Raw genomic sequence first — 72,089 nt, 5'->3', positions numbered from 1 at the left:
AAACACTTTTCCGATTGTATGAACGAAATCCCCACAACATAAGAGAAACACTTATACACTTTAATGAACGGTAAAGGGAATACTTTCAATTCGTTTTGAAATTTGTTATTTCATGGTTTATGCTCATCTATACAAAGAATCCTCAATTGTATGCATTACAATTGTATAAGAAATGAAATACGGCAAAAAAAATTGATGTTTTGAAACCCCAAACACTAGTTCCTCGGTATTTCCTCGGAATATTCCGACAGAATTCCGAGGAAGATAAGGGTTTCCTCGGAATTCCCTCGGAATATTCCGAGGAAATTCCGAGGAAATAGGGGTTTTAAACCAAAAACAACGTTTTGCGGTTTGAATAACACTTATATAACCTTTATTAAGTGTCTTAGACTGATTATGAAGTCAACAATTTGTTTCTTACCCTATAATAAACACTTTTCCGATTGTATGAACGAAACCCCCACAACATAAGAGAAACACTTATACACTTTAATGAACGGTAAAGGGAATACTTTCAATTCGTTTTGAAATTTGTTATTTCATGGTTTATGCTCATCTATACAAAGAATCCTCAATGGTATGCATTACAATTGTATAAGAAATGAAATACAGCAAAAAAAAATTGATGTTTTGAAACCCCAAACACTAGTTCCTCGGAATTCACTCGGAATATTCCGAGGAAATAGGGGTTTTAAACCGAAAACAACGTTTTGCGGTTTGAATAACACTTATATAACCCTTATTAAGTGTCTTAGACAGATTATGAAGTCAAAAATTTGTTTCTTACCCTATAATAAACACTTTTCCGATTGTATGAACGAAATCCCCACAACATAAGAGAAACACTTATACACTTTAATGAACGGTAAAGGGAATACTTTCAATTCGTTTTTAAATTTGTTATTTCATGGTTTATGCTCATCTATACAAAGAATCCTCAATGGTATGCATTACAATTGTATAAGAAATGAAATACGACAAAAAAATTGATGTTTTGAAACCCCAAACACTAGTTCCTCGGTATTTCCTCGGAATATTCCGATGGAATTCCGAGGAAGAAAAGGGTTTCCTCGGAATTCCCTCGGAATATTCCGAGGAAATAGGGGTTTTAAACCGAAAACAACGTTTTGCGGTTTGAATAACACTTATATAACCCTTATTAAGTGTCTTAGACTGATTATGAAGTCAAAAATTTGTTTCTTACCCTATAATAAACACTTTTCCGATTGTATGAACGAAATCCCCACAACATAAGAGAACCACTTATACACTTTAATGAACGGTAAAGGGAATACTTTCAATTCGTTTTGAAATTTGTTATTTCATGGTTTATGCTCATCTATACAAAGAATCCTCAATGGTATGCATTACAATTGTATAAGAAATGAAATACGGCAAAAAAATTGATGTTTTGAAACCCCAAACACTAGTTCCTCGGTATTGTCTCGGAATATTCCGACGAAATTCCGAGGAAGATAAGGGTTTCCTCGAAATTCCCTAGGAATATTCCGAGGAAATTCCGAGGAAATAGGGGTTTTAAATCGAAAACAACGTTTTGCGGTTTGAATAACACTTATATAACCCTTATTAAGTGTTTTAGACTGATTATGAAGTCAAAAATTTGTTTCTTACCTTATAATAAACACTTTTCCGATTGTATGAACGAAATCCCCACAACATAAGAGAAACAGTTATACACTTTAATGAACGGTAAAGGGAATACTTTCAATTCATTTTGAAATTTGTTATTTCATGGTTTATGCTCATCTATACAAAGAATCCTCAATGGTATGCATTACAATTGTATAAGAAATGAAATACGGCTAAAAAATTGATGTTTTGAAACCCCAAACACTAGTTCCTCGGTATTTCCTCGAAATATTCCGACGGAATTCCGAGGAAGATAAGGGTTTCCTCGGAATTCCCTCGGATTATTCCGAGGAAATTCCGAGGAAATAGGAGTTTTAAACCGAAAACAACGTTTTGCGGTTTGAATAACACTTATATAACCCTTATTAAGTGTCTTAGACTGATTATGAAGTCAAAAATTTGTTCCTTACCCTATAATACACACTTTTCCGATTGTATGAACGAAATCTCCACAACATAAGAGAAACACTTATACACTTTAATGAACGGTAAAGGGAATACTTTCAATTCGTTTTGAAATTTGTTATTTCATGGTTTATGCTCATCTATACAAAGAATCCTCAATGGTATGCATTACAATTGTATAAGAAATGAAATACGGCAAAAAAAATTGATGTTTTGAAACCCCAAACACTAGTTCCTCGGTATTTTCTCGGAATATTCCGACGGAATTCCGAGGAAGATAAGGGTTTCCTCGGAATTCCCTCGGAATATTCCGAGGAAATAGGGGTTTTAAACCGAAAACAACGTTTTGCGGTTTGAATAACACTTATATAACCCTTATTAAGTGTCTTAGACTGATTATGAAGTCAAAAATTTGTTTCTTACCCTATAATAAACACTTTTCCGATTGTATGAACGAAATCCCCACAACATAAGAGAAACACTTATACACTTTAATGAACGGTAAAGGGAATACTTTCAATTCGTTTTTAAATTTGTTATTTCATGGTTTATGCTCATCTATACAAAGAATCCTCAATGGTATGCGTTACAATTGTATAAGAAATGAAATACGGCAAAAAAATTGATGTTTTGAAACCCCAAGCACTAGTTCCTCGGTATTTCCTCGGAATATTCCGACGGAATTCCGAGGAAGATAAGGGTTTCCTCGGAATTCCCTCGGAATATTCCGAGGAAATAGGGGTTTTAAACCGAAAACAACGTTTTGCGGTTTGAATAACACTTATATAACCCTTATTAAGTGTCTTAGACTGATTATGAAGTCAAAAATTTGTTTCTTACCCTATAATAAACACTTTTCCGATTGTATGAACGAAATCCCCACAACATAAGAGAACCACTTATACACTTTAATGAACGGTAAAGGGAATACTTTCAATTCATTTTGAAATTTGTTATTTCATGGTTTATGCTCATCTATACAAAGAATCCTCAATGGTATGCATTACAATTGTATAAGAAATGAAATACGGCAAAAAAATTGATGTTTTGAAACCCCAAACACTAGTTCCTTGGTATTGTCTCGGAATATTCCGACGGAATTCCGAGGAAGATAAGGGTTTCCTCGAAATTCCCTAGGAATATTCCGAGGAAATTCCGAGGAAATAGGGGTTTTAAATCGAAAACAACGTTTTGCGGTTTGAATAACACTTATATAACCCTTATTAAGTGTTTTAGACTGATTATGAAGTCAAAAATTTGTTTCTTACCCTATAATAAACACTTTTCCGATTGTATGAACGAAATCCCCACAACATAAGAGAAACAGTTATACGCTTTAATGAACGGTAAAGGGAATACTTTCAATTCATTTTGAAATTTGTTATTTCATGGTTTATGCTCATCTATACAAAGAATCCTCAATGGTATGCATTACAATTGTATAAGAAATGAAATACGGCAAAAAAATTGATGTTTTGAAACCCCAAACACTAGTTCCTTGGTATTTCCTCGAAATATTCCGACGGAATTCCGAGGAAGATAAGGGTTTCCTCGGAATTCCCTCGGATTATTCCGAGGAAATTCTGAGGAAATAGGAGTTTTAAACCGAAAACAACGTTTTGCGGTTTGAATAACACTTATATAACCCTTATTAAGTGTCTTAGACTGATTATGAAGTCAAAAAATTTGTTCCTTACCCTATAATACACACTTTTCCGATTGTATGAACGAAATCCCCACAACATAAGAGAAACACTTATACACTTTAATGAACGGTAAAGGGAATACTTTCAATTCGTTTTGAAATTTGTTATTTCATGGTTTATGCTCATATATACAAAGAATCCTCAATGGTATGCATTACAATTGTATAAGAAATGAAATACGACAAAAAAAATTGATGTTTTGAAACCCCAAACACTAGTTCCTCGGTATTTTCTCGGAATATTCCGACGGATATTTTACTATCCGTCGGAATTTCCTCGGAATATTTTCATTTAACCGGGCAAATATTTCGCGAAAATTGAAATTAGAATTCCGACGGACGCTAGGTTTTATAACCACGAGCCGCTTCTTTTTCCCCATTTCTCTCTTCTTCCTCTGCGCGACTCCTCTGGCGATTTCCCACTGAAATCCGGCGATATCTCCGGCGATCTCCCTCTTCTCTTACACAAATCATGTAAGGACCCTATCCCACTCTCTTAGGTTCTATTTGTTAGGTTTTTGTGTAGTTTTGATAGGTTTTTGTTAGAGTGATTGGTTAGGATTGTGATTTGGTTGTATAATAGGTTTAGAATTGTGATTTGGTTGAATAATTTGTTTTGTTGAATTGATTTAGAATTTTTTTATAACTTTTTTATTTTTTTTGTATTTATAAAATCGATTTTTGTATACAAAATCGATTTTTTGTATTTTACAAAACAATTTTTGTATATAAATTCGATTTTTTGGATTTTATAAAATGTTTTTTGTATATAAATTCGATTTTTTGGATTTTACAGAACATTTTTAATATCTACAAAACTTTTTTTGTGATTAAAAACTATTATTTGAGATTTAAAAATATATATATATATTATTAAAACTATTTTTTGTAATTATTAAACTATTTTTTATTTATTAAAACAATTTTTTGTTTTTTAGAACTATTTTTATATATTTATTAAACATTTTAATATCTATAAAACTTTTTTTGTGATTAAAAAGTATTATTTGGGATATATATATATATATATATATATTATTAAAACTATTTTTTGTAATTATTAAACTTTTTTTTATTTATTAAAACTATTTTTTGTTTATTAGAACTATTTTTATATATTTATTAAACATTTTTAATATCTATAAAACTTTTTTGTGATTAAAAACTATTATTTGGGATTTTTTTTTTTTTTAAAAAAAATATATATATATATATTATATAAATTTCTATATTTATTAAACATTTTTATTATTATTAAAACTATTTTTTGTAATTATTAAACTATATTTTATTCATTAAAACTATTTTAATAAACTATTTTTATATATTTATTAAACATTTTTAATATCTATAAATCTTTTTTTGTGATTAAAAACTATTATTTGGGATTTTTTTTTTAAAAAAGTTAATTTATATATTTCTATATTTATTAAATATATTTTTTTAAATTTACAGGTCTCATGATGATCAGACCCGGCCTCGACAGCGTCTTGGTCGTGGTGGTACGGGGAGCCAGTCTCGGGATTCCAACCATTTTCAGGATTCCCCTTCGCCCCATAGCTCCTACCATACATCTCCCTCTGCTGCACCCGCTCCTGCTCCTCTCGCTCCCGCTGCTGCATCCGCTCCTGCTCCTCCGGGAGTGATGAGTGTTGCGGAGTTGGTTCAACAGCCCGGTCGTGACCATCTTCCCTATCTCACTCCGTATCCACATGGACGGGGTCAAACAAGGTAATTAAACATATTTTTTTTTCTTTAAATTTGGATTCATTATTAACCGTTTGTTCTTTTTATTAGGTTCAACCGATCCGGGAACGGGATCAGCGCATGGATCAACCGTATGATGTACTCGGCCCTCGATAGGGGACATCCGACTTTCACTCACTTCCCTACCGATAAGCAGCATCTGTGGTTTCGTCAGTTTGCGGTAAGTATTCTAATTTTTTAATTATATTTTTAATCTTTAATATAAATTTTCTACTAATTGTGTTTTTTTTCCAGCAAGAGTTCAACTGGAATTCCGATGAGACGCTCTTTATTTATCACCACTTTGTCCATAAAGTTATGGACAACTATGGGAAGCAGATCCACGAGTGGAAGAAGAAGTGGGAAATCAATAAGGTTCGATTTAATTTATTAAACAATTTTTTAATTTATTAAACTATTTTTTAATTTATTAAACTATTTTCTTTTTTTTTTATTATTAAAAGGTCCCAAAGTCGATGAACGACGGTCTGGAAGGAGTTGTGTGCGCATTGGGATAAGGAAGAGACGAAAGAAACTTCTTCCACCAACTCCACCAACCGCAGGAGCGACCGTAAAGGGAAGGGCATCTACAAACATAACTTGGGTGCTCAATCTATTGCCACTCTGGGAGATCGCATGGTAAGTTCAACCGCTTTTTCAATAATTATTTGAGTTTCAGAATTTTAATTTATTGTGCATTTCTTCTAATTTCTAATGTTTCTTTAATTTATGTTTTTTTTCAAGGCGGAAGAAAATGATGGCGAGCCGGTTGATGATCTCGCCTTAATGAGGAGGGCGTATACCAACAAGAAGACCGGCCAGATTGATGACGGTCTTGTGAGAGACGTGGTCGACCTGGTCCAAACTCAGGTGGTAGACGAAGTGTCTCAGCTTCAAACCGAGGATGACGCTTCGACGGCTTCGACCAACTTGTCCCGGTTTCGAATCAACAAAATCGTTGAATCGGTAAGTTCTTTTTTTTAAAGTTCAATTTATTTATTTCTTGATTTTTATTTTATCATCAATTTATATTATTTAAATTTGGCTATTTACATTTCAGTCGGTTTCAAAGAAGAAGGGACGTTTGGTCGGTTTGGGTCGTCGCTCCCGGTCGGCTGCTCCTTCTTCTGCACCACCGCCATATGTTGATCCAGAAGTTCTTACGGCTCAGCTGAAGGACAAGGATGATCGGATATCAGCGTTGGAGACCCAGATGGCAGCTCAACATGCGGGCTATGAGACACAGAAGAGGCTGAACGAGCAGATGATGGAGATGATGAAGAGAATGTACCCGAACGAGGTTTTCCCGAACATTCAAGACCCGTATTTTTTTTTTTTTTACCAAAAACTCGGAATGTTTTATTTTTATTTGTAGAACTTTGAATTATCTAATATGTTTTCAGTTTTAATTTTAATTTTATATTTTCGAATTTAAATTTCACAAATTTTAATTTTTTTAAAAAAATTAATTTAAAAAAAAAAAAAAATTTCGAAATTCCGAGGAAAAGCACCCTCGGAAATTTCCGACGACCTTTTCCTCGGAATAAGTCGTCAGAATTTAAAAAAAAATCCGATTGAATGTTCCTCAGAATTTTCCGAGGGACTACGTTCCTCGGAAATTTTCGAGGGCCACGTTCCTCGGAAATTCCCGATGCAAATTCCGAGGAAGATTTCGTCGGAACTTCCGAGGATTGGACCATCGGAAATTTTCTCGGAATATACCGAGGAATTCCTCCCTCGGTATATTCCGAGGAACTTTTCGACAATCTAGTGGTCCTCGGAGTTTCCTCAGAAATTCAGTTCCTCGGAATTCCGTCGGAAATTTCCGAGGGATTTCCGAGGAAAAAATGAATTTCCGAGGAGTTATTTCCGACGACTTTTTTCGTCGGTATGTCGTCGGAATAGCCTTATTCCGACGACATACCGACGATTTTTTCCCTCGGTATACCGCTGTTTTTTTGTAGTGTCATGTTGTTTTTTGAAAAACTTACCATCATGTTGTTATTTAGAAAACAGCTCATAAAGAATAAATAATTGAAATAAATAGTTAATCCCTTGATACCAATCCTTTACATAATAGCTTTTGAATTTGAGAACAAAATAAAAATATGAAAAAGTAGTGTGGGTACTGCTTTTGAGATATGTGGCTTGTTTTACTACAACTCTCCCCTGCATCTTTTGATGAGGCTTTTGCCTCCCCCATGTTAGTTAGTATTGGTACGATTTTTTTAGCTTCGCTTTCTAAGCTAATCTTTTTAAATCTAGCTTCTTTTGGTCTGTTTTCGTGTTTATAAAGTCATGCAAAAAGCAGACTAATACAATAAAATCTACTTTTTTGGGTCCCTTTGTACCATTACACACATGCCATAAATGATACATCTAACTAGAAAACGCTTAAAATCACTGGCGTTGTGAAAGTAACGGAAAGTCTATCTTTATTCATAACATAAAAGTTCCTTATATAGGAGATTACATCGTCATAGATAAATGGAAAGAGTACAAATCTTAATCCAACTAGGAAAAAGGAAAACATAAAGACATAAGGAAAAGGAAAAGTTGACCGACTCTCTCTTTCTTGGGCCGCTGATGGTATAATCTCTTGGTTATGAGCTATCCACAATCTGGTTCATAACACTCCCCCTTGGATGCCATAACCATTTAGAGCTTGTAATGTGCTTTAATGTTGCCTAATTAAAACCTTACCAGGAAAACCCAATTGGGACAAAACTATGGTGAAGAAAAGAGAGTACAACACACATTATTCCCCCTGATTTGGACATTACTGAAGGTCCCTTGGACCTCTCCAATTTTCTGCAATCCGTGGGTGATGAAGATCTTGGGCAGAATATGCTTTGTCCTCGAACATGATAGTTGGTTCTTCTTTACCATCGGCCATGCCACAATCTGATCGAACATATTGAGTCATCGACCTCAAATACACACACGAAATCTTGGATGATGTTGCTGTGATATGCGTGTACCACCATGTGTAAAACATAACCTGTCTGAAAAACAAATCAACAAAACCAAATAACCCCTCTTTGGGCTGGTTAGTATAAAATAAACCAAAATCAAAGGCTTCTTCATCGTCCTTCTTATAGACCAAACAGATCAGTATCTAAAACTAGACTTCTGCATCGTCCATCTCAGGACTAAATGGACTTCTTTTTCGTCCACCTTTGGACTGGATAGACCAGTGTCCAAAAGAAGTGATCTCACGCCCATGTACTAGATAATGGGTGAGACTGGTCCATATTAAATCTCTTGAGTACCCTTTTCTGTATATACTATTTGATGCACAAGGATTTCATTGTTAATGTACTCAAGCTGTAATCCCAAACAAAATTTTATTTTCCAAGATATTTCATCTCAAACTCTTTCTTGAGATATTCAACTGTTTGGGAAATTGTATCCAGAGGTTCCTAGGATATTCAGATCATATACTTTGATGATTATCAATATTGTTCTCGAGAACTTGATGTTCTTTTAGCTCAATACCCTCTAGTACTTTCATTATGCAGTGGACCATATAAATATGCAGTCACTACATCAATTTGCTGCAAGTCTAATTTTCTCTCTTATATAGCCAGACTTATGAGAAATCTAAAAGTAGTTGCATCCACCACATGGGAGTATGTCTCCTCATAATCTATTACTGGTCTTTGTGAGAATCCTTGTGCAACATCAGCTTTATATCTCACAATTTATATTCCTCACAAGACCCATTTATATCCACTAGTTTTAACATCATATGGCGTCTTAATCATATGGCCAAATACGCCTTTATTCTTTAAACTATTTAACCCCACTTTTCCATTCAATCCAATCTGTTCTACGAGTGTGCACTCTTATATTGACGTGGGTTCTTGATCCTCGCTTATATTCATAAATTCAAGTGCTACCTTGTATGCAAATAAATCATCTTATGTCGACATTCCTTATTGGTTCCATTATGTTCCATACATGATATAATCGATTGAGATTCATTATTATCAAGACCTTTAATACTTTGCAGCTTGGCGTCCCAAGCTACATTGTTTCGTACCTGTACCTTAGAGCCGGCCGGCCTTATCTCCATGTCTGGGATGGTTTCCTTAGTAACCTCGGATTTGGATTTTGATTATCATTCTCTGCACCTTTCTTTTGTTTTCGATGATTCTTATCTTTTGGAACCTATTGGTCTACCACGTTTCATACGTTGTCTAGACTCTGTAGCAACTTGACTGTGTCTCTTCTTGGACATCAAATTCGTTGGTGCTTTACAAGCTGGTTTATATATGACTTAGTCATTCTTTTTCGGGTCTGCAAATGTGTCTGGCATTTGATTAGCTAGCTTTGTAAATGTATAATCTTTGGACGTCTATTTCACATTCTTTAGTCCGAGGATCTTGCAAAGACATTGATGGTTGATTCCATTCTATTTCTTTTACCAGCTTTATTATTTTTCTCCTCCTGGTCTTAAAATTATCCGTGTACCTGGCCTCAAATATAATCACCCATATTTGGCTCAAATTACTTTATTATTGTGGGAGAATCATATCCAACATATATCTTCATCCTTCTTTTGAGGTCCCATCTAAGTTCTCTGTGGTGGAGCAATTAGTACATAGACAGCACATCCAAATATCTTATGATGGGGTATGTCTGGCTCTTGACCCGTTAATAATTGTGATAGGGGATATCTATGCTCACTTGTTCTTTACTTGTCCTCAAGTGACTTTGCAAGAACTCATAAGGGAAAGAGGTTTGAAGGTGGGAACTCATAGCCAAAAGTAACACTTCCTAGTACTCAACTTAACATCCTAAGGAAACATAGCAAATAGCATGAGCAACTCCCTTATTATACTCTAGCTTCTCTAAGCCTATCAATACTCCTTATGCCTCTACACAAGTTGAAATACTCATCAACCAACAAGTTCTTTAAACCAGCTCTCACATTGATTCACACACACACACACATGGTGAGTTTTCACAAATGGGCACATGATCTCAATCATTTGGCTAGGTAAGTATGGTCTAGTATGAATAAAGAGAGAAGGGTTCAAATGTCATCATTTCAAGGTGGTTATTACTCAAAAACAAGGATCTTGATCATTATGCAAAATTTATCTAAGATTAGAAGCAACTCATGCATACATAGATTCATTCTCATCATACTACCCCCTTTTGTTGTAAGTAATCTCAAGTTCTACCCCCTTTTTATCATCATCTCAAAATCAAAGTAAACCCCTCACATCACTCACCCAATGAACAACTCTCTTTTTCTTTTGACTCAACTACTAGGGATTTTAATTCACTCTTTACAAACTCTAACTCTTTTCATTCCCTTCCCCAACTTCTCTTTTTTTTTTTTTTATCAGGGGGAAGGTTCTTTGTTGCATAATCAAGAGCTTCATATTTTCTTTTTATCCCTAGAGTTTTCATTTCTATTTATACTCTTTTGCTTATCTCTCTCATCTTTCTCACTCCCCAAAACCCAAGATATCAACATTTAGAACACACAAACCCCTCTCACCATCCCCAAATGCTAGCTCATTTTGCTAGCAAGAGATGAGAACAAATCTATGTCGCCTCCAATACTCTCAAAATTTTGCACATGACAAGCTATCAAAAGAGACCTCACTCATGCAATTAAATGTTTGGTCTCAAAGAATGGCTAGGGTTGTAGGGTATGGAGTGCCATTTGGGTTAACAAAGATTGGTATATAAAGGAATAAGATAACCCAAATGTGTATAAGATCCATGATCAAGTATGCAAATGCCCATATGTAAGAGAGATTAAGTTCATTCAAGCCAAGTTCGGGTTGGAGCTGATCTCAAGAACAATGCCAACATCAAGCAAGCAAACAAGTTTCAAGAAGAGTTTTCAAGGCTCGAAGCGTGCAAGGTTTTCAAGAGATGCTTAAGCTACTTGATATGTTTAACTAGGATGTCATTTTGAGTTCTAGACAAGGGTTCTTTGCAAGGCATTTTAAATCATTATTCCCAATGCAAGTGAATGCAACCTATATGTTCTAGACTCAATCCTAAAAGTGCAAGTGATGCAACTACATGTTTCTTTTTGTGTTTTTTTTTTAATTTTTTTATGCATATATGTATGTACAATGCAATGCATGAGACTCAAATAATCAAAGAAAACGTGATCAATACTTGATACCTCCCCCAAACTTAGTTCACACAGTCTCTGTGTTAGGAAGTTGAAGGAGATATCGAAAAGAGAGATAAATGCAAAGAAAAACTGGTATATACAATGGGAAGTGGTGGAGTACCTCTATATGAAGCGTGGGAGGAGGCCGATGCCTCATCCTCGGTGTCAGCTTCCTCATCTGTAGAGGCAAGGGAAGGAGATTTGTTTCCTGAATCGGACTGTTGAGCTGGTGGGTTTCTCTTTTGGCGGAGCAGCTCTTTCTCGGTGGCGGGAAGTCTAAGTGCTAAAGGAACAATTGAAGGCTGAGGCTGGGGGGTAAGGAAGTCAAATTCTGATGATGAACATCCCGCTACAGCTCCTCTAGTCAGTATATCAGCTACCTTCTTCATGAACTGAGCTGAAGCTTCTGTTTGCCTCTTCACAGTCTTACTCAACGCCTTACACTTGTCTTTGAGCTTGAAGATTGTTCTGTCCTGAGCCTTGTTACATCGTTGGAGGTTGCTGATATGCTCATGAGCCTGGCGAAGGGGTCCATGGGGAAGAGCTCCCGGATGCTGCTCAAAGTAGTAACGAGGAGGACCATAGAGGAGCTCGGAGTTTAGACCGGAAGCTTCTTCTTGGAACACACCACATTTATCTGCTGTCTTCTTCCTCTTGGGAGATCGTATGGGGCCTAAAGGACCATGGGGACCAAGGAAGTGCTCACTCCCAATATCAAAGCTAATAGCTCCAGGCCTAGTCAAGCTTGTTAGGGCGGTGTTTGGGAGAAGCACTTCAACCTCTCGTGTAGACTGTATGTAAGAGTAGACGCAAGTTCCATTGAACCTTCCACTGAAGTACTGAGCTTTCTTCAAGTAGCTTCCGTCTAAGAGGGCGAGACCAGTTGGATCATCTTCTAAGGGTATATCCTTGAACCGAAGAAATGGGGTTATCAAATCACCAATGCCAACCTGAGGCTCTGAGTCACTTGTTGTCCAGGCCCATTCCTTGTAGTGGACGAGGCGCTTCACAAAGAATCCCACCATTCCAAAGTTCTTGTAGAAATCAGTATCGATAAAAGGCAACTGAGAAGGATGATCATAATGCTGAACGGTTTGGTGAAGAAGTTGTAGCTCCTCATCATTAACAGTGCTTGGTTCCTTTCTTGGAAAGATGGTGTGGACAATTAACCGGTGGAGGTAGCGCACTAAAGGGTGGCGAATGGAAGCATTCTTGTCACGGCTTGGCTTGCGAGTCTTCCCCGCCAACACCTTCCAAACCATTCTAGCAATGCTCTCCTCTCTAGGGGCATCATATAGATAGGGATGGATGATTCCTCCAAATCTTGAAGACCAAGGGCTTGTCCAATCTCATTGAAGGTCATGTTGTAAACCTTCCCATGGATCTTGAACTTGATCTTTCCCCATACTTGCCTTACATGTTTGGTGGTGTGAAAAGTAGCCACCAATGATGACAAGAACTGACAAGACTCTTCTTCGTAGGTAGGATAGGCCATAGTGAAGAAGCTTTGCATGTTCATGTGCTCCAACATTTGCTCGATGTCGTCACCTATTTCCAACTCTTCCATGATCGTGATATCTGCAAATCGAGTTGGAGGCCACAATACACCATTCTTCAAATGCCCATATAGCTCATCTTCAGTTGGTGTCTTGGTTCTATCCCTCTCAGTGTCGACCTTCTTTCCCTTAGACACTTTGGCTCGCTTGTGCGGGGCTTGGTCTTCTTCAGTGATGTCTTCGTTCTCCTCCTCTTGGGGAAGAGCTACCCCCTTGCCTTTCGGTTCCTTTGACCTTTTGGAATGGGCTGACCTTCTACCACCAGCATCCACACTCTCAGCAGTGGCGACTTTCATGCCTTCTCTCTTCTTTGCTGCCAATACTTGCTGCCTAGAAGTTCCTCCCGGTGTAGATACTGAGGATAGAGACTTCCCATGTCTAGCAGTCTCTTGCCTTGCAAGCTCTTGTTTCTCAGCTTACATCTTATGTTGGTCCTTTCTCCCCATTTGTACCTAAAAATTTCAAACTTTAGAAAAGGATAAGCAAATGGGAGAAGGAAACTTTACAATGCAAATGTGAATTCAATTCATAATGATTCAGTTATAACAAAACTATCACATTGCACACAAAATGTGATCATAAGCAAAGAGTAAGGCTTTTAAGCAAAATTTTAGCATCAAATGAGTTCTTCAATTAGTAAGCTCTCTAATTAAGTTCTCAAACACTCTAACTAACCAAACTAAACCAAAATCATATGGGAATAAAGCAATTTCGAAAAATCTCCAAATCTCATGAACCCTAATTTCTCAAAGTTCAAATTCAACTCAATTTCACCATAGAATCAACAACCCAACATGATATATAAGCTTTCCCTAGTCTATTTCACAAGTATCAAGCAAGAGAATGATCAAATTTCAAGTTCAAATTTCTAAGGTTCATGAGACCTACGAAATTGAACTTTAGGATACAATACTTGTTTTGGATGAAAGGAAATGTAGATGTGAAACAAGAAAACAGAATACAGGGGCGAAAGCTTTGATTTAGGAAGAAGAATGGATTGATTTTGTGAAGAATTGAGTGAGATATGGGTGATTTGGTGAGGGAGGTTTTGATGTTTTGTGAAAGTGAAATGAGGGAAACGGAAGAGAGAGACGCGGGGTAGGGTAATTTTAGGGGTGAAACGGGTCGGGTTTAGGGTTAGAAACCATACCTGAACAGGTTAGACCCGAGTGACGCGGGTAGAAGGAAACACTGGGACCCGCGTTGCACTCCCCGCGTGACAATGTCTTCGATCGTGTTCGTCGTGCGAGCGGGTAGAGCAACCCGCGTCAAGCCATCGACGAAGTGACGCGGGTAAGGCAACCCGTGTGGGCTAACCCACGTCGGAACGTCGTCTCCGATCAAATTCGTACGAGCGGGTGAAGGAACCCGCGCCACCTATCCCACGTTTTTTTTAGTGAAGTATATACAAGGATAGACATGGGACTTCCTCCCAAGTGAGCTTGTTTAAAGTCTCTAGCTTGACTTTGCTTCCCTTTGGCTAGGCAGTGATGAGGTCGGAGAGTGAAACCGAGATTCTTTTCTCCTCCATTGTGGTTCCCATGTAGAGCTTAACTCTTTGTCCATTGACTGTAAAGTCTCCACCATTCTTTTCCCATAACACAATTGCCTCATATGGCCTAACTTCCTTTAAATTGAAAGGACCGGACCATCTTGACTTGAGCTTCCCGGGAAACAACTTCAGTCTTTGTAGAGAAGCACTTGATCTCCAGCACTGAATTCTCTCTTCAAGATCTTCTTGTCATGAAAAGCTTTGGTTTTCTCCTTGTAAATCTTTGAGTTCTCAAAAGCCTCAAGTCTAATCTCATCAAGCTCATTTAGTTGGAGAAGTCTCTTCTCTTTGGCACTCTTGATGTCAAAGTTTAGTAACTTTACAGCCCATAATGCCATGTATTCAAGCTCAACTGGTAGGTGACAAACCTTTCCATACACAAGGTTAAAAGGTGTGGTTCCTAAAGGGGTCTTGATAGACCAGTCTTTCCTTGTAGTCCCCATAGTTTTCTCCAAAATAGACTTGATTTCTCTGTTGGAGATCTCAACTTGACCACTTGTCTGAGGATGATAGGGAGTTGCAACCTTATGCTTCACATCATTCTTCTTGAGAAGACTTTCAAACAGTTTGTTGATGAAGTGGGAGCCTCCATCACTGATGACAATTCTTGGAACTCCAAACCTTGGAAAGATGGTGCTTTTGAACATCTTGATCACCACTCTAGAATCATTGGTGGGACTTGCTACAGCTTCTATCCACTTGGAGACATAGTCAACAGCTACAAGGATGTATTTGTTGCCAAAAGATGATGGGAATGGTCCCATGAAATCAATACCCCACACATCAAACACCTCCACTTCTAGAATTGGGTTTTGAGGCATCTCATTCCTTTTGGTGATGTTCCCTCTTCTTTGGCATGAATCACACCTAGAGACAAAGTCTTGAGTGTCCTTGAACATATGAGGCCACCAAAACCCAGCTTGTAACACCTTTGAGACAGTCTTGAAAGTAGCGAAATGACCTCCATAGGATGATTCATGACAGTGTGTGAGAATCCCTTCGACTTCTTCTTCAGCTACTGCTCTTCTATAGAGTTGATCTCTACAAAGGATGTAGAGGTAAGGCTCATCCCAATAGTATCTCTTCACATCTTTGTAGAACTTCTTCTTGGCATATCCGTCAAGACCCATTGGCTCTCTTCCACAAGTTAAATAGTTCACCAAATCAGCATACCAAGGACCTTTCTCTTCAGTTGCCTTCACCTCTTCAAGCTTCTTTCCAGTTTCACAAACCGCTACCACTGCTCCAATTGCCATGATCTGTTCCTCTGGAAGCCCTTCATCAATAGGGATCCCACTATCAATCTTCAGTCTAGACAAGTGATCAGCTACACCATTCTCGACTCCTGGCTTGTCTCTGATCTCAAGGTCAAACTCTTGTAGCAGCAAGATCCACCTCAACAGTCTTGGCTTAGCATCCTTCTTGGCCATGAGATGTCTCAACGCAGCATGATCAGTGTAGACTATGAATTTTGACCCAACCAAGTAGCTTATGAACTTCTCAAAGGCATAGACAATGGCTAGCAGCTCCTTCTCAGTTGTAGCATACTTCATTTGGGCTTCATCAAGAGTTTTACTCGCATAGTAGATCACATGAGTCCTCTTGTCCTTCTTTTGACCAAGAACAGCTCCCACAGCATAGTCACTAGCATCATACATAATCTCAAAGGGGAGATCCCAATCTGGTGGCTGCACAATGGGGGCACTAACCAGCTTGTCTTTCAACTTCTTGAATGCTTCCAGACATTCCCAATCAAAGTTGAATGCAGCTTCCTTGCATAAAAGCTTAGTCATTGGCCTTGTTATCATTGAGAAGTCTTGGATGAATCTTCTATAGAATCCAACATGACCAAGGAAGCTTATAATGTCTTTAACCGTCTTTGGTGGAGATAATCCAATCATCACTTCGATCTTGGCCTTGTCTACCTCAATCCCCCTTTCTGAAATCTTGTGTCCAAGCACAATCCCTTCCTTAACCATGAAGTGACATTTCTCCCAATTCAGCACAAGGTTTGTCTCTTCACATCTCTTGAGGACCCTGCTAAGATTGGACAAACAAGCAGAAAACAAAGATCCGTAGACAGAGAAGTCATCCATAAATACCTCCACAACATCCTCTATAAGATCAGAGAAAATAGACATCATGCATCTTTGGAAAGTGGCTGGAGCATTACATAGCCCAAATGGCATCCTTCGATAAGCAAAGGTTCCATAAGAGCATGTTAAAGTCGTTTTCTCTTGATCATTTGGATGTATGGGGATTTGGAAGAACCCTGAATATCCATCAAGAAAACAATAATAGCGATGATTTGCAAGTCTCTCTAGCATTTGATCAATGAATGGCAATGGAAAATAATCTTTTCTAGATGCTGAGTTAAGTTTTTGATAATCTATGCACATCCTATGTCCTGTTATTGTTCTTGTTGGTATTAGTTCATCCTTATCATTTTTGACCACAGTAATTCCTCCATTCTTTGGGACAACATGCACAGGAGACACTCATTTGCTATCCGAAATAGGATATATTACTCCTACATCTAAGAGTTTTAGAATCTCTTTCTTAACAACATTTTTCAAGTTGGGATTCAACCTTCTTTGATGTTTTATAGAAGTCATAGATTCATCCTCTATATGTATCCTATGCATGCATAAAGAAAGTGATATCCCTTTAATATCATCTAGTGAGTAGCCTATTGCCTTTCTATACTTTTTAAGTTCATTCAAAAGTTTAGACAATTCATCTTCACTAAGCTCACTACTCACTATGACAGGGTAAGTTTCATTAGGGCCAAGGAAAGCATACCTTACACCATGGGGAAGAGGTTTAAGCGCCACTTTTGGTGCCTTGAGTTCACTCCAATCATCCTCTTGGAGGTTCTCTTGTTGAGTGGCCGAGGAAGCATGGTGAGCCTCATATGTAAGCTCCTCATTCTGACCTTCACCACTAATCCCCTTGTGAGAATCCAGCATCTTCACATAGGAATCACTTTCCTTGTTCTCAATCACTTGAACTTCTCTCTCAATTGTTAAAGCATGTTGTAGAGAGTCTTCAAGTGCCAACTCCTCTAGAAGCTCATCAGCTAGAGCATCCATTTCATCAATGTAGAAAACTTGGTTCTGGATGGTTGGCTTCTTCATCACTTCATTGATGTCAAAGTGGAGAATGTTCCCTTGTCCAAGATGAAGATCAATCTTTTCTTGTCTAACATTCACAATAGCTCCTGCTGTGGCTAAGAATGGTCTTCCAAGGATCAAAGGGTCTTGGGCTTCCTCCCCCATCTCCTACAAAACAAAATCAGTAGGGATCTCAAAGTTACCAACCATCAGGGGAAGGACTTCTAAAATACCAACATGAATCTTCACTGATCTATCAGCCAACACCAATGAGAGTTTACACTTCTTGTATTGAGTAAATCCAAGCTTCTTTGCAATAGACAAAGGCATCAAGCTGACACTAGCCCCAAGATCGCACATACACCGTTCAAATACCATGGGTCCTAGAGCACAAGGTAAGGTGAAACATCCTGGATCCACTAGCTTCCTTGGAACGTCTAACCTCTGGATAATGGCACTGCACTCGTGGGTAAGGATCATCATGCACTCCATCTCTTTCTTCTTTGCAGCTACAACATCTTTCAAGAATTTGCTGTATTGAGGAACCAGCATAAAAGCATCAATGATGGGCATTGTGACCTGAACTTCACTCATTTGTTTCTCAAAGAGTGCCTTGTACTTCTCCAATAGCTGTTTTTTGAATCTCCCAGGGAATGGTAGCTTTGGCTCATAGGGAGGAGGAACAAAAGAGGATTCCTTTGTTGGAGTAGCAGTTTCACCATGTTTCACTGTCCTCTTCTCTTCTCCAACCTTTCCTTTACCTTTAGCTTCAACAATCTTTTCTAAAATTTCTTCATCAACCTTCTCATCTACAATCACCACTTCATCATCAATGTTGATAGCCACCTCCCCACCTTGTTTTTCACCATCCTTGGTGATAATTCTTGGAGATAACTGTTTACCACTCCGTAGGGTGATTGCTTTCATAGTTTTCTTGGGATTTTGCTCTGGCTTTCCAGGTAATGCCCCTTGTTGGCGACTTGGTTGAGAATTCATTGATTGAAGCAAACTGGTTCTCCAAATGTCTGATCTTGTTGTTGAGCTCATTGTAGCTTCCATCAATCTTGGAGTGAATGTTCTTGAACTCATACCCCATTGTCTTCTCATTCTTTGCCCGAAAATCCAAAAGTTTATTGAACATTGCATCCACACTTGTATGTGAAGCTGGAGCTTGGGAAGAACTTCCTTGAGCCTGAGTAGACTGATTGTTGAAACCAGGAGGGGTGTTTTTTCTAGGTTGATAGCTCCCTTGCTGAGTGTTTTGCTTCTGTTGGTATCCTCCTTGCTGGTTGTTAGAGTAAGACCTTTGCTGGTAGTTGTTGTACTGAAAGTTAGGCTCCTTCCTGTACCAAGAACCATTGTTGTTGATGAAGTCCAAACCGTCAACCTCATTGATCTTGGGAGGAACCTCTTGAATAGGACCACCCACAAAGTTCATCTGCTCTTGCTTAGCTTGGTTGGAAAGAAGCAAGTCCATCTTCTCTTGCAGGGACTTGATCTCTTTCTTTGTCTGCTGATCATCACTTCTGTTGACCCTATCATGCTCCTCACTGTAGACTGAGTCACTCTTAGCCATGTTCTCTACCAGTTCTTCTGCCTCTTCCTCGGTTCTCCCCAAGAAGAAACCATTGCTGGCAGTGTCAAGCCTGTTTCTGCACTGTGGTAGAGCTCCTCTGTAGAAGGTGATAAGTAAACTCTCCTTGCTGAAACCATGATGAGGGCATTGAGACCAATAGCCCTTGAACCTCTCCCATGCTTCACTGAAACTCTCTAGACCTTTCTGTTGAAACTTAGAGATTTCGTTCCTGATCTTAGCTGTCCTTGAAGTAGAGAAGAACTTGTCTAGGAAAGCTCTCTTACACTCTTCCCAAGTGGTGACAGTGTCACTTGGAAGAGTCTTCTCCCATTGGTGTGCCTTGTCTCCCAAAGAGAAAGGGAACAACTTCAACTTGAAGGCATCTTCAGAAACACCATTTGTCTTGGACAAGCCACAATACTTATCAAACTTGTACAAGTGATCAAAAGGGTCTTCAGCAGCAAGACCATGATACTTGTTGTTCTCTATGGTGTTGAGCAGCCCTGACTTGATCTCGAAGTTGTTGTTCTCCACTGGTGGTGATCTGATTCCTAACCTATGACCATTAATGTGAGGTTGATCATAGGCTCCAATGGCGCGAACTTGGCGCGGTGGATGTTGTGGCTGGCGCTGTGGTCGAAGGTGATCAGCTTTTGGACCAATGCCTCCTTGGGCATCACCATCTTGAGCCAGATTCTCCATATCAAACCCCAACCTTTGCAAGTGAGCATGTTGCTCTACTTCTCTTCTCTGTCTTGCAATATCCCTCTCAAGTGCTCTAATGTCTTCAACTCTTGGAACTAGGTTTGTTTGACCTCTGCTCCTTGTGTTCATACACCTGAAATGCAAAGGGAGAAAAAAGAAAGAAAAGCAATAACACAATTAAACAAAAATTGATTTAGTCTCAAGCAAATGACTAAATCCCAATGTCACAATCAACTTAGAATTTGGCAACGGTGCCAATTTGATGATAGGAGTTTCAAGGCTCCTAATCAAATGTTGTAGAATAAAGGATGTCAAACCAGTTCTAAGTGATTTTAAAGCAAAGGGAATGCAAGACCATGCTTAATCTAAGTGCTATCAATTGGTGAGATGATTTTTGAACTAGAATGTTACTAAATTGCAATAAAGGACAAAGCTTTCTTTCTTATGAGATAAGAGAACTCATGGGCTAAAAGAATTGACCTTGGGTGATCAAGTTTCAATCTAAAAGTGTTAACTTTCAACCAATCTATCTACATTAAACCTAGACACCATCCTAAACAAACTCTATCTCTAGATGAATGTTCATTTACTAAGATAACTCAAGCATCAAATCTCTTTGGTTGAATGTTATCTAAGTAATCATTAATCTCAAGTCTACTAGCCATCTTAATACCTTTAACAACAAATCTCTTTGGTAAATAATGTTAAAAGCTTAGGAGAGTTGGTTCAGGTATTTCATCAAACACCTTTCAGGCATGAAATGCCTAGAGCTCAACTTTAGAGAGGTCAACTCTAGAGTTACATTAAAAGCACTCTACTAGCAAGGAACAAGATGGATCTATACTAAAACACCTTAGATCTAGCTTAATCACCCTTAGTCTCTCTAACCCATGAATCCAAAGATGACTACTCACTACTCTTCATGATGAGCCCAAGAATCAATGATGATTTGTGATCCCAATAATCAAGCAATCACAAGAGAAAATGATCAAGATAAGATCTTTCACCTAAAAGTTCTTTGTGATTAGATAGAAAACAAGATACCCCTAACTTTAGGATTACAAGAGTATTTATATGTTTTTGGAAAACCTAATGGTTTTCATTAAAAAGTCTTAAAAGCCCTTAAAAACATTAAAATTTTGACTAAGATAACGCGTCGACGCGGGTAGAAATGGACGGGCACAACCCGCATCAGCCAACCTGCGTCGGATCGTCGTCGAGGCTTCTCAGTCATGCGCGCGGGTAGGTGATCCCGCGTGGCTCCGTCCCGCGTGACTCTATCGATTCCTTCTCTTCGTGACGTGGGTTGAGACGATCGACACCAACCCGCGTCATCCTCCCCACGTTGGACCTTCGACGATACTCTTTCTTCGTGCGAGCGGGTGAGTGATCCCGCGCTGCTTCACCCGCGTGACTCCTCGACAAACACTTCGGCAATGCGGGTAGGGGAAGATGGGGATCACCCGCATCGCCTTCCCTGCGTTGGACCTCGATGATTCTTTTAGCCCGTGCGAGCGGGTACTCGACCCCTCGTGATCCTTCCCGCGTGGCTTCTCGAGTTGGTCTTTCGGTGACGCGGGTCAGTGGACTCGGGGTGCTGCTACCCGCGTCGATCGCCTTATGATTGATCAATCTCCATTCTTCATCCCTTTTTTGGATCACAATGCTTCTAAACACCTCTGATTACTCCATAGGATACTCCATTACCTGATTAAGACATATGAAAGCAAAATGGATCCTAAAGATGCTAAACTCCTAATCTATATGATCATTATGTACAAAATGAAAGCTTAAAACAATGCAAATATGCAAGATATCATCACTAAATGGCCTGATGCGTATTAACTTAGGTGCGTGTAAATTTCGTGTGGCCCAAGCTGTGAATGGGAGTTTTGACCTCATAAGTTATGGTCTATCAATCAACTATTTGCATTTTAAAATATTTCGGCCAAGCCGTTCTTGGTATGGACATGTATCACAGAATTGTCCACACTTACCCCCATGGACATACCATAATCATTTAAACGCTTGGGACATGTATTCACCAGTATTATCTAGACATATAGTCTTTATTATGAAAAAGGGGCTCGTAGTCGTTTTACTGGTGATGACCTAATGAGTTTCCCTTTTGTACATGCTACACACGTGAAATTCTTTGGGATAACTCTTCTTATCTTTTAATGTGTGCCTTTTGAATATCAATTTTCGCATTGGACCAGGATGGCCAATCCGGTCGTGCCATAAAGTGTATATATTCGCAGGCTTTTAGCCTCTATCATACTGATCTATGCATAGTCTAGGTCAGTAGAGAATGCATGTATAGTCTTTAGGACTTATTATGGCCTTGGACGATTTTATACATATATCTGAAGGAACTCTTTGTTTCCTTTGCCCATTGTTTCAATATAAGAATGAATGGTTTCCATATTGAACTCTTAGAGCTGGGTGAATATAAGGCATCACTGATTTCTAGATGCATACCCTTAGGCAATAATATATTAGCCTAGCCATAGTCTTCTTTCAGACTGGCGATACCTGCTTTAGTACTTATATTGGTGTTTTTCAGTGTACTCATATAGAAAAATCATTCATTCATTTAATCTAAGCAGACAATGTAATAGAAATAAATTCAAGGAGATAAAAATCAGAGAAAGCATACAAGCAAAGTAATCACACAAGTTTGATTTCGAAATCAGACTTTTAACTTGATTCTTTTAGGCAATAATAAATCTCATATTCCATAAGATCATCCTGATCATGTTCGAAATTATTTTCACCATCTTTATAGACCAAGTGGGTTTCAGGATTTTTCCCTTTCAGACTCTTTTTGGGAGTCCTTCATATCTTAGGCCAATGGTTCCCCATTCCACATCTATGGCACACTGATTTGGTCAAGCTTTGTGGTTTAAAGGATATACCACGGCCACTCCCTTGACCATGGCTCAAATTGGGTTGATACCCACAGCCTCTGCCATAGTGATTCCCACGGCCAAATGTGTTATAGTGGCCATGACCACGTCCTTTCCACCCTCCACGGCCATGGCCGTGTGGTCTATCATTCTGGACGTAGTTACCTTTTTTTTTTCTGCGGCCTTATTGATATCAGGTAATGGGGTTAATCCAGGAGGTCTCAATTCACCGTTTTTCATCAGTAATCCATTATTTTGCCCAGTTAGCAATAGACTCATCCACAGACTTATAGTCCTGGATTCTGGGATTCCTCCAATCAAATAGGGCCTTTGGTAATAACACCGTTCTTTGGTGATCATATCTCGATTTTTTAACTCTGTCCAAAGGTCTAGAGGATTCTCTATAGTCAGATACTGATCTTTGAGACTCTTAATAAGATGATGGCTAATAATTGAAATTGCCATGTATCAATCTTTCTCATTTGGCATTATCGCCTTTTGTGATTCATTCACCAAGTCCTTTGACTTTAGGATAAACTCAGTATCCAGTGCCCATTTCAAATAATTATCTCCTGAGAGATTTAGGGTAGCAAAATCCAAGTTGATTTTCGACATCTCAAATCATATATCAATCAATTTTAGATCTCATAAAATATTTAGCATACGGCCATAAACAATACATGCTATCAAGTCAATACATTTCTAATAAGCAAACAAGCCACATGGCCAAAGGTGATATAATGCAATAAGGCCACACAGCCAAAGTGATATATGATGCATAATAAGTCACACAGATTTATCAAGCAAGGGTATCGACCAAACAAGCAATTTCTATATGTTTTCATGCGGCAATATGATTATAATGCAAACCTAGCATACTGATTCTATATGTACAGGAGTGAAATTATGGAACCTCAATTTAAAACAATCAGATCATACAAAGGTGATAATAATCAGATCATACGTATAACATAAACATGTTGGTCAGGATGATATATGATGCAAACTGGCCACACGGCCAAGTAGATATGACGCACTCATTCTTAGCAATCGGATTCTATATGTGCAAGGGTAATATTAAAACATTCAACCAAGGTTTAGCAATTAATCAATCAGTTTCAGGTATGAGATTTAGCTAGACTAACAATCAGATACAATTAGATTTTATCAAGACTAGCAATTGGATCAATAATAAAAAATAATCAAATGGATTCAAGCATTACACAATTTAGGGTTTCGATCCAAAAATTGGGTTTCAATCATGAAAAAGCAAAACAATCAGTTTCAAGGCTGATTCTATCAATTTTATTAATCAATTTCAAGGCTGATATTTATCAGTTTCAAGGCTGATATTAGCAAGATGGAATCAAACAATCTGATTTTAGGAATACGCAAATTAGGGTTTAGGGTTTCAATTCGAAATTAGGGTTTTATCAATCAATCAGCTTCTAGCAAATAATCTTAAACCTCAGAACAATTGATTATATCATGAAACTATCAACCTAGTATAATATGAAACCTCAAAACATTCAATTCGGATTATGCAATACACGGATTCTATTTTAGGGTTTATCAATTCAAATTAGGGTTTATATTATAACAGATTCTAACATGCAATATTAAATCTCAAATCATTCAATCAGGTTATAAAAACTATCAATCCTAATTCACACGGATTTAAACCTCAAAGAAACATTCAATCAATCAAATAAAACAATCCATGCACACGTAATTTAGGGTTTACAGATTTTAGGGTTTCACTTTGAACATTAGTTCATTAGACTCTGGGTTCTTAGAGTTTAGGTATACCTTAAACCTTTGATGGGTTGAATGGACCACCAAGAGAATGAGCTTACGTGGACTGGTACAACTGGAACCTTACGCGGACTGGTTCAAACTATTTCCTTGCAGTCCGGGAGCTGAGATTGGGTATAAGTTGAGATCGAAAGTGATTAGGGTTTATCGATAGAGAGAGAGAGAGATCGATGGAGATTCAGATAGAGATCGAAAACTTAGCTTAGGTTGAGATGATCGGGATCGTTGGTACGCGAGCTGGTACTTGCAGTCAAAGAACTCGTAGATCTGGAACAGTTTGATCACGGACTGGAACAGGCTAATCGTACAATCTGAAATAGTTGAGGCGTACTGAAACTTGCAGAGATCAGTCCACCGATCGATCTTGTTGAGATCAGTGGTCGAATACAGATCAAGGTCATGATCAAAGAGAGGTGATCGATAGAGATTAAGGTTTTAGCAATGGAGAGTGATTTAGGGTTTATGGTCGATATTTTAGCTTAGGGTTTTAGAGATCAATCGTGCTGATAACGTGTTGTGAAAGTAATGAAAATTCTATCTTTATTCATAACATAGAGGTTCCTTATATAGGAGATTACACCGTCATAGATAAATGGAAAGAGTACAAATCATAATCCAACTAGGAAAAAGGAAAAGATAAAGACATAAGGAAAAGGAAAAGCTGGCCGACTCTCTCTTTCTTGGACCGCTGATGGTATAATCTCTTGGTTATGAGCCATCCACAATCTGGTTCATAACAACTGGGAATATCCCAATTATTAATCCCATGAAGTAAGGTTAATTTTGAAGGTCATTTTAATTTTTTTTTTCTTAATGTATTATATGAGTCACTGATAAATCGAGTCTTGTGAAAAATAGCAATTTAATGTTGTATTTATATATCAAAGGAGAAATGTGTTATCTAATATTAAGAGAAATGAGTTATGATAACTTGATAGAAATAAGTAGCCTCTAAGTTTTAATGTTGAGAAATTGTTAGAAATACTATAAGTTAAGTACTACTTTTTAAAAATACTACCAATAAAAAAAATTATACTAACATTTGAGTTTAGGATTTACTGATTATTGTTTAGGGTTTAGTATTAAAGGTTAGGGTTGGATTTATAAATGTTCTATAAATAGCTTAAAAAATTAGCTTAGTGTTATTTTATCACAAATTTAAGGTATTCGTGAAAATAATCATTTATTAATTGTAAATTTGAAAAGTGATATCAAACTTGTAGTAGAATTGAAATTTCTTCTTCAATGTTTGTGTGACAAAATGGTTTTACTGTCATTTTCAATCGCATGTTAATATTTTGGTGGTTTGATATATACATGATCAATGACTAAATGTTCAATGCAGCATGTTCAAACAACCGTAAGAAAAAAGTATATTACATGCAGTTAAATACATCATCAGCACAGTTTGTAAGTTAAGTTATAATTTTTTTTTTCCTTCGAGTTTTTGTTCATTAAATAGAGAATGGGTCAGCCCAAGATCCTTACAAAAAACGACCCACAGCCCGAATAACTAAACCAACAACAAACTAAAAGATTGGGCTTAAAGCCCAAAAGCCCATCACCGACACTGCCCAGATCCAGAAGCACGTGTCGGCTTATCCTCTTCTTGTCTCATCCCGGTGGTTCCGCCGAACCTTGAACAGTTCTACACCGCCGAACTTGTCACGGAGAACGTCATCGGACTAACCGAGAGCTCATCCTAATCATCACACGCCGCCTACTGGGCATTTTAAGCCCGAGACTCGAGACCTCTGTTTTCCTTCTTTTGTCGTCGTCACCGTCGATGGAAAGCTTCATCTTCTACCGAGATCTCATCCATTCTGACCCGAACAAACACCCTGACGACAAGAGCCACAACGCAGCTTCCACCAAAGCCAAACTAGTAACCAAACCTCAAAAGACTACGGGTTCTAAAGCCGACAGCGTAGAGCTATGTGAACCTCTACCTTCTGGAGCCAAAACCGGCGAAGACGGAGTAAAGAAAATATCCCCTTCCCGGGAACTAGAACCGGCGGCGGCGAAGCTGCGGGAGCCTCTACCTCCCAGAGAAAAGCCGGCGTCGACGGATCTGTGATAGCCTTCATCTCCCGGAATCACCACTTGAACATGCAAGCCTATCTTCTCATGCCATGAGCCTCCACGCGAGCGCGTCTTCCCTCCAAGCGAGGAACCACCGTTGGAGGATGGTTCCAATCCAGAGCTCAGACAAGGCGTTCGGTGACAGGCGACGAAGAAGAAGCAAAAAGAAAGCTCTTTGACGGTAGGAAAAAGCTTCCGGCGACGGCACAAACGCTCACGCGCTGGCCGTACGCCGGATTCGATATCAGATCTCTCGCTGACCACTTATGTTCCCTTGAGCTTGTATTTCCAATCTCTCGTTACCTGTAAGTTAAGTTATAATTAAGCTTTTTAATTTTGAGTACAACATAAAGGTGGCATAAGAAATATTGATATAGACGCCTAAATAAACCACATCATAAATAATGAGGCAGAGTACTAGTTACCTCGTTTTTTTTAAATAACGGGGATAAAGTTTCGATTACAAACTGACCTAAACAAAATCACCCAAATCAGAAATTTCTTAGTAGGAATAATTGGTTGTTGTATTTTAATGGATTTGAAAATCCGAACTAAATCTAGTGTTATTGGTTCTATGATTTTCAAATCTGTATTAAAATCATGTTTTATTAGTTAAATGATTCATAAATTCTGTATCAAATCAAGTGTTATTCAATCGTACGGATTTATTAATATATTTGATTTTATAATGGATTTGAATGGATTTGCTTGGATTTTTTTAGTTAAAAATACAAAGACTCCGATCCGAAGGAAAACCTCCGGATTTGCATATTTTACTTGGATTTATAAATACTATATGGATTTCTAAATCAATCAAAATATATAAACCGATAACACTTCCTTAACTTTGCTCAACTTATATTACTGGTATGTTCCGTTAGTTTGAATCTTAAATCTTTGAGTATCAGTTAATGTTCTCAACCTTCAACGATAACCACAAAAAGAAGAGATTCACCTTGTTTCTTCGGACGAAGTCTTTCCATGCCGTCTCCGAAGTAGCTAGTTCCCAATAAACTTATCTAATCTTGTAATCGTTACCAATACTAAAGCACCGAGCAAAAATAGAGAAGAGAAGACTGAAAGATACTAACCGAAGAGTAGCACCCGAGAGCCCGACTATACGAACTCATCGCCACACTGTAGCTGGAGATACTCTACGACCTACACAAAAGTCAACGAAGCACACTACCTCTTAGTTACCTCGTTGTCCCTTACAAACACAAACTTTGAAAATCTAGGGTGGTTGTCTTTGCATCACGTATTAATTTCATATTAAAACATATTGATTTCATGTTAAAACATACCGATTATATACTATTAATTTCATGCTAAAACATATTGATTATATACTTTTTTTCTCAACAACAACAAAAAGGCATTTTGATTATTAAAATTATCACACTATGACTTCAAATATGGCGCAAAAATTACACAATCTTTTTGAAGTTTTTTTTTTCCTTAGGTTTGGAAATTACAAGAGTTTTTACCAAAAAAAATTGCAAGAGTTTCCTTTTAAAATTGGTTCAGTTCGGTCTCTTTTTTTATTGACAGATGTCATCTCCATGGGCCTCATTAAATGGGCCACAAGCAGCCCAACTCAACGAGCAAAAAAACTGTAACGGCAGATGAAATGAAATCGAACGGACGGCGAAAACCCTAGCAAAAACCTCCTCACCGGCGAAAATGCGATCTCCGGTCTCCAGATTCTTATCAAGATCCATCCTTTTCCTCCACCGCGCAACGCCTTTAACCGCCGCCACTCGCCAACTATGCGCCGTCGCTTCTCCCGATACCAGGACAAAGAACCTCGACCGAATCGCCGACGAATTGCTTAAACTGACGAATCGCCGACGAATTGCGCAATTGCTTTACGATTACTCGATTCTCTTCAGCCATAAACTCGGTCTCAACCGCTACAGCTCTTCCGTCTCCGTCAGCGCCGGTGATCTCCCCGCCGGCGCATCAGCCTCTGCTGAGACCAAAGCTGCGGAGAAGACGGCTTTCGATGTGAAGCTGGAGAAGTTCGATGCGGCGTCGAAGATTAAGGTGATTAAGGAGATAAGAGCGTTCACGGAGCTGGGACTGAAAGAAGCCAAGGAACTAGTTGAGAAAGCTCCTGTTGTTGTGAAGACAGGTCTCACTAAGGAGGAAGCTGAGAAGATCATGGAGAAACTCAAAGCTGTAGGTGCTGTTGTAGCTTTGGAATGAAATAAAGTCTCAGACTTTATCATCAGACAACTCCTCTTATGAATGATTGCTACTCCTCTGTCCTGTCTGGTAATAACTTCTTCATGTAATACATTTTATAGAAAGGTTTTTTTTTTTTTTTTTTGTCGTCTGGTCTATTATTGTATCACCTTAATTGAACATTCTTGAGACCCACGTCTCACAAACTAATCTGCTGTAGCTTTTTAATGAATAAAGTCTCAGACTTTATGAACTCTTATGAATGTCATTACGCACCGCACATGCACGCTGTCCGGTCGCTACGTAGCGACCGAGCTTGGCCGCTACGTAGCGACCGAGCTCGAGCCAAGCTCGGTCGCTACGTAGCTGTAGCGACCGAGCTCGATCCAAGCTCGGTCGACACGTAGCGACCGAGCGTCCGTCCCGCTTGGTCGCTAAGCTCTTCCGAAACGTCGATACGACATTAATCCATGCATTCTCGTCTACCCTTCGATGCTATCTCCCGAAGACCGTAGCGAACCCATTTCATGTTTCCCACCATTCTAAGTCATCGATCAAACTTAACGGTAAAAACCGCGGAAAGTTCGTTCTTTATCGAATGAAGTTGTAATAAACGCTTCGAGTCAGAAGACGGCCCAAAGGGACCTAAGACATGACTCGAGGCCCAACTTACGATTTCTTAACCAACAGCCCGTAAGCCGCATGACGGTTTACGCTTGGTTCACAAGGAAAGATAAATGTCAAGTTTCCGCGGATAAATACGAAATTTTGAAGATAATTACGAAGATCGGAAAAAATGGAATATCTCCATTTTTATGCTATGACGGCTTAAGGGCAGAAGACGAAAAGCGTAAACCGACCTAGGAGCCAGTATATAAGGAGTCCTAGGCGAGAGGCATGAAGGGAGACTTTTTCACAGAAAACTTAGCACTTAGAGCAATTATGCAACTTTCCGTTTTTGTTATTTCGAGCTGCGACTCAATTAGGTTTAGCCGTCTTAGGGTCTTTAGATATAGGAATCTCGCCGACAGCTCTCGAGCCCAGGCTTATACCTTGTTGTAAACACTCATACGCAAATTCGGAATAAGACTTCTCTTTGCTCTCTTTGCTTTCTTTTTACGATTTCTTATACTTTTTCGTTGTTATCTCGTGTTCTGATTACTTGGCGTGTGGTATTAACAGATCTCCGGGACCTCTGGGAAACTAGGGCTTTCCTGGTTTCCTAATTTAAACGTAAATCGACAGTGCGAATTTCGGTTCCCACAGTTTGGCGCTAGAAGGAGGGGAGGTACGGATCAATCTAACTCTCAACCACATCACGCTCAACCAGACATGTCAACTGACGACGCGGATAACGTGCAGACTCCTCTTAACGGAAGCAGTGGCACTGATCTCCACGCTCCCGCAGCGGACGTATCCGCGGCCAACGCACCAGCCAACGCCGCGGCGCTCGAGGAGTTTAAAAAGATGTTCGCCACCTACGAAAAAAGGTCGGAAGAACATGACAGGCTCGTGAGCACCTTGACCAAACAGGTTGAAACCTTAACAACAAAGACCATAGCAATCCGTCCCCGCGGAACCACTAAAGTCCACGGGAGAAGACTCAACTTCGCTACCCCACTCGATAGGCCTGGAGCCGCGCAGGAACGACCCCGTCGAAAGGGGGAACCCTGAAAGTCCTCCGCCTCCCGCGAAAGATTCGGAGGATTACGAAGTCGAGCACGTCGACCTGGATCCTAGCGATGTCTCCAACGATACCGTTGAGGACGTCGACAGACATCCAAGAAGGACCAGAAGCCGATCTGCTCGGGAAAGCTCTCTGTTCGACAAACCGATGATGGAAGAGGAGGAAGTCCTCTATTGGAACGAACAAGAAGAGCTGGCTGAGAAGAAAACCGAACTCACTCGCAGTAAACGCCGACAGGCTCGGAAATCTGCTGGCGAGACGTCGGATATCCACGATCTTCGCGAATATATCACCAAGACTGCGGCAGAAGTAAGAGCTGTGAAATCCCAAATCTATCACGCTACCAGCGCTGCACCCGAGATCGACATGCTGCTGGAAGGGGCTCGGAAGACCCCCTTCACCACTCGCATCTCAGATATGAGGGTATTCGATCCGGGAAAAATCAAAGTACCGAATTATGATGGTACGACCGATCCGAAGGCGCACCTTCAGGCTTTCCACATTACGATGGGAAGAGCGAGACTGAAGGACGGCGAAAAAGACGCCGGCTACTGCCGCCTGTTCGTCGAAAATTTGGAAGGAGCAGCCCTCGAATGGTTCGCACGCCTTAAGCGAAACTCTATCGGGAGTTTCCGACAGTTCGCATCGGAATTTCTCAAGCAATACTCTATGTTCATACATAGAGAAAATTCCGATGTCGATCTCTGGAGTCTGTCCCAGAGGGAAGACGAACCCCTCCGCGAGTTCATCAGCCGATTCAAGCTGGTAACGTCCAGGGTCAGCCGGATAAGCGACAAGGCGGCCATTGATGCGCTCAGAAAGAGGCTCTAGTACAAGTCAAAATTCAGAAAATGGATAACCCTCGACAAACCGCGGACGATCCAGGACTTCCTCCACAAGGCGACGGACTACATCATAATCGAGGAAGAAACGAAAGTCTTATCGCAAAAACATAAGTCGGCAAGACCATCCTCGAAAGATGTAGATCCAAAAACGAAGAAGAAGAACTCTCGTAACGACAAGTATGTCCATCACGAGGAGGAAGACCTCCAAGGAGCGCACAATTACGCGATCAGTTCGGACCAGGGCCGAACCACAGTTAATACATGGACTCGCAATCAAGGATATGACGAAAACACCTTCTGCGAGTTCCACCAGTCCTGAGGACACTCCACGACTAACTGCAAAATCTTGGGAGCAAGGCTGGCCGCGAAGCTACTAGCTGGAGAGCTCTCGGAAGTGACCAGCGTGAAAGATCTCATCCTCGAGACCGATCGCCCCCCGAAGACGCACAGAAATCCGCCCGCGGAGAAATCCCCTCAAAGAAACCAATCCGGAGATAAAGGCGGCAGAAGGCCGGACGACAAGGGGAACGATAACAATCGTCGCAGAGTCAACATGATCATTGGAGGATCGCAATTCTGCAACGATACGGTTTCGGCCATCAAGGCTCACCAGCGGAAGGCGGAGTCGAGCGCAAACTGGCCTACATGGTCTCTTACCCGAGATGGTCAAAATTGCTCAATCACCTTCACGAAGGAGGAAGCTGGCGGGATCGACCAACATCACTGCGATCCGCTTGTCATAGATCTCGTCATACGAGATCTGGAAGTCGGAAGAGTACTCATTGACACGGAAAGCACGGTCAATGTAATCTTCCGCGAAACTCTCAATCGGATGACCATCGAACTCGGAGAAGTAACTCCAACGCCGAAACCGCTCACAGGTTTTTCAGGAGAAGTATCGATGACCCTCGGGTCAATCCAGCTGGCAGTCATGGCCAAGGAGATCACGAAAATCGTCGAATTCGCGGTGGTCGATCATCCTGCCATCTACAACGTGATCATGGGAACCCCATGGATCAACGCCATGCAAGCCGTTCCATCGACATACCACCTAGGTGTCAAATTTCCAACCCCAAACGGAGTCGCAGCTATCTGGGGATGTCAGAAACAGTCGCGACTATGCTTCTTCGCGGAGCACAAGTTAAGGTAAATGACGACTTCTGCAACGGAAAATCGCAAGTGCACGAAGATAGATCAATCTTCGGCCAAAAACGCTTCAAGGAAAGTCGATTTAACATCGTCTGCTGACGTAATGTTCTGTTACACGAGTCCGAAGCCGACGCTACAACTCAACACGAGTCCGAAGCCGACGCTACAACTCAACCGGAACATCCGGAAGAGAACGCTGGCCCGGCCACGGTCATCACGATCAGGGCGGTTAGCACGGCGACAACCGCTAAGTAAAAACGCTCGCGGCATAAAACAGAACTACGAGATGGCTTGATCCTCGAAAGAGGTACGTAGGTAGCTCGTCGAAAGACGTGTTCAGCTATCCCCCTCTCTAAAAAGGGGGGGGGAAGTGGGTGCGTATACTCGTATACTCCCACATAGGAAAAGACGTGTTATTGTAATCGAGTTTTTAGAGATTTAAAAAACAAAAAAAAATAATAATCTCTCTTTACAATACGCATTGCTCCTTTTTAATTAAAACGCTTACGCTTCAGTTAAACGCAAAAGTCTCAGGACACGCGTAGAAAATCTGCGAACGTTAAGACTCTTGTCAGCGGCTTCATCCTGCCCAAAATCGGAAAATAATCTTTCTTCAGCACCGAAAATATTTCGTATAGTCTTCGAAACAACCGCGAGACGTCGCCAAGTTAAAATTCGAGACGATGCAAACAAATTGTCCGACCACGACCACAAAAGCCTTACACCCCGTTCGTCGATTGGCCCCGACAAACGAATCAGCCGTCTTAAACAGACGCAACTTTATCACTCTTTTGATCTTCGAACGTCCAACTCAAGGACGAAAGCGCGCTACAAAAAAAAATCCAAAATTTTGGTCTAGCACTTCCAGTTGGCTTAAAAATTGTCTCTGGAAAGATGCTCGATTCATACCATACAAGTCATATAAGCCGAGAACCTATCGCGGACTTTAAATCGGTACGAATCAGGTAGAAATCGCAACAGGAAAATCGATAGCCGGCTAGTCACCGCACAAACCTTAAAACCTAGAGTAAACCTAGGTATTGCCCTAAACCCATCGCATTGGTCTCAGACATCTCAAGACATGATATCTAAACGATACGAGATCCTAAACCATGTCTCTCCGTTCACATCTCAACGTTCCCGAAAGTTGTAAGAATAAGAATTTTTTACGAAAAGTCACGAACGAACCGGCAAAATGAACGTCCCAACGGAATTATATATGAGACGACAACTCAAATTTACTCGAAAGAATTCGAAATAAAACGCCCATCATATATAAAGACCGCATAAAGCGGTGGGAAATCAAAGCCACACTCGGCAGAAAAAGACAAATAAAAGCCATACTCGACAAAAAACGCGGGATAAATAAACAACCTCCTCCCTCCAGATTTGCACTCCACCTCTCACGGTTCAAAGTAAAAGTTCCCGGACAACGAAGCTCCAAACGCATCCGCGGGACAATCCACCTCCTCGCAATCACCGAAAAACTCGGTCGTGGTCTCTACGGTATCAGGAGAAACCGGGATGGGATCCCAAAATACCTGAATCCTCCCGTCGATCGGAGGAATGAGCGCCTCAGCGCGAGCATGATCCTTCATGCCACCCTTCATTAACTCCATCTCCTTCTCGAAAACATAATCGTCCGCCCGCGTCTTCCAAAGGCTCCCGACTGAACCGCGACACTCACGGAAATCGCCTAGCGAGGTGAAAGCATCCTTGAGGTTCCTGTACTCGACCTGTAATTGAGAGGCGCAAGTCTTCATCACCTCGACAATCTCCCTCTTGCCCTTCTGTTCCGCCTTACGAACAACCCTCGCATGACCACGAGCGAGTTGCGCATCTCGCGCCAACATCTCGTCTCGCATGCAAGCAAGATCCTTTTACGCTTTCTCCGCTTTAAAGCGATAGATCATGGCTTCTCTATGGCTCGCCTCAATGGCCGATCCAAGCAAGTTCAAGCCCTGCAAAACCGATTAACACGTTATAAGGAAAAAAAAATATACATGAAACGATCGTCAAAATCCTTGAAGCCTATACCCCGTTAATGATACGAGATCCTTTCGCGATGACTTTCGGCCTCCCTGACTCGTTCGTAACCGGAGGAGCATCGAAGCCCGAGGGAAGACCAGCAAAGAAATCATCAAAGTCCGGAATAGGGACCTCGCTCGTACCGCTTCCATCGCCGAAAGCAAGGTCTGGATCCCATCCTGGAAGCATGGAATCGTCCACCGAAAACTCTATGTCACCAAGGTCAATGCCTTTCCCCTTCGAAGAATTCAGCCCCGTTGCAACCGTGGGAGCAGCGTCGGGACCTTGGTCATCGAGATCGGAGTCACTCCCTGTTTCCCCGCCCAAAGCAGGACTAGGATGCACAAACCTCAACGCCTTTCGAACTCTCTTCGGCGTAAAAGAAGTCCAGAAAAATGAACCGTTCCTGAGAAGATCCCTCACCGCGATAATATCCTCAGGGAACGGGGCAAGAGGATTGATGAAGGGACGATCGCTCGGCAACCTCCGGAACAATGGGATACAACTCTTTTCAACAGACGCAGCGTCTATACGAACGAAGAAGAAAAATTTCTTCCACGAGTTGAAGTTGGAAGTAAACCCTTTAACCACTGACATGAAGTTCCGAGGGACCAGCCTATACTTGTCTGTATCCTTGACGATCTGTAACCTAAGAAGTGCTTCAAAGTGATCGACGGTAAGGGAGAGATCATGCTCGTAGCTCAGGATCAGGACTCCAATGAGGTGCTGGATGCCAAGGGGATTCAGTTGGCTTATCGCCACCTCGAAATGATCCAATACACGGACGATAATTTCGGGAATCGGAAACCACAAGCGACAGCGCACTACGAATGCTTCGTAACAAGTAAAGCAACCCTCCGGGGGACTGCTAGCGCGCTCTCCTTGACAAGGAACCCGGAACTCCATTGCATCCAAAATCTGATAGAACGACCGCATGATCTCGAGGAATTCACCAGTACTCCTACTTGGTGCACCTTCCTCGACCGGGCGATGGTTCACGACCGGGAACGACTTCTCTTTTGGAGGTGTGATTGAACCATAACACGCGACCCACCATGCCTCGTTCTCGGCCGGGTCTACCGAATGAGGAACGAATTCTATCTTTGGCGCAAAGAGCTCTTCAGGAACGTTCGCGGGCAAGGACCCTTTCTTCGAACTCCTTTTCTTACTCGACATTTCATATTTTCCTTTTAAGAATCAAGAAGAAAAGGGTAGAGAGAAAAAAAAGAAAATTTTCAAGAGATCTCTCTATGAGAATGAGTAAGTGTAAAGGTTGTGAAGAAGTTACCTCTCTTCTTATAGGCATGAGAAATTACTATTTACTTGCGGATTTTCGGACACGTACTTCGCCCAAATACACCAATCTCGTCCGAACTCGCCATACCGCGCGTTGAAATCCTACTAGAAATCCACGATTCTAACGAGCTGTGGGGGCTAACTGTTGGGGTCGGAAACGGTTACGACGAAGTTAACGTCCAAATCCCCGCAGAATACAAATATGTCTTTCCGCAACAAATCATGCTCGGTCAAGAAAACGTCGCAACGTATGTTCCCAAGATAAAGCTTCGTTCGAATTCTATTTAGATCAAACATAAGCCACCGGAAACATACCCAGACCAGCTACGGATAGGTCCGAGTATGACGATCAGAACACGGACGAACCAAGCTCGGTCATTACGCAACTGCCGCACATGCACGCTGTCCGGTCCGCTACGTAGCGACCGAGCTCTTCCGAAACGTCAATACGACATTAGTCCATGCATTCTCGTCTACCCTTCAATGCTATCTCCCGAAGACCGTAGCGAACCCATTTCATGTTTCCCGCCATTCTAAGTCATCGATCAAACTTTACGGTAAACACCGCGGAAAGTTCGTTCTTTATCGAAAGAAGCCGTAATAAACGCTTCGAGTCATAAGACGGCCCAAAGGGACCTAAGACATGACTCGAGGCCCAACTTATGATTTCTTAACCAACAGCCCGTAAGCCGCATGACGGTTTACGCTTGGTTCTCAAGGAAAAATAAATGTCAAGTTTCCGCGGATAAATACGAAATTTTGAAGATAATTACGAAGATCGGAAAAAATGGAATATCTCTATTTTTATGCTATGACGGCTTAAGGGCAGAAGAGGAAAAACGTAAACCGACCTAGGAGCCAGTGTATAAGGAGTCCTAGGCGAGAGGCATGAAGAGAGACTTTTTCACAGAAAACTTAGCACTTAGAGCAATTAGGCAACTTTCCGTTTTTGTTATTTCGAGCTGCGACTCAATTAGGTTTAGCCGTCTTAGGGTCTTTAGAACTAGAAATCTCGCCGACAGCTCTCGAGCCCAGGCTTATACCTTGTTGTAAACGCTCATACGCAAATTCGGAATAAGACTTCTCTTTGCTCTCTTTGCTCTCTTTTTACGATTTCTTATACTTTTTCATTGTTATCTCGTGTTCTGATTGTTTGGCGTGTGGTATTAACAGATCTCCGGGACCTCTGGGAAACTAGGGTTTTCCTGGTTTCCTAATTTAAACGTAAATCGACAGTGCGAATTTTGGTTCCCACAGAAGCGATGCAAGAGTTGCCATTTCTTGAATCCCTAGTGATGAGTTGGTTCTTAACCAGAGAAAGTCTCTCACGTTGCCATAAGGAGTCCAATTATCCATCCAAAAACGACAGGTTAGTCCATTTGCTACTCTGAGTTTGATCCAATTGTAGATAAGGGGACTGAGCTTGAGCAATTTGTTAACTTGTCAGGAGAAGCGCCTGTGGGGAGCTACTATCCATAAGTTACTCAGATCACCTTGTAGAACTTCTTCTCGAAACCAAGCAACCCAAACAGATCCAGTTTGGAAGAAGAGGAGCCAAATGAGCTTGAGACAGCAGGCTTTGTTCCAAAGAGAGAGGTCATTTATCCCTAATCCTCCTTCAATTTTTGGTCTGGTAATATGTTCCCAAGAGACTCGTGCGGAGTGATGGCTCTCAATGTTTCCTTGCCAGAGAAACACGCTACACAAAGAGTTGATACGCTTGACACACGCCTTGGGTAGGATAAACGTTGAGCACCAGAAGGTAGTTATTCCAGCAATAACCGTTTTTATTAGTAGCAACCGACCTGCAAAGGACAGAGACTTGACACTCCATGATGAGAATTTTGTTTTGATCTGTTGCAGGAGGCCTTCACAATTAAGGAGAGTGATCTTCTTGGTACATAATGGCACTCCCAGGTACCGCACAGGCAGGGACCCCAGAGGCATACCCCGTGGAGAATTGCACCAGGTCGGTCTCTGCTGCTGTTAGACCCGAGGCAAAGAATGATGTTTTGTGGACACTCACAGCTAGACCAATACGTTGTTCGAAATCCCTGAGGACCTGCAGAACAGCTTGAACCGAGTCCAGAGTTCCATCAATGAATATCAGTAAGTCATCAGCAAAACATAAGTGGGTCATTTTAGTAGATGCACAGTTTAGATGGTAATTGAATTTCCTTTGTTGTGCAGCTTGTTTTAGCATGAAAGACAGATTATTCAAGGCAATTACGAAGAGATAAGGGGAGAGAGGATTCCCTTGACGCAAGCCTCTAGTCCCTTTGAAGTACCCATTGACCTCCCCATTGTAGCCTACTGTGAAACTCGTAGTACAGATGCAGGCACGGATCCAGGAGATGAAGAGCGGCAGTAGGTTTAATCCCTCGAGACAAGAGAGGAGGAAAGCCCAAGACAAGGTATCGAAAGCCTTCGCTATATCAACCTTGATTGTTATTCTTTTTGTACCATTTGTCTTGTGATATCCATTGATTAGCTCTCCCGCAAGCGAAGTATTCTCAACTAATAGCCTTCCTTTCACAAACGCAATTTGGTTGGGGCTATTAACGACGACAAGATAGGCTTTAGTCTCTTCACCAGTAGCCTAGACATGACCTTATAGATAGTGTTTAGGCAGGAGATGGGCCGGTAATCTGTTATCTTCGACGCCCCTGGATGCTTCGGGACGAGGGAGAGTATAGTGGAGTTTGTGGCTAAAGGCATGAAGGAGGTGAGGAAAAAATGGCGAACGGAGTTGACAACTTCAGAGCCCAAGATATCCCAAGAAGATTTATAAAAACCCAAGGTTAGACCATCTGGACCCGGAGCTTTGTTTGCATTGAGCTTGTGCACGGCTGATGAAATTTCCTCTGATGTAGGTATTGAAGTCATGAGAAGGCTCTCAGTAGGGGAACATGAGTAGGGGACCAGAGAGTTGAACCAAGCTGGTGGAGAGTTAATTCCCATCATAGGAGTAGGGCAAGGCCCAAGGATGCTGGTAAAGTGTTGAATCGCATGCGAAGACATGTCGAGTGGATCTGATAAGATGACGCTAGAGGAGAGGAGGAAGGATGTGATGGTGTTGTAGTTGAGCCGTGTTTGTACGATCCGGAAGAATTAAGTGGTATTGAGATCACCTTCTTTGAGCCAATTGATTCTGGAGCGTTGTTTAAAGTAACTCTCTTCAATCATTCTCAGGAAATGCCAGCGTTGAGACGCTTCTTTTTCCAGTTCAAATAGCTCAGAACTTGGGGATTGCATTGCTTGTACCTGCACAACTTGAAGCAAACGGTTAGCCTCACATCTTTATTTAGTGATTTTAAAGTGCTCTTTATATGTTTCTGCTTCCAGCATAAGGCTGTGAGATTCCAGGCAGTGCTTCCGGCTTGTGTCCACGCTTCTAATACCACTTGGTGAAAACTGAGGTGTTTGGCTAGGTAGTTATAGAATTTAAAGGGTTTGGTTCCATGGGAAGGGGGTTTTATAGGCTAGGTCAACAAGACAGGGACAGTGATCAGATGTAAGGGAGGGGAGGAAAGAAGCGGTGCAGTTAGGGAAGAGGTTGAGGATTTGGCTATTGATGAGAAGGCGGTCGAGTTTTTTGGTGATAGGGGAATCAGGTTGTTTGTTGGACCAGGTGAAGTGAGAGCCATGATATCGTAGGTCATACAAGCTCATTTGGTGGAAGCAGTCTCTTAGTTCTACCATGCAGTTAAGTGATCAGCTTCAGTACTTGAGTGCTCAGAAGGATGGATAATCTGATTGAAGTCACCTCCCAACATCCAAGGGACTGAATCCAGAGATAACGTTTGGCAAGTATTCATCAGTTCAACCCACAGGTCAGTACGTTCAGCTCTTTCATTAGATGCATAAACAGCTGTGTAGACAAAAGGAGCTGTTCCTTGAATTTTTACTTCACACGTGACTGACTGTCTTGATTGATGTAGGGTGCGAACTGAGACTGTATCTCTCCAGATTAAGATGATTCTTCCCTCGTCATCTGCAGCATGATTGGAGGTATAATTCCAACCCCTACAGAGTTTATTCATTAGGTAGCTAAGGTTATGGCTTTTGATATGAGATTCCAAAATGGTACCAAAAGAAGGCTGATAGCTTGCAAGCCATTGACAAAAAGGAGTATGCTTGTCCGGGTCATTCAATCCACAGACATTCCAAAAAAAGGTTTTAGTATTCATAGGGGGTTAGTTAATGGCCTCTTCCAAAGGAAGAGAGCCGAGAGGAGACAAAACAGAGAAAGGGTTGTTTGTGGAAGAAGGAAATTCAAAATAGGTTGAAGGGGGAAGGGTTTTTGGTAGAGACGGTGGAGGTAAATGTCTTTTAGGTACAGTGGGTGAGGAAAAGAACTTTAGCTGATCTGTAAAAGTTGAGAATTGTTGTATTGAAGGGCTTGGACGGGGTCATTTTTTGGATGTTCAGGAGGGCTGGGAGGGGAGAGGGGTGAAGAAAGATAAGGGACAAGTTGAGAATCTGGTTTTTTAGTAGTGGAGGGGCCAGGAGGATCAACGTTTGAGACAGGGCGTGGCGGGGGTAAAGAAGGGGTGTTAGCGGAGTTGGAAGAACTGGAAGGGGGAGGAATGGGGGACAAAGTAGGGGGATTAGGAGATTCTGCTACACCTTTACCCTTAAGAGTAGCATTGGAAGAAGATGAAGTAGCGCCTTTAATTATAACAGAGGGAGCCTTACAGATATCAGCTTTATTTTTTACAGGTGCTACTTCAGCAGGCTCAGAAGGGTTCTTCCGAGGTGTTTTACTAGACCTTGGAGGAGGAGGTTGTTTCTTAGGTGGTGGTGGAAGCTTGAGGCAGTTTCTCATGACATATCCAATTTCCTTGCAGTGAGAGCAAGTAGGTGGAATCCATGGATAAGTTACCAGCACCTCAACAACTTCACCCGACTGGCGTGTGAACTCCACCACACTTGGAAGCGGTTTTGTGAGGTCGACAGCAACCTTTAGATGAGACATGGTGAGACTGACCAAATTGAGAGTGAAATCATCAGTTTCTTTGGGTTCTCCCACCAAGCCAGCTACAAGACTCAGTCCTTGTTGGTGGCGACGGTCTAGAGGTACGCTTTGCAGATGAGCTCAAATTTGGATAGATTCAAGGGGAGGAGAGGATGTGGAGGCTGAAGATGTCCATTGAACAGCCTGAAACATGGAATCGCCAACATACCAAACCCGTTTCTCAAAGATTTTTTGTCTTAGGTAGTCAGACAAAATTCTCACCAACATTGAGCGGCTTAAAGGGTTAGTATGGATTTCAACTCGAATGCCTTTTCCCCACAGGTGGTTTAAGACATTTTGCACATGGTTGAAAGGTGGTGGTCTGCCATTGAAATAGCAAATTATGAAATCTTTGTGAAGCTCAGCTCCCTTCTGAAATACACTATTAGGGATGAGCACTCTTGGGCGGCCTGTATCAGAAATGGTAACTGGAGCAAGTCTTGTTAGAGATTTGTCCTGAGTTTTCCGGAGCTTTTCAGCTAGATTTGACTTTACAGGAGGAGGAATATCAGGTTTACAAAGTCACATGTCTGGCTTGGTGGAAAGGGTGAGGTTGAAGTTTGAGATATTGGGATAGGGCTTGGAGCCGTAGCAGTTGGGTTTGAGGGTAAAGTTTTGCTTTTGGGAGAATTTTTGTGATTGGTTAGGGCTACAGAGGAAGGTGGAGGAGAGGAAGAAGCAACATTTGAAGCTTTATTAGAGATGATAGGAGAGGAAAATTTTGGAGGAAGGACCTTTAATTTCTCTAGGTCAAGGTGAACAGTGTTCTCAGATCTTGCTTTGACAGGAGATGAAAACACGGTTGAGGAGTTGGGTAAAGAAGTTTCAGTAACTGGAACAGCAGTTTAGTGTGGGGTAACGAGCAAGTGATAGGGGATTTTCAGGGTCAGGGTCGGGGGGTCAGGGGGGATAAGGATGCGGTTGTCACCAGCGGTGAGAAGCGGCGGAAAGAAGGCAGAAGCACTGTTCCCGGGGAACCAGGGGTTCTCCATAACAGAGAGTTTATTTCAGTTTTGAAACGTACTCTTATGAATGTTTCGTTTCACTCCTGTCTAGTACTAACTTCTTCCTGTAATATTTCGATCTTCTAGAAAGGTTGATCCTTTGCGTTTTGGTCTCTGGTATCTGCTGTTAGAGTTGTAAGCAGAAACAGCTTCTCTAACTCGAGAGAGGAAGCTTTCTTCTCTTTTTGTAATCTGCAGGAAGAGATTGTGTTGTGTGTTCTTTGATGTTTTTTTCTCTAATTTTTGGAAACTTGACACACACGTCTTGAGTTCAGTTTACTGACCTAGCAATTTATTGCCTTGACCGTGGCAATCTGATGCAACGGCGATTGAAACATTTCTCCGCATTTGTCTACAAAGAATGGAAACAGAGCCCCACAAGCGATGATCTGACCTCTTTCCACAACCATGAACAAATCCAAAGCTGGTAGTGACTGCACTCATAGATCGAGTCTTTAACAGCAGACTGATAGAACAGTAAGATGCAGAGGATAGGTAAGGGTTTTAGCCTCTTCATCGGTTTCGAACCAAGATCCCAGATTCCTCTTAAGGGTTTGATGATATGCACATCACAGTGGACAATGCGCGTAACAGTTAATATAGCACTGTAAGAACGATAAAAAAACTAGGCTGATACATGAATGAAGACCAAAAAATTGGATTTTTGTTTCGGTTTCCCCAAAATGCTGCTCTCGCGTTAGGTGAAGTAACCTTACGGTTTTTGTTGTTAGGAGGGTCATTATAAGCAATACTTCCATCTCCAACAGTCTTTACTTAATTAGCAGCAATGTCGCTTTGTTGTGCCCGTTTTCTCACTAACATACCTGTTTCTTTGGAGTGTCAAGAAACGAATAAGATGTCCACTCTCGTCAAGAACTGGACCGTCCTTTATACAAATGGGCTTAGCTGCTCCTATAGCAAAAAAATCCGATCTACATCTTTCTTCTTAACTTCACCTGTCGCTCCAAAATCAACACCATCAATAACAAGATAATCAGTCAAAGAAACCGAATATGATGAGACTCAAAAGTCGTATGAATAAACAAGGAAAGTAGAAGCCTCACTTTTGATGCAAAGAAGTTACCATTATCAACCCTAACACTAATTTCATGTAAGCCACTACAATCACCATGCCTACGGATATTGAAAATGGAAGGTCCAGGATATAGTGTTGACCTCAAGCATCACTGATATGGCTCCAGCAGCTTCTTTAGCAGCCTGCAAAGAGGCTGCATACGTTACTCTTTAACGTCCCACATGTGTAGCATCGCTTTCTGCAACTCACACACCTTTAGTCTCCTAGTATAGAATCGAACGTCCTGACAAAACTAGAGGCAAGGTTTGTTCATAATAGTGTTTTATTATATTTGTAAGTTTTTTTGACCAAAGAAAAAGAAGAATTGTAAGTTTAGGCATAAAAAAGTTATCTAAATAAATGGTTCTACTTGTTTCCACATAGTCAAATCCGAAAGATATAGGTAAGTAATAATATTCTTATCATCACAAAAATAACAATATATTTCACGTGGACGGCTTGTTTATTATACTGGATAAAATTGATCAAGTTGTTATAGAAGGTTCCTGCTGAACACATTAAGAACTCTAAATCAATTAAATATTGAGAACGCATACGTTGAAAATTTCCACTTTATTCGCTTATGACTAGAAATAAACAAACCTCGCGGAAAAAAACAATGTTCTTAAAAGTCAAACGTTAATAAGAGTCAAAAACCAAAGGCTTGACCCGCACTGAAAATGTTGCACATGGATCATGAAATGAATCATGATATATAAATATCAACAACACTCAAACTTCACATCCAGAATTTTTGCTTAATCCCAAAAGCTTTCAAAAACAATAATCATATTTATATGGAAAATACATCACAGGCGTTCATGTCTCAGAGTTACCCTAATTCTCAAGAAACCGCTATACAGGCAACAAAAGATTACCTAGCTTCACTCCATTCGACCAGAAAGCAACCTTCAAAGCCCTTGAAGAGACCTATATCATCGCCTTTGAACCCCATGCATCCACACGTTTACAGAGTCGAGCCAGTAAACTTCAAAGAGTTGGTTCAGCGTCTGACTGGTGCTCCTGAGCACGAGCCTGTGGCTAACCCGTTCAAGAGTTTGGATGATGCAGCAAAGGATAGTTCTTCATCCTTCCCGTTTGATCTATCATCTTCATCATGGGGAGATTTATCACTTCGGAATCCTGCAAATATCTCCGGATGGTAGCTTATATTTTTTTAATCTCCTTTTTCAAAATAAAACATTTTTTACTCTTGCAGATGCTTCCTTTGATTGAAATGTATCAACAAAGAAAAAACTATACAATATTAATAAAGAGGGTCCTTCAAAAAATATCAATAAAGAAAAATATATGTTTATAACTTTATATGAAAAAAAAAATAGTAAATCATTCTCCAGAGAGAGAGAATGTAAAAGCCCAGGTAGGCACCCGTCGTGGAAATCTGGTGTGGTGCAGATTCGAACTCGGGTCTCTTATAGATCTACGGAACGCCTTGACCACCCGACTAAAATGCGTGGTTATAACTTTATATGAATCTGATTGGTAACTTGAGGAAGAATAATGGTGGAATGAATTTGCAATATCTACCATTTTAATGTTCAGGAAAAACAATTATTGATCGGAGTCTCCGTATATCTATAAACACATAATATGTGGAATAATTGTCAACTGTTTTCTTAATCTAGTTTTTTTTTTGGGTCAAAATGTTAAAATTTATAACCATGTTCTGAGTTTTACATGTTGCAAGAGCAACTTATTACAACAGGAAATAAGAAACTGAAAAATAAAATTAGCTAAAAAGATCAATAAACCAAAAGTAAAGCTCTAGAAGAGAGTGAGCATCATTTTGGCCCGGAGATAGGGAAAGCAAAATGTCCCTTATTTGCTGGTCAACCATCTTGAAGAAAACCATTGGCTGGTGACTGATTTCTCTAAAAATTTGGCCGTTACGCTCTCTCCACAGAAAGTAAACGATAACCTGCACAATCAGCTTCATAACAACTCTCACCTGCAATGAATAAGTACCCTGGTAATTCAAACACATCGAGACCGCAGCCGAGAGATCCGATGGAGGAGAGATAATAAATCTGCCACAAAATTTAGACCAGATAGCACCAGCATACGAACACTCAAAGAAGAGATGCTGGTGAGATTCCACTTGAGAAGAACACAACACACACATATCAGGAACAGCTAGTCCCCAAGAGATTAATCGATCTTTAGTTGGACGTCTCCTTAACATAGACAACCAGGTGATAAAGGAGCAGCGGGAAATTTCTTCCCTGAACCAGACTACCTCATGCCACTCAACCGTTGGGGAAGGTTGACGCAATATGTTCCAAGTGACTGAAGAAGAAAAAGTGGCACCGAATCCACCTGTGTAAGACTTCCACAAATAAGTGTTTGTGGCGTCTGTGGCTGATGGAACCACTGTAGTTGATAGCACAATTTGCAGTGTCACTGCATTATCACTTCGCTGGAGGGAGGTTCCAATGACCATCTCTGACTGCGTTCGCAACAGAACCTGAGATTTGAAGTCTTAGTGTCCTAGAAGCAGCAGACCCAAACATTGGAAGTCTTAGTGTCCTAGAAGCAGCAGACCGATTATCACTTCTTAATTTGGTCTTTATCTTAAGAACAAAAATAGACTGTGTGACTCTTATATTTTATCTTCTCAATGTTCTGATATTTCTCCCAAACAAATTAATTTTAAAATAATAGATAAATACACAATGTAGAACCTAAAATCTACACTAAGTATTTGATAGTGATCGGGAGTTTGATCTAGGGAAGACAAAAGATGTAGGCAACGATATCTTTAGAACACAACGATGTTAACAGTTTCCAGTAGGCAAAAGTTGACTTTATTGATGAATAAGATCGAATACAATAAGTTGAACTAGATCGAATTACACAAGTGAGATCGGTAAAGAAAAGAATCTAAGAACAGGAAAAAACAAGGTCGATGTATGTGTGTAGCTCTCTCTAGGGTTTTCAATGTATCTCCCTCCGTGTTCCTCCTTCCTCCTTTATAGTAATTCGACCCCGTGATGTTCGTAACGGCCCCGAGATCTTCGTCTCTTGTTGCACGATCTCCGCGATCTCGACAGCTCGTCTTCGAGCTCGTATTCTTGTTGTGGGCTTCGACTTTTCAAGGCCCATGCCTTTGATCGCGGCCCATTAGTATATGGACCAAAATTGGGTCCAACATTTGTCCCCCAGCCTCTTTTGATTTAGTTGAAAATTAAAGAGGCGGTTATCATTTAACCTTTGTCTCGTCGCTTGGTAACCGATATTGCTCGGATTTGCTTTAATGATGGCTTTTGAGAAAACCGTTTGTTGGCGTGTTTTTTATTATTGTTTTAATCGGTAACGGCTATCTTAGCTGCCGCTAAGGCGAAGACTAGGTCATCATTGTTTTTCTTAAAAGCGATGATAAAGCCGTTAAGGTGGCTTATATATACGTAAAGGATTTTCTTTTTGCGTCAATTTCATTTCCTCTTTCTCGTCTCTTTCCTTTTGCTCTGAAACTTTCTGTTTGTTGAGCTTGAGATGTCTTCGTCGTTCAATTTCCCTCGTCCGACTACTAAAGCCGATGATTTCGAGGACCTTTACAAGGCGTACGGGGTCGATCGTTCCGTTGTTCTTGACTTGGCCGGTACGCATGAGACTCCCGAAACCGTGCGAAAAGGCTACTATGGAGCCTATCTTTCTTTCTTTCACTCATGTGGTCTTATCTTCCCGATCCTGGAGCCAATACTTGAGATTCTGGCGGAGCTTGGGTTATCGTTCATTCAGATCCTACCAAACTTTCTTAGGTATCTTATCGCCTTCTTGGTTAGGGCTAGGGAGGAAGGTCTTTCTATTGGCCTTAATGAGTTCCGACAGCTCGTTCTGGTGAAGCGGAACCAGCAGAACCCAGGTACCTTCCTCGTGTCTCCGCGCCCAGGTCGCCACATCATCGAGGACATCCCTTATCGCGATGAGAAGTGGCGCGAACAGTTTTTGTTTTCAAGATGGATCGAGCATCCATGGGTGAATTCGACTTCTCTTGACTTCCTCGGCGTTGGACCGATAATATCGGTTAGTTTTCTTTTGTCTATGTGTCGATTTCTCTTTGGGGAATTGGTGACTCAACTTTTTGTTTTTCTTCGATCAATTCAGCTCCTTCTGGAAGCTCCTCGATGTCAGATGAGATTCGTGGTCTGATCGGGATTCTTCGGGGAGATCGTTCGAACTGGTCAACGTTTGACCAAGCTCGGATTCGTGCTGTTTTTGCTATGCCGGAGGGGACCGACATGGCTCCTTTGGTTGGGGGTTCCGAGGATGAGGCTGAACACTCTCAGGAATTCAAAGCGACTCCTTCTGTTCATACCCAGTCTTCAGATCGATTGACCAGACAACTTGTGAGGAGGTCATCGTTCCGCACTTCCGGGTTTGCATCGGGGGGGCGATCTTCTGGAAAATCTCCCTTAATCTCTATTCACGACTCTGATGATGAAGACGTTTCGGGAGAGATGCGACCTCCTGTCTCGTTGAGCCTGGGCTCGGAAGACGAGACCGTTGCGGCGACTCGCAAACGACGCCGGTCGTCAGAGGGTGCCTTGCCCGGTCCATCTCGCCCTAGGTTTGCTCCTGAGGGAGATGGTTCTTTGTTCGCGGCCCAAGGTGACCTAATATCTCTCGCCGGTCGCATGAGGTCTGCGGGCTGCCGTCTTCCGTCCCTCGCTTCCTTAGCCGAGAAGGAAGCTTATACCAAGGTCGCGGTGGCGAGCTTTAAGGTTTGTTATCCACCTTTTTTGACAATTTTGCTTCAATTTTTCGTTTGCTTATCTTCATTCCTACCCAGGTTATTGAAGCTTTTAACAAATACGTTGTGGTGATGGAGGATCACGTCGTGGCTTCTCGGAATGACAAGGAGATTGAGAGCATTGGTTCCGAGATTAAGAGGCTTTCGAAAGAACTCGAAGCCACCAAGCGAGAAGGGAAGAGGGATGCCGAAAAGATCGAAGCATTGACTGAGGATTGGAAGAGAGTTCATCAGGAGAACGAGGCTCTTAAGACCCAGATGGTTGCTCGGAATGCGAGAATCGCGGCACTCGAGGTCGAGAGAGATCGGACATTCGTCGTGCTTCTCGCGTTGCTCGTCGTGATGTCTCGACACGATACCGGGAAATCCTTGAGTCCTTAAAGGATAAATGGACAAGCAAGAGGAAGGAAGTGTCTGCTGAGATCCGACTGCAAGAAGTGGCCGCCAACATCGATCTTCTGAACGAGCTCAAGGATGGGCGTCTGACTGTGGATGCAGAGCTTGCTCGTTTAAAGGAGATGGAGGGAGATTGGGAGGATCTCGTGGCTCCAGCCACCGTGCCGGATTGGTCGATTTCCGAGCTCGATCTTCCTCAAGTTTCAGATGATTCAGTGGTTCAAGGCGGGGGGTCGTTTGTTCCCGATGATTATGTTTCTAGTTAAATTTTTATCTTCTTTTTTTTGTTTAATATCTTTTGTTTTCCGCGATCTTTGATCGTGATATCTTGGATATTCTTAGGGGATAAGTATAATGTTTTCGGGATATCTTTGTTTGGGTCGTTGGTATATGGCGAAGCCTTGATCCTTATAAAGCATCACTTTGTTCCAGGATTCACCATAGTGTTCTGTTTTGCTTTTGCTTGTCAAAGTAACATGGCTTCGAGAAGATTGAATCCTCGCGACTCCGATAGGGCGCGAACTCGAACTGGTAGTGTTAATGCAGAACGCATTCGATCCGGAGATGTGAACGAAGCGCTCACGGAAGTTCTTCGGGAGGAGACCCGACTCCCGAGGGCTTCAACCCAAGAGGTTAAGGACCTCGAGGGTGAAAAAACTGCTGCTCGTGTTAAGTCGAGAAGCTCGACAGGTTCGGAGGGACGTGGTCACCCCCCGAAGAAAGCTAAAACGAACGGTTCGGACCATCGTCTCGGTGTTTCGGGTGAGGCGGCCGTTGCTAAGACGTTTCATTGGCAGTTTTCCCACTCCAAGGATTGCCCTATTACGGAAGACCCCGATAGTGTCGCTCACTTGGTGAGGCACTTCAAACCTGCTAGGTGTCCGCTTCCCTCTTTGTGGAATATGATGGAACATGAGGCCTACGTGAAGATGGTTGTGGCTCATGCTAAGGTCGTTCTTTTTGACACTTGGTCCTTGTTGAATCTTTGGTTTGTTTTTTCTGTGCTGATTTGCTGCGTTTCAGACTATGGAGGCTAACAATGAGTTCGCGGCGACTTTGGAAAAGCGCCTGCAAGATGTCCCGCGCTCTGACGAGCTTTACGAGATAAAGAAGGTCGTTCGAGAACTAAAGCTCAGTTTGAAGATGGCTCAGGATCGGGAGCGAGCAAATGCTGCTCAACTGGCCGCTGCCGAGAAATTTGGGAATCAGGCTGCTTCGCTCAAAGCTCGTCTGCGAGTTGTGAGTAATGAAAGGAAATCGGCCCTCTTGCAAGTTTCTTTTTTGGAAGCGAAGGTTGAATCTTCTGCAAATAAGTTTTCTGACGACCTTCGCCGCGCAACTTATGACGCTAAAAAGGCTCTGGCGGTCATCTATTTGGACGTGTTGGTATCTCTGATGGAAAAGTGTGAGAAGAAGAAGGCCGCAACTGATTGTGAAGCTCGTCTTATGGAGGTTATGGCGAACATAGATCTCTTGAAGGAAATCATGAATAACAATCTTCTGGCTTCAAATGAGTTGTTGCGACTTCGAACGAAGGAGGTCGAGCTCGAATCCGAGCTTGATGTGATGGCGGTTTCAGATTTCTCCGTTGGGAAGCTCAATTTGTCTCAGATTTCGGAGGATCTGCCAGAGGATTTCTTTGCTAAGGTTCCCACTGCGGCGGATGATGTGACGAAGTGCTTGGGTGGTCAGTTCGAAGATGGCAAATTTGGCATCGAAGAGTAGTTTTAGGGTTTTTCTTTTTCTGTTTTCCCTTTTTGCTTTTTGTTGCTTTATTTAGTATTATTTAATAAAGAAGGGGTCGTGAGTCCCGGTTTGTTTGCTTATTATTATTATGTTTTTGTGAGGCCGATCTTTTGGGCCGTGAGTCGATTTGTTGTAGATACTCTCATCGATAGTTTTGTTGTAACAAAAGATTTTGTTAGCTAGTTTTGTCGCGCTCGTTGGCGGAGTTGGCTGCAACCGAAGACTTGATCAGGGTCTTGGTTTTCGGTAGACTGTTACTGTTTTGCGATTTGTAGATATAAGAAATATGATATGCTCGAACTGTGATATCAAAGAGCTATATTTATTAATATGTCAGATTTTGTTTCGTTACAGACTTGCAAAAGAAAGGCAGTTTCATATTTTTGTGCCGTTGTTGCTCAGGTGTTGCGACGTGCTTCTTATGAGTTTTGTGGCTGGATGGTGACTGGACTCATGTCATGAGTTGCCTACGTAACCTCAACGAGGGATCAAGTCATGACGTAGTTCGATTATTTTCCCTAAGACAGGGTCTGTTGGTCGGTGGTTCGTGTACATGGGTACATTTGTTGTTGGTTTTGGCCGCTCAGTTAGGGGTGTTGCTCGATGTCTTTGAAGCTTGCGAGGTAGCATGTTCTGGAGCTCTTCTGATTTCCTCTGATAGTCTCGACTCCTTTCGGGGTTGGGAATTTCAGGCATTGGTGATATGTCGAAGGAATTGCCTTCATGCTGTATAGACAAGGCCTCCCAAGGATTGCGTTGAACGGGGCTGGACGGTCTATCACGATGAATTCTATGATTTTCCTGATTTTTCCGGCGATTACTGCGAGTTCGATTGATCCGAGGGAATAGGTGGTCTCTCCTGCGAATCCGATGAGGGGTGTTCGTTTTTATTTTAGGAGTGCTTTGGTGAATCCCATTCTTTTGAACGCGTCGTAGAAGAGGACATCATCCGAGCTTCCGGTGTCTATCATTACTCGAGATAGTTCGCAGCCACCGACGTCGAGTCGTATTACAAGAGCATCGTCGTGTGGTTTATCGATATTTGTGGTCTCGTTTTCGTCGAAAGTAATTTCATAATCGGGACCTGATAGGGGCTCTCTTATTCCTACGCTGTTTTCCGCTCTTCGTTGGTATGCTTTGATCGAGTTGACTGAATTGCAAAACTTGGAGCCTCCGTAAATGAAGTCGGTTCGTTTTTTGCCTTTGTAACGGGCTGGGAGATTCCATCTCTTAGTCAGTGGTGGTCGGTAGTGTCTCTGCCCCCCCCCCCCAGACAGATTGCGATTAAGGGTATGTATTCTGCTTTTTTTTTTGAATCAGTAGGGCGATCGGTTTTTCTAATAGCTCGCGAATTTTGGTCATTTTGTTCTTTCGTTTGAAGTTGGAGATTTTTCCGCGAGGTGACTCTGAGTCTGGGTTATAGTGATTGACACTGGGAGGGGGAGTGGCTTCATTGGTTTTTTCCAGTGAGCGGATTGCTATTGTGATCTCGAAACGGATTTTTCCTTCGGTCTGGCTCTTGATTTTGTCGGTTGCGTTGTTGTTATGCCTCCATGAAATCATGTTGACTCTTTTCTTCGTGGCTGGGGGTAGAGAGCTTGGTGATTCCTGCTCGATCTCCCTGCCTTTTTTGTTTGTTGGCCTTTTTTGTTTGTTGGAACTTTGGCCCTTCGATTGGATTTCGGACTCACTGGCTCTTCTTCTTCTTCTCCGGCTTCTTCGTTGGTTTTCTTATTTTCGTTTTGATTGCGAAGTGCGGCTCGACATTCTTCGGTTGAGTGACCCTTGCGATCATGGAAAGCGCAGTATTTGCTGAGGTCGTATGCTGAAGATTTTTGCGGCGAATTATTTATTGCATAAGAATGTTGCCCTTTGGTGGTTGGTTCTTTAGGAGTAGCAGGTTTTTTTGTTGCGTTGTTCTTGTTCGCGCTATACTGTTCTTTCAAGGCTGCGACCTCTTCCTCGTTGGTGGCGAAATAAGAGGCTCGGTGTAGGGTGTCATCCAACGAGATAGGTGCTCGTACCGCCAATTCTTCCCTGAATATGGATGAGAACCAGACGCCATTCTTTAATGTCTCGAGGGCAACGACTTCGTTCGGATGTGAGATCTTGGCCTTGATTTCTCGGAATTTGTTTATGTATGCTCTTAATGGCTCGAAAGGCACTTGTTTGTGATTCCAGAGATCTGCTTCGGTAACTCTTGTCTCTATTAAGACTGAGTACTGGTTGAGGAACGTAGATACCAACTGGGTGAAATTGTCGATTGAATTTTCTTCTAATCATGCGAACTACTCGAGGGCGGCCCCGGTGAGGTTCTCGGCGAAGAAGCGGCAGTAACTGAAATGGACTTTTCAAGGGTCCTAATTCAAATCATGTAGTATTTAAGATGTCAATCCATTTCTAAGAGTTTTGATGAAAAGAGAATTCAGGTTCAAACTTAATCTAAATGCAATCAAGTGATGAGGTGGTTCAATCAAGCTAACAAGGTTCTAACACTACTAACTAACAACTTTCAATCAAATGGATAAAGGAGGACACATGGGTATAGGACTTTGATGTCAGGTGATTAAGATTCAATCTAAAATGGCAAGGTTTCAATCAACACATTTTCCTAAGTCTAGATAACAATTCTAAGCAAGTTCTTTGTCAAGACAAAAGCTCATTTACTCTCATTGATCAAACATCAAATGCCTTTGGTTTGTGTCAATCAAGCAATCATTAAGAACAGATCATTCAACTTTCTAAACTCCCATAACATCAAATGCCTTTGGTAGGGTAAGCTAAGAGCATATTGAGTTGGCTCAGACATTTCATCGAACACCTTCCGGGCAATGAAATGTCTAGGTATCTAATCCAAAATGGCCAACTCTAGATTAGCATTAAGATCACTCAATCAAGCAAAGAAACATATTAATCTACTCTAAATATTCTAGATCATCACTTAATCATCCTAATCATCCTAACCCATGAATCCAAAGATGACTACTCACTCATTATCATGGTAGACACTAAATCATTAGTTGATTTAAGTCTAAACATGATTAATGATCAAAGCAATCAAGCAATCACAAAAGATAATGATCAAGATTTGATCTTTCACTCCAAAGTGGTCTTTGATTTGATAGATAATAAGATAAGTCTCAACTTTGGGATAACAAGGGTATTTAAGCATCCCTGGAAAACCTAATGATTTCCTTTAAAAAGTCTAAAAAGTCCTTTAAAAACACTAAAATTTAACCAGCTGAAAATGTGACCCGAGTACAGGTCGGGTCGCCCAACCCGTGTGGGTCTACCCACGCAGACGATCCATGACTGCCCCACACTAGTTCTTTACTTGTCCTCAAGTAAACTTTTCAAAAACTCAAGAAGGAGAGATATAAAGATTGGAGCTTATAACCAAAAGAAACACTTTCTAGCACTCAACTTGACATTCTAAAGAAACATAGCAAAAAGCATGAGCAAACTCTCTTATTGTACTCTAGCTTCTCTAGGCCTATCAATACTCTTAAACCTCTACACAAGTTGCAATGCTTATCAACCAACAAGTTCTTTTATCCAGCCCTCACATTGATTAACACACACACACACACACACACACAAGGTGAATTCTCACAAATGGGCACATGATCTCAATCATTTGGCTAGGTAAGCAAATGGTTTAATGTGAATGAAGAGGAGGGTTAAAATGCATCATTTCAAGGTGGTTATCACTCAAGAACAAGGAGCTTGATCATTATGCAAAATTTATCTAAGACTAGAAGTAATTCATGCATACATAGATCCATTCTCATCGTTCTACCCTTTTCCAAAGTGATTACAAGCTTTACCCTTTTCATCCTCAACCTAAAACCAAAATAGCACTACTCACTTCACTCACCCAATGAACAACTCTCTTTTTCTTTTGACTCAACCAACTAGGGACTTTTATTCACTTTTTACAACACTTAGCTCTAACTCTTTCTCATTTCCCTTCCCACCTTCTAATTGATTCTCTTTTCTTTTCTCTTTTTTTTTTTTTTATTATAAGGGGGAAGGTTCTTTTGTACACAATCTAGAGCTTCCTTCTTTCCTTTTGTCCCTAGGATTTTTTTTTCTTTTCCCATGACACTTTGTTCATCTTTCTCATCTTTCTCACTCCCCAAACCCAAAATTATTAATATTTAGAATACACAAACCCACTCACCATCCCTAATTGCTAGCAAGAGATGAGAACAAATCTATGTCGCCTCTAATACTCTCAAGATTTTGCACATAACAAGCTATCAAAAAGAGGTCTCACTCATGTAAATCAATGTTTGGTCTCAAAGAATGGCTAGGGTTGTAGGGTATGGAGTGCCATTTGGGGTTAACAAAGAGTGGTATAATGGAATAAGATAACTCAAATGTGTATGAGATCCATGATCAAGTATGCAAGTGCCCATATGCAAGAGAGATTAAAATGCAAGCGAGATTAAGTTCATTCAAGACAAGTTCAGTTTGGAGCTGATTTTAAAAACAATGTCAATATCAAGCAAGCAAACAAGTTTCAAGAAGAGTTTTCAAGGCTCGAAGCATGCAAGACTTTCAAGAGATGCTTAAGCTACTTGATATGTTTAACTAGGGTGTCACTTTGAGTTCTAGACATGTGTTCTTTACAAGGTTTCTCCTTATTCATGAATGCAACTTATATGCTCTAGACTCAGTCCTAAGAATGCAAGTGCTGCAACAACATGCTTCTTTTTATTTTTTCAAATTTTTCAATTTTTTTTGTTTTTCTATGCAAATATGTGTTGGGGTCGAAAACGGTTACAACGAAGTTAACGTCCAAAATCCCCGAAGAAGAAAAACGTAGGAAACTTCTCCAACAAATACTTTTTCGAAACAGATTCTTCTTTACGAAAAACCTTTGCGGAAGAAACGCGAATCATCGGACAAGAGCTCGAGAAGGATCGTTACGCAGCGACCAAACGCGTGCTCCGCTCGGTCGCTACGTAGCGACCGAGCCCAAGCCCGAGCCAGAGCTCGGTCACTACGTAGCGCCGAGCCCGAGCCGGAGCTCGGTCGCTACGTAGCGACCGAGCTCGAACCAAAGTTCGGTCGCTACGTAGCGACCGAGCTCTTCCGAAACGTCGATACGACATCAGTCCATGCATTCTCGTCTACCCTTCGATACTATCTCCCGAATACTGTAGCGAACCCATCTCACGTTCCCCGTCATTTCTAAGTTATCAATCAAACTTTACCGTAAATACCGTGGAAAGTTCATTCTTTATCGAAAGAATCAGTAACAAACGCTTCGAGTCGAAAGACGGCCCAAAGGGACCTAAGACACGACTCGAGGCCCAACTTATGATTTCTTAACCAACAGCCCGTAAACCGCATGTCGGTTTACGCTTGGTCAGCAAGGGAAGATAAATGTCAAGTTTCCGCGGATAAATACAAAATTTTGAAGATAATTACGAAGATCAGAAAAAATGGAATATCTCCATTTTTATGCTATGGCGGCTTAAGGGCAGAAGAGGAAAGGCGTAAACCGACCTTGGAGCCAGTATATAAGGGGTCCTAGGCGAGAGGCATGGAGAGAACTTTTTCAGAGAAAACTTAGCACTAAGAGCAATTAGGGAACTTTCCGTTTTTGTTATTTCAAGCTGCGACTCAACTATGTTTTGCAGTCTTAGGTTGTTAGAACTAGGAATCTCGCCGACAGCTCTCGTGGCCAAGGCTTCTACCTTGTTGTAAAGCTCATACGCGGATAAAACTCCTTTTGCTCTCTTTTACGATTTCTTATACTTTATCGTTGTCATTATTGTGTTCTGATTGCTTGGCGTGTGGTATTAGCAGATATCCGGGACCTCTAGGAAATTAGGGTTTACCTAGTTTCCGTATTTAAACAGAAATCGACAGTGCGAATTTCGGTTCCCACAGTTTGGCGCTAGAAGGAGGGGGGGGGGTACGGATCAATCTAACCCGCAAAAACCACTCAACGATCAGGGACAATATGCAAGACTCAATGTGCGCGAACGTCATCTCGTTCAAGGGGGGAGCAACGGTCGATCGAGCCAAACCTCGAAACGATCTCCTTGTTATCGAACTGACGATCCGAGATATCGACGTCGCAAGGGTTCTAATCGACACCGGAAGTTTGGGAGAAACGGCAATGGCCTACGGATCGATTAATCTCGCAGTCAAAGCCAGAACCGTGACAAGAGTCACGGAGTTTCAAGTTGTTGACCGTCCTGCATCTTACAACGTTATCATGGGAACGCCATGGTTGAACGCTATGCATGCCTTCCCATCCACGTATCATCTTTGCCTCAAGTTTCCAACCCCTAACGGAATCAAGGTAATATGGGGAAACCCAAGAGTATCACAGGTGTGTTACGCCGCAGAACAAAAACGAAAAAGACCAGACCTCGAGACCGTTCCTAGAAAAACGGAGAAAAAGGTCTCCGACCAAGGTTCGCGAAGTCAAGATTCGGCTGAACTCTACTGGCAGTCTTGTAACATCGCGGCCCTAGAGGAAAAATGCGAACCAACTTGCAAGCCTGTGGTCACGGTCTGTCTCGACGAAGCATCTCCGAAACGATGCGTCGAAATCGGAGCCAATCTCCGCGAGCCTTTGAGGACAGAGCTCGTAACCTGTCTAAAAAAGAACCTTAATACTTTCGCATGGGCCACGGAAGATATGCCGGGGATTGACATTGACATAACGTGTCACGAATTAAATATCGATCCGACTTTCAAGCCCGTCAAACAAAAAAGGCGGAAGCTAGGACCTGAACGAGCTTCTGCGGTCAACGACGAGGTCGAAAAATTGCTTAACGTCGGGTCAATAACAGAAGTGAGGTATCCAGACTGGCTCGCCAACCCCGTAGTAGTCAAAAAGAAGAACGAAAAATGGCGTGTTTGCGTGGATTTTACCGACCTAAACAAGGCATGTCCAAAAGATAGTTTCCCCCTGCCACACATCGATCGATTGGTAGAAGCAACGGCAGGAAACGAACTTCTGTCTTTCATGGACGCCTTCTCAGGTTACAACCAAATTATGATGAACTCAGACGATCGCGAAAAAACTGCGTTCATTACCGATCGCGGAACCTATTGCTACAGGGTAATGCCCTTCGGCCTCAAAAACGCTGGTGCAACTTACCAACGACTCGTGAACCGTATGTTCTCTCAACAACTCGGTAAAACTATGGAAGTTTATATCGAAGACATGCTTGTCAAATCCCTCCAAGCAAAGGATCCCGTATCACATCTCGAGGAATGTTTCGCCCAGTTAAATTCGCATAACATGAAGCTCAACCCGACAAAATGCAGATTCGCCGTGGCATCAGGGGAATTCCTCGGCTACCTAGTCACATTCTGTGGCATCGAGGCTAGTCCAAAACAGATCAACGCACTAATCGAGATGGCTTCGCCGAAGAATAAAACGGGAAGTCCAGAGGTTGACCGGTAGAGACGCGGCACTTAACCGTTTTATTTCGCGATCGACAGACAAGTGCCTGCCTTTCTACGATGTCTTACGGGGAAATAAAAAAATTGAATGGTCGGAAGAAAGCGAAAACGCTTTCCAACAGCTGAAGCGATATTTGGCTTCCCCCCCAGTCCTCGCAAAACCGGTGGAGGGGGAACCTTTGTTCTTGTACATCGCTGTATCAACAACAGCTGTGAGCGGCGTGCTAATCAGGGAAGAACACGGCGAACAGAGACCTATTTTCTATATCAGCAAAACCTTGCTGGATGCCGAGTCTAGATACCCGCTGATGGAAAAATTAGCATGCGCGGTCGTAACATCGGCCCGAAAACTAAGACCATATTTCCAATCCCACACGATCGTCGTCCTCACGACTTTTCCCCTACGAACGATCCTGCATAGCCCGAGTCAATCTGGTCGATTAGCCAAATGGGCGGTAGAACTTAGCGAATACGATATCGAGTACCGACCAAGAACAAGCATGAAGTCACAAGTGCTTGCAGACTTCTTGGTCGAATTACCGACAGAGACCATAACCAACGAGGAACCAAATTCCACTTGGCTCCTTCACGTCGACGGATCCTCGTCCAAGCAGGGATCGGGCATCGGAATTCGCCTCACATCTCCGACAAACGAGATCTTAGAGCAATCGTTTAGGCTGGAGTTCCACGCCTCAAACAACGAAGCCGAATACAAAGCACTCGTCTTAGGACTGCGTTTGGCTCACGGCTTGAAGATACGAAACATCCACGCTTACTGCGATTCCCAGTTAGTGGCAAGTCAGTACAGCGGAGAGTATGAAGCTAGGGACGAACGGATGGATGCGTACCTTAAACTGATCCGAAAACTAGCTCAAAAGTTTGACTGTTTTGCCCTCACGCGAATTCCCCGTTCCGAAAACGTCCAGGCAGATGCTCTCGCGGCCTTAGCATCAAGTTCTGATCCAGGGCTCAAAAGGGTAATTCCGGTCGAGTTCATCGAACACCCGAGCATCGGACCGCCAATCGTCGTCAACCTCATAGAAGGACAAGACGGCGAAGAAGAAGAAGTTGAAATACAACCGCAATCAGAGCAATTTGACTACGGCTGCGATACCCCGTGGCTGTAGAAGATTCAAGACTACATTATCAACGGACTCCTGCCCACCGAGAAATGGGCAGCCCGCAAAGTCCGAACACAGGCCGTGCGATACGTAACAGTAGACGGCAAAATTTACAAATGGAGATTCTCCGGACCACTAATGACGTACCTGGAAGGGAAAGAAGCGAAAAAAGTGATGGAAGAAGTACATTCGGGGTCCTGTGGCAATCATTCCAGCGGAAGATCACTGGCAGTGAAAATCAAACACCATGGATACTACTGGCCAACGATGATCGGAGATTGTGAGAAGTTCGCACGAAAGTGCGAAAAATGCCAGAGGCATGCTCCAACCATCCGACAACCAGCCGAAGTCCTCTCCTCCATCACATCGCCCCATCCTTTTATGCGCTGAGCCATGGACATCGTCGGTCCCTTTCATAATTCAAAGCAAAAGCGTTTCTTTTTAGTCCTCACCGATTTCTTTTCAAAATGGGTAGAGGCAGATTCGTACGCAAGTATAAAAGATGTCCAAGTCGAAAGTTTCGTATGGAAAAACATCATCTGCAGGCATGGAGTTCCTTACGAAATCGTAACCGATAACAGATCTCAGTTTATCTCCACCCGGTTCGAGGCGTTCTGCGAAAAATGGAAGATACGGCTTAACAAATCAACGCCCAGATATCCGCAGTGTAACGGACAAGCTGAAACGATTAATAAAACCATTCTCGATGGACTGAAGAAACGCTTAGAGGCCAAAAAAGGCATGTGGGCCGACAAACTCGAGGGAGTCCTCTGGTCCCACCGTACCAACCCGAGGCGAGCAATAGGAGAAACTCATTTCGCTCTGGTGTACGGAACGGAATGCATGATTCCCGCAGAAGTAGAATTCCCCGGTGTTCAAAGAAGATTACTTCCCAAACGAAAGGAGCTCAACAGCGCAATTCTCCTCGACGACCTCGATCTCATTAACGAGCGCCGAGATCGAGCGCTCATCCAAATCCAAAATTACCAACACGCAGCTGCGAAGTACTACAATTTCAACGTACGGAATCGCAGATTTAATCGAGAAGATCTGGTACTTCGCAAAGTCTTCCAAAACACCGCTGAACGAAACATGGGAAAACTCGGAGCAAACTGGGAAGGACCCTATAAAATCGAAAAAATCGTCCGACCCGGCTCCTACGAATTAGCCAACATGCAAGGCATAAAAATTCCGAGGACCTGGAACGCGATGCATCTCAAAAAATACTATCACTGACCAACTCGCAATCACCGAACTACGAGACGGCTTGATCTCCACAAGGAGTACGTAGGCAGTTTGTCAAAAGGCAAATTCAGCTGTCCCCCCCTCATCAAAAAGGGGGGGAGTGGATACGTATACTCGTATACTCTCAAACTCGAAAACATCCGACCACGCCTTCGATGTTTCCGACATATCTCAACCAAGCAAGTTATTTTTTATCCGCGAAAACATTTTCGAATTTCGAAAATAAATCAGCCGTTAGGAAGAAGCAGCCATTGGCATCGCGAGACGTCGCAACAGATGCTTCAAGGATTACTTCTTCCGAACGACGAAAACGGACACTCCGTCAAAAAATGATGAACATCTTAACACATATCTTGCGCAAAAACTCTAAACAACGGCATTTGCCACCAAGTTCGGTGCTGATCACATCGAACTCTTGAACGTCCTAAACAGACATAGCCATCTTACGAAGATGACTCTCGTACATCCGACACAAGGATAATAGCGCTATAAAAGAAACCCGAAATTTTGGTCCAGCACTTCCGGTTGACTTAAAAATTGTCTCCGGAGAGATGCTCGATTCGTATCTAACAAGTCATATAAGCCGAGAACCTATCGCAGACTTTAAATCACTACGAATCAGGTTAAAATCGCGACAGATAAATCGATAGCCGGCTAGTCACCGCACAAAATCTTAAACCGAAAGTAAACCTAGGTCTTGCCCCAAAACCCAGTGCACTGGTCTCTAACATCTCAAAGGCATGATATCCAAAAGATACGAGATCCCAAAACCATGCCTCTATGTTTATGTTCGACATCTTCAGATATCCCGCGAAGTCGATACCTCGCGGAAAAACTCTCGAAACAGATCTCGAACAAAACATTTCACATCAAAAAAGGATATGAGACGACAACTCATCACCCTTCTTCCACTCTATACGTAAGCTTATGAAAAATGCAACTCGACCATCTTGTCAAAAAAGCCGCAGAGCGGCGGGGATTCAAAGCCACACACGGCCAGTCCCGAAACACGAAATAAGGCCATTTAAGGCCGAAACATCAAACATAAAAAAAATCTCTCGCAAGAGATCTAACCAAAGTTATCCTCAGAGCTCACGCTCCCTCTTCACCCGTCGCTTCATCTGAACCTGGAGCCGCTTCACCCCCGAGTACCGGATCTTTCCCCTCAGGGCCTTCTGAACACGTTGGAAGGAGGCACGCGGATTTCAGGTCAGCTAGGATGAGATCGAAATCTCCATCCACAACTGCCAAATCTCTCTTGCAGCAGGACAGTCGGGCCTCTTCGGCCTCTAAGGTCGGAGGAGTCTCACTTTGGAACGACTGAACCGGCCATCCCGCCCTCGATCGTGGCCAAGGCTAAATCCATGTTCCGAATGCACTCGAGAGAGCCCAGAAAGGCGGAGATCTTCGCCAAGCGAGCTTGGAACTCAGAACTAAGAGCGTCCTTGGCCTCTCGAATCCCGCGGCTCACTAATCCTGCATCGCTCTCAATCTGACGCTGAAGACGACGAACCTCTGAAGATTTGGCCTTCCTGGCTTTCTTCTCCTTGAGCAATGAACTCGCCGTCTTCCCGAGATCCCTCTCGAGCTCCTCTATCACGATCTCAAGTTTCGACACTTTCACGGAGTGAGAACCCTTGACAGCCGTCAGCATGGCCTCGGTTTCGGACCATTTACCCTGAAGTTCCAACAACTCCCCGGCAAGACGACTGGTCTCAGAACCGCACTCGCTGATTATCCCGTCGATCAACGACACAAACTGCAAAACGAGAAGAAAGTTAGAGATTCTTTGTCTTTTAGGAAAATATACAACGATCAAGAAACTGAGTGAGCGGCAAACCTTTACGCGAAGCCCCGACCCTATGCTCGAGCCTCCTTGCTGCGAAGATTCCCCGTCACCGCCCTTGGTAAACTTCCTCTTCTGGCCCTTAGGCTGAGTAACCGGAACAACACTAGGAGCGTGCAGCGCTAGAACGATCTCCTTCCTGGCCAGAGGAGACGGCATAGAGTCAGCGGTCCTCTCCTTATCTTCGACAAGAATCGAAGTCGTGGACGATCCAGCAGGTAAAGCCGAAGCATCCGGAACAACCGAGCCTGCGAGAGTTCCCGTATCTCGCGGAGTTACGCCCTCGGTCCCATGACCCGGAGCAACGGCCAGTGCAGAAGAGGACGGTAACTTGGCGCCGGCTCGAACCTTTTCTTTCTCGGCTTGGCGACGAACTAATTTCTCTCGAAAGGAGAGATGATCGGCAACGCAAGCCGGCGCTTCGACCGGAGAAGTCGGAATCGGCGCCGAAGATGTAGCCTCACCCATCTCCACATCGGAACTTCGCTTGTCACCATGGGAAGAAGACATGTTAAAAAAAGAGAGAGAGATTTGGAGCTAGAGAGTTTTTGAAGGTTTGAAGAAGGAAAGGTGTGAAGCAAATGAATGACAAGAGCTCACTACTTATAGAAATGGGGACTCAGAATTTTATTTTTTAAACAAAAAGTTTTCTCGAGAATTCTCTTCCGCGGAATTTGAAGTAAACTTCGTTCAAAACGCCTAACTTTGCCAAAATCGTTAAACCGCCCGCAAGAGTCACGACTCTAACGAGCTGGGGGGCTAACTGTTGGGGTCGAAAACGGTTACAACGAAGTTAACGTCCAAAATCCCCGAAGAAGAAAAACGTAGGAAACCTCTCCGACAAATACTTTTTCGAAATAGATTCTTCTTTACGAAAAACCTTAGCGAAAGAAACGCGAATCATCGGACAAGAGCTCGAGAAGGATCGTTACGCAGCGACCAAATGCGTGCTCCGCTCGGTCGCTACGTAGCGACCGAGCTCTTCCAAAACGTCGATACGACATCAGTCCATGCATTCTTGTCTACCCTTCGATGCTATCTCCCGAATACCATAGCGAACCCATCTCACGTTCCCCGCCATTTCTAAGTTATCAATCAAACTTTACCGTAAAAACCGTGGAAAGTTCATTCTTTATCGAAAGAAGCTGTAATAAACGCTTCGAGTCGAAAGACGGCCCAAAGGGACCTAAGACACGACTCGAGGCCCAACTTACGATTTCTTAACCAACAGCCCGTAAACCGCATGTTGGTTTACGCTTGGTCCGCAAGGGAAGATAAATGTCAAGTTTCCGCGGATAAATACAAAATTTTGAAGATAATTACGAAGATCGGAAAAAATGGAATATCTCCATTTTTATGCTATGGCGGCTTTAGGGCAGAAGAGGAAAGGGGTAAACCGATCTTGGAGCCAGTATATAAGGGGTCCTAGGCGAGAGGCATGGAGAGAAATTTTTCAGAGAAAACTTAGCACTTAGAGCAATTAGGCAACTTTCCGTTTTTGTTATTTCGAGCTGCGACTCAACTAGGTTTTGCAGTCTTAGGTTGTTAGAACTAGGAATCTCGCCGACAGCTCTCGTGGCCAAGGCTTCTACCTTGTTGTAAAGCTCATACGCGGATTCGAAATAAAACTCCTTTTGCTCTCTTTTACGATTTATTATACTTTATCGTTGTCATTATTGTGTTCTGATTGCTTGGCGTGTGGTATTAGCAGATATCCGGGACCTCTGGGAAATTAGGGTTTTCCTAGTTTCCTTATTTAAACAGAAATCGACAGTGCGAATTTTGGTTCCCACAATATGTATGTACAATTCAAGAGTCAATGCAATATCATCAAAGCAAACATAATCAAATACTTGGTACCTCCCCCAAACTTAGTTCACACAGAGACTGTTAGTAAGTTGAAATAGATACCCAAAAGAAAGAATAAATGCAAAGAAAAACTGGTATATACATTGGAAAGGTTGGAGTGGTACCTCAAGCGGAGAGTGGAGAAGGAGGATTCTTCCCACTTTCAAGAGTGATGGTGAGGACTTGAGAGAGAAGCTCTTGAAGCTTGATTGGATCATCTTGGAGTTGTGGAGTGATGATGGCCTTTGCACTTGAGAATGGTGTAGACTTTCCCTTGCATTTGACCTTGTACTCAATAGCTCCATCCTTGAACTTCATTGGGTGAAGAGTGAGAGTGTGTGGCATCATATCAAGAGGTGGAGGGTGAGGTTCTTTCATCATCTTCTTCTTGTCATGAGCAGCCTTTGTGGCTCTACTCACCTCCTCCTTTGTAGCACTTTCCAAGTGCTCATCACACATCTCTTTAAAGGACTCTCCATCAAGACCTTCTTTTCCACTAACAACCATTTCATCCTTAATATTTTCAATGGAAGGTTCTCCACAAGTGATGGTTCCACAGTACTCAACATTAATCATTGGAGACTTGATTGGGTAGGAGACAACTTTGTTTATATTGAGGAGTGTGACCTTCTTGTTGGCAAAGTCAATGCAAGCTCCTACTGTTGTGAGAAATGGTGTTCCAAGGATCAATTGGACTCTCGTCCCAGTTGCCATCTTCAAAACAGTGAGGTCAATAGGAATGGTGCAAGCTCCAATCTTCAAAGGAAAGTTTTTGTACCAATTGAAGTTGTAGAAGAGGAGTCCCCAAACATTAGTAGGGATGTGTTTGATTCCATGTTTTCAATCCCAAGACTCTTCACCATCTCCATTGAGATCACATTTACACTTGCACCAAAATCAACAAGAGCATCATCAAGTGTGAACTTACCAAGGGAGCAAGACAAGGTGAACTGCCCTTGGGTTTCTAGTTTGGGGAAGGACTTTGGTGTGACTGGTGGATCAAGCTGCATAGTCGAGATGTCCAGAAACTCTGCTACTTCTTCTTTGTGAGCTAGAATGTCCTTGATGAGCATCATTTGAACATGAGCATCACGCATATGTGAGATCTCTGGAAGCTTGACTCCTACAGAACTCATGTCCTTTCTGAACTTGGAGTTCACTTTCTTTTGAGCTTTGGTGAGGACCCTTTGTGGAAATGGGAGCTTATCATAAGGTGACTGCTCAACCTCAGTGGTTCCTTTCAACTTTACTTCCTTTAGCCTCTGCACAGCCTCTCTTTCAACTTGATTCTCAGTCTTGTGCTCATCTCTCTTCAGATTCTCTGCTGCAACCTTCAGTTCAGCTTGTGCCTTTACCCTCTCCATAGCCTTGTGTTCAGTCTTATCCACAATCTGTGCTGCAGCCTGGGAAACAAATTATGTTCCATACAAGAAGCGGTCAATTGATCCACCTCTTTCTCATGATCACTCAGCTCAATCTCAGAAGAAGTAGTAGAGAGGATAACATTGCAATACTCTTTGAGATTCTGCTCTGATTTTTCTGGTAGAGATCCAAGTGGGCGCTTGGAGGTTGAAGGCATAGAGGCAAACTGATTCTCCAAAACCTTGAAGTGAGAGGAGAGTTGTAGGAACTTGTTGTTGAGGTCATTGTAGCTTCCATCAACTTTGGTGTGAAGGTTCTTCAGCTCATATCCAATATGCTTCTCACTTCTAGTATGGGACTCCAAGATATGTTTCAACTTGCATAAGTGCTACTCTCTTGTGGAGCAGAAGTAGAAGATTCGGCTTGGCCTTGTGTAGACTGATTTCCTTTGGAGGAGAAGCCTTGAGAGTAGTTTTGTCTAGCTTGGTAACCACCTTGTTGGTTGTTGTAGAAAGGCTTTTGTTGGTAGTTGTTGTACTGAAAGTTAGGCTCCTTCTTGTACCATGTCCCATTAGCATTCACAAAACATAGCTCTTCTTGACCTTCTAGACCATCAACTTCATGAACCACAACTGTCTCCTCTTGTTTCTGCTCACCAACAAAGTTTACTTTCTCTTGTTTAGCTCTATCAAAAAGAAGCAAATCCATCTTATGTTGTAGAGCCTTCAACTCTCTCTTTGTGTTTGTATCATCACCTCCACTGCCTCTGTTGCTTCTATCATGCTCATCACTGTAAACTGAATCACTCTTAGCCATATTCTCTACAAGCTCCAAAGCATATGCTTCAGTTCTCCACAAGAAGAAACCATTGCTAGCAGTATCAAGCTGGCTTCTAAATTTAGGCAAAGCACCTCTGTAGAAAGTACTAAGCAAACTCTCCATATTGAAGCCATGATGAGGACATTGAGAGATGTAGCTGTTGAACATTTCCCATGCTTCTCCAAAGCCTTCAAGATTCCTTTGATGAAATCCAGAGATTTCATTCCATAGCTTAGCAGTTCTTAAAGTAGAGAAGAACTTGGTGAGGAAAGCTTTCTTGCACTCATCCCATGTGGTGATTGAATCTCTTGAAAGGCTCTTCTCCCATGTGTGAGCTTTGTCTCCCAAAGAGAATGGAAACAACCTTAGCTTGAATGCATCTTCAGAGACACCATTGATCTTTGTTGTTTCACACAGCTTATCAAAGTTATCCAAGTGGTCTAGTAGATCCTCCAAGGCAAGACCATGGTACTTGTTGCTCTGGATCATGTTTATCAAGCTTGACTTGATTTCAAAGCTGTTGTTTTCCACAGCTGGTGATCTGATGCCAGCTCTATGCCCATGGATATTGGGCTCATCATGTGTGCCAATAGCTCTAGCTTGGCGTTCTGGGTGTTGTGGCCTAAGGTTGGCAGCTCCTTGGCCAATGCCCTCTCCATCTTGAGGCTGATTCTGATGTTGATCCATCACAAATCCCAATCTGTCTAAGTGAGCATGTTGCTCTTCTTCTCTTTTTCTCCTTGCAATCTCCCTTTCAAGTGCTCTAATGTCTTCAACTCTTGGAACTAGGTCTGTTGGGCTTCTGCTCCGTAAGTTCATGCACCTGAGATACAAAAGGGCTAGGAGAGAGTATCAGTACTAGATATAATAATAATAAGACTTAGTCTCAAGTAAGGATCAAATCTCAATGTCAAAATCAACTTATAATTGGCAACGGCGCCAAATTTGAAATGGACTTTTCAAGGGTCCTAATTCAAATCATGTAAGATTTAAGATGTCAATTCATTTCTAAGAGTTTTGATGCAAAGAGAATTCAGGTTCAAACTTAATCTAAATGCAATCAAGTGATGAGGTGGTTCAATCAAGCTAACAAGGTTCTAACACTACTAACTAACAACTTTCAATCAAATGGATAAAGGAGGACACATGGGTATAGGACTTTGATGTCAGATGATTAAGAATCAATCTAAAATGGCAAGGTTTCAATCAACACATTTCCCTAACTCTAGATAACAATTCTAAGCAAGTTCTTTGTCAAGACAAAAGCTCATTTACTCTCATTGATCAAACATCAAATGTCTTTGGTTTGTGTCAATCAAGTAATCATTAAGAACAGATCATTCAACTTTCTAAACTCCCCTAACATCAAATGTCTTTGGTAGGGTAAGCTAAGAGCATGTTGAGTTGGCTCAGACATTTCATCGAACACCTTCCGGGCAATGAAATTTCTAGGTATCTAATCCAAATTGGCCAACTCTAGATTAGCATTAAGATCACTCAATCAAGCAAGGAAACATATTAATCTACTCTAAACATTCTAGATCATCACTTAATCATCCTAATCATCCTAACCCATGAATCCAAAGATTACTACTCACTCATTATCATGGTAGACACTGGATTATTAGTTGATCTAAGTCTAACCATGATTAATGATCAAAGCAATCAAGCAATCCCAAAAGATAATGATCAAGATTGGATCTTTCACTCCAAAGTGGTCTTTGATTTGATAGATAATAAGATAAGTCACAACTTTGGGATAACAAGGGTATTTATACATCTCTGGAAAACCTAATGGTTTCCATTAAAAACTCTAAAAAGCCCTTTAAAAACACTAAAATTCGACTAGCTGAAAATGTGACCCGGGTAGAGATCGGGTCGCCCAACCCGCGCTGGTTTACCTGCGCTGGGTCGTCCTGGGTCGTCCGCGTGGGTCGTCCTGGGTCGTCCGCGCTGGTCGTCCAACCCGCGCTGGTCTACTCGCGCTGGATCGTCCTGGGTCGTCCAACCCGCGCTGGTCTACCCGCGTCAGCTTCCGTCGTCCAGCCTTCTTCGCCCGCGCGGGTAAGGGAACCCGCGGTGGTCTACTCGGGTTCGACCAGGGTTGATATGCCTCTAGTAAATCGATCATAACTCCTCCAATACAGCTTCAAATGACTTGAAACCACTTCCATTATAAAGCTAACTCAATTTACTATATCCTCTCAAAATATTAGCAACAGAAGATATCTTTAAGACTTTCATCCATGTTCATCTTTTACCTTTTTGCACCAGAAATGTCTCTAAACACCTCCAAGAACTCCGTAGCACACTCCAGCCCCTAATAAAGACTCATGTATGCAAAATGCAACCTAAAGATGACTAAATCCTAGTCTATATGATCAAAATGTACAAGGATGAATGGCTAAAATCATGCAAATTCATAAGATATCAGTAACCTGCTTCTTTTTCGTCGTTGGTGAGGTGTGCGCTTGATATTGCTAAACGGAAGGCTCATACATGGGCCTTCAGGTCTGTGTTTCCGGCGTATTCGGGGAATTTCAGTTTCCCGACGTGATGCAGCCTTTCGCTGGCGATTCTGTTTGTGAATGGAGTCCTCGTTTCCTCGATGACCATGTCGATATCGGGAGCAGAACTTGTTGCCATGTGCACGATCGCATGTATCCTTTTGAGCTCGGTGTCGTTCCTTTCAATATAATTCTGGAACGTCCCAGTTTCGCTCGGGATCCCTAACTCTTCCCTTTGGGGGTCGATATTAACGGGACCACGAAGATCGTGTCTCCGAGCTTGTTCCGTTAGGTTATCGAATCCCGCTTGATGGAAGGTCCTCGTCGCGGATGGATTTCGATTCTCGGAGATAGAATGGTTCGGTGGTGGGATTCGTGTCCTTGGCACCCCCTGCCTCTCCGTTGATCCGTTTTGGAATTGGATCGGAGTGCTTCGTGGGCGTTGGAGCCCAGTGTCGATTTCGTCCAAATGCCCTGCGGCGGGGTTCGTTGTGAATTTTCTCTCGTGTAGCGTCCAGATCGAGCGCTTGGGATCTCTGGAGTACCGAACAGTCCGGTGCTGGGGGTTGGACGTCGCTCTTAATGGATCGAGGGGCGTTTGATTTCTTTCTCGAATGTTTGCAGCTCGATGCACTGCGAGTTCCCTTTCAGCTTGGTCCAATCTGTTAGCAACGGTTTGGTTGGCGATCCTTTGACTACGAATCTCGTCGATTAGAGTTGTCATCATTCCTCAGAGTTCGGTTAGTTCTCCTCGAGTTTGGGCTAGAGGAGTCGGGGAAATCGGTCTGGATTGGGATCGGGTCAGGTCGTCGGAGGATGGTCTGTCTCCGGGGCGGTTCCAAACTCGAGCTCCAGCTCGTTCCGGGATCGATGTCTGGTTGATCGGAAGAGATCGATCTTGACTCGAAGTCCCGATTGGAGGGATTCGTTGCGTCTGGGCTGTTTCGGTCGCGTCATTGGCTCCCATTAACCCAGTTGGTGTCACTCCGGCACCCGAGTCGGGTCCGATAGGATCAATTTCGTTGATTCTTGAAGGCGTGGTTCCGGTGGTTTGGTTGGGATCCATAGTCGTGCTTAGGAAACTTAGATCGGTTTCTTAGCAAAGATGTTTTTCGTTTATCTGCCCCACGGTGGGCGCCAAAATGTAGAACCTAAAATCTACACTAAGTATTTTATAGTGATCGGGAGTTTGATTTAGGGAAGACAAAAGATGTAGGCAACGATATCTTTAGAACACAACGATGTTAACAGTTTCAAGTAGGCAAAAATGGACTTTATTGATGAATAAGATCGAATACAATAAGTTGAACTAGATCGAATTATACAAGTGAGATCGGTAAAGGAAAGAATATAAGAACATGAGAAAACAAGGTCGATGTATGTAGCTCTCTCTAGGGTTTTCTATGTATCTCCCTCCGTGTTCATCCTTCCTCCTTTATAGTAAGTCGACCCCGTGATGTTCGTAACGGCCCCGAGATCTTCGTCTCTTGTTGCATGATCTCCGCGATCTCGACAGCTCGTATTCTTGTTGTGGGCTTCGGCTTTTCAAGCCCCATGCCTTTGATTGCGGCCCATTAGTATATGGATCAAAATTGGGTCCAACACACACTATCAACACGAATAGTTAAGAAAAAAAAAATGATTAAAACAAGCTATCCCAATATTAATTTTATACACTGCATGCATGCATGCATATCAATCTGTGAACTATCGTTAGTTCATTACTTCATCTCAGCCCAAAAAGAACTTTGTGAATCTATAAGCCCAATAAAGCGCTAACCTTCTCTTTGATTAACCTTCTTTTAATGTTTCTGGGTTTTGAATGGTTTCTCGATGGTAAAGAAAAGCTCATGTTGATTTAAGTTGTAGTCACAATTATAGATCATGAAAACTTTAAGTTGGATCTGAGCAAAGAAAAAAAACAGAACAATCATTTAGATCTGGTCTATATATGCGGGTGTACTTGGTTTGGGGTCTTGTTATCTGTCTGTGTGGATGCAGATTAGGAGGTCTTTCGCAAGCTGTTCTTGGTGAGCCCAATCATTTAAATATGTTCATCGGGCAAGCCAATTTCTACCGGGTGCAGGTCTTGTATTAACTTCGGGTTTTCTCTTTTGTGGCAAGCGTTTTTGTACCGAGTTTGATGTTCCATTGGTTAGTTGCTCTTCTCGTTGTATCAGTTCCAGTTTAGTTTAGCTAGAGTGTCCGTTTAGTTGTTTTTCACTACTCTGTTTCTAGTCTTCCATGTGCTTCTGTAACAAAATGAAAATTGGTAATCAATCATGACATTTTTACCAAAAAATAACACAACGGAACGAAAAGAAGAGCAATGCACCAAGTACCAAATAATAGGGCTTGAATAAAAATTAAATCAAATATAAAATATAGCATGTACTACTTATAAAAGATTAGGTTACATATGCATATGTTATAAATTTTATTTTCGTTTTTATTCTTACACTAACAATACAAGAGTGATCCACTAAATGCCTTTTAAATTAAGGCACAATGAATAGTGAATATATTCTCTGGTTTTCAAAGGCCTTTTAAACATACCTCTCGATATAAAATTAGAAACGGCCCGTTAAAGGAGAGATACAAAGGCATTTTGGATCAAGAGTGACGACCCAATAAATAAAAGGGTGATGAATCTTTCATAACCAAGTTCCACAATGAGCTAAGCAAGCATATAAACAGCGATACTATTTCTCAATAACATTTTTTGACGTTTCCTCAAAACAAAATTTCATAAAAAAATACAAACCATCGTTAAATATTGGTGTTTGAGTTATATCAATAACAATTAGATATAATATCAAACTTGTGTTCGGTGCGGAAAAGATGCCACCAATAAAATGGATATGAAAACTATTATTCATTGTGTCTTACTGTAATTTTAGTTTCTAAAATTACAATTCTCAATGAAATTCATCTTTGCAATTACTTTATTAAACTCCACACGCAACAGAACTTTCTATATATACGAACTATAAATATGGATTGCAGCAATTTAAGACCAGGTCCGTTTGTGGATAGATTTTAACAAATGATCCAACCTGTCCACAATAAATTAAAACATTGATTGACAATTTTATAAAATATTAATAACGCAGAATGAAAAAAATGAATGGCTGTCAGTACATTCCATATTTTAACTATTGGCTATTTTATTTTGATTTATTATAATTTAAATAAACAAAAAGGGTAAAACCAGACGCAAATAAACAGTGTAAATAAAATATAAGAATACAAGAATATTTTGAAGACAATTGAAAAGGGATGAGGCGCCTTCCTAGTTTATTAGGGTTTTCGAACTTTCTCTGATATATGAATATTCGTTAGGATTAATTTTGTCGTTATAATCAGGATAAGCGAGAGATATGAACATTAGAAAACATATGAAAAATTCAAAATCCTCATACTATTCTTTGATTTTCGGTAATCAAAGCTTGTTCCAAAAATTTGGAGTTAGAATATCATAACACCTAGAAGATTCTAATTCGACGTGGCGACGTTATAAATCACAATTTTTTTACCCTTTGGGACAAAGGAGAGCAACTTGGTTAGCTTTACATACCCTGAGTGTCTGTTTGTCAATTTTTGCGAAATAATATCTAACCAATAACGTTTTTAAACAAAATTAGAATTTTGATTACAGAGTTTCTTTTCGAAAAACAAAGTAAAAAGAGTTTCTCTTTTCAACGGAGTGGAATATAGCCACGACCTTTTTGCATGTATACT

At 41.9% G+C, this 72,089-nt stretch overlaps 4 protein-coding genes and 2 non-coding genes across 6 annotated transcripts; 5 read left to right on the top strand and 1 right to left on the bottom strand.

Moving 5' to 3' along the window:
* The first annotated feature begins 19,581 nt into the window (after nucleotides 1–19,581).
* LOC125584591 lies at nucleotides 19,582–19,688 on the top strand. Its single transcript, XR_007321504.1, has one exon. It is a non-coding gene; the product is annotated as a small nucleolar RNA R71 (small nucleolar RNA).
* An 8,786-nt stretch (nucleotides 19,689–28,474) lies between these two features.
* On the top strand, nucleotides 28,475–29,197 carry LOC106410794 (50S ribosomal protein L7/L12-like). The gene has a single exon (XM_013851403.3). It carries the CDS (start codon nucleotides 28,646–28,648, stop codon nucleotides 29,168–29,170), a length of 525 nt encoding a protein of 174 aa, XP_013706857.1. The 5' UTR covers nucleotides 28,475–28,645; the 3' UTR covers nucleotides 29,171–29,197.
* An 11,798-nt stretch (nucleotides 29,198–40,995) lies between these two features.
* On the top strand, nucleotides 40,996–44,562 carry LOC125583932 (VQ motif-containing protein 29-like). The gene has a single exon (XM_048751529.1). The coding sequence runs from the start codon at nucleotides 44,048–44,050 to the stop codon at nucleotides 44,414–44,416; it is 369 nt and encodes a 122-aa protein (XP_048607486.1). The 5' UTR covers nucleotides 40,996–44,047; the 3' UTR covers nucleotides 44,417–44,562.
* A 438-nt stretch (nucleotides 44,563–45,000) lies between these two features.
* Nucleotides 45,001–45,711, bottom strand: LOC125583209. Its single transcript, XM_048749841.1, has one exon. The coding sequence runs from the start codon at nucleotides 45,709–45,711 to the stop codon at nucleotides 45,001–45,003; it is 711 nt and encodes a 236-aa protein (XP_048605798.1).
* A 1,052-nt stretch (nucleotides 45,712–46,763) lies between these two features.
* On the top strand, nucleotides 46,764–48,683 carry LOC106407885. Its single transcript, XM_013848734.1, has 4 exons — nucleotides 46,764–47,133; nucleotides 47,376–47,992; nucleotides 48,061–48,360; nucleotides 48,405–48,683. Exons 1-4 carry the CDS (start codon nucleotides 46,764–46,766, stop codon nucleotides 48,681–48,683), a joined length of 1,566 nt encoding a protein of 521 aa, XP_013704188.1.
* A 17,285-nt stretch (nucleotides 48,684–65,968) lies between these two features.
* On the top strand, nucleotides 65,969–66,075 carry LOC125584749. Its single transcript, XR_007321658.1, has one exon. It is a non-coding gene; the product is annotated as a small nucleolar RNA R71 (small nucleolar RNA).
* The last annotated feature ends 6,014 nt before the right edge of the window (nucleotides 66,076–72,089 follow it).

The sequence above is a fragment of the Brassica napus genome, chromosome C3 (genome assembly GCF_020379485.1).
Source record: "Brassica napus cultivar Da-Ae chromosome C3, Da-Ae, whole genome shotgun sequence".
Lineage (NCBI taxonomy): Eukaryota > Viridiplantae > Streptophyta > Magnoliopsida > Brassicales > Brassicaceae > Brassica > Brassica napus.
The sequence above is the reverse complement of the archived record's forward strand: the minus strand, read 5'-3'. Positions and strand labels throughout refer to the sequence as shown.

Bases quoted from the DNA above. Each gene is read 5' to 3' on its own strand.
- LOC106410794 (XM_013851403.3), top strand. From the start codon at position 28,646: ATGCGATCTCCGGTCTCCAGATTCTTATCAAGATCCATCCTTTTCCTC.
- LOC125583932 (XM_048751529.1), top strand. From the start codon at position 44,048: ATGGAAAATACATCACAGGCGTTCATGTCTCAGAGTTACCCTAATTCT.
- LOC125583209 (XM_048749841.1), bottom strand. From the start codon at position 45,711: ATGGTCATTGGAACCTCCCTCCAGCGAAGTGATAATGCAGTGACACTG.
- LOC106407885 (XM_013848734.1), top strand. From the start codon at position 46,764: ATGTCTTCGTCGTTCAATTTCCCTCGTCCGACTACTAAAGCCGATGAT. The intron at 47,993-48,060 runs GTTTGTTATCCA...ATTCCTACCCAG, and splicing joins TCGCGGTGGCGAGCTTTAAG to GTTATTGAAGCTTTTAACAA. The intron at 48,361-48,404 runs GTGATGTCTCGA...GAGTCCTTAAAG, and splicing joins TGCTTCTCGCGTTGCTCGTC to GATAAATGGACAAGCAAGAG.